This window comes from Bidens hawaiensis, unplaced genomic scaffold (genome assembly GCF_021521415.1).
Source record: "Bidens hawaiensis isolate Kalapana, Puna unplaced genomic scaffold, B.hawaiensis_p1.1 tig00015874_1, whole genome shotgun sequence".
Lineage (NCBI taxonomy): Eukaryota > Viridiplantae > Streptophyta > Magnoliopsida > Asterales > Asteraceae > Bidens > Bidens hawaiensis.
Window position 1 is genome coordinate 494,813 of NW_027492421.1, and position 72,089 is coordinate 566,901.

General features: G+C 34.0%; 1 protein-coding gene, 1 non-coding gene and 1 pseudogene across 2 annotated transcripts; 1 reads left to right on the forward strand and 2 right to left on the reverse strand.

Annotated features, from left to right (window-relative positions):
- Positions 1-30,341: 30,341 nt before the first annotated feature.
- Positions 30,342-41,609, reverse strand: LOC143549949 (tryptophan aminotransferase-related protein 4-like; annotated as a pseudogene).
- A 2,395-nt stretch (positions 41,610-44,004) lies between these two features.
- LOC143549960 (tryptophan aminotransferase-related protein 4-like) lies at positions 44,005-53,096 on the reverse strand. The gene is made up of 5 exons (XM_077040722.1): positions 52,789-53,096; positions 45,193-45,487; positions 44,815-45,101; positions 44,451-44,731; positions 44,005-44,379 (listed from the first exon to the last, which is right to left on the reverse strand). Exons 1-5 carry the CDS (start codon positions 53,094-53,096, stop codon positions 44,165-44,167), a joined length of 1,386 nt encoding a protein of 461 aa, XP_076896837.1. The 3' UTR covers positions 44,005-44,164.
- Positions 53,097-62,550: 9,454 nt separating this feature from the next.
- Positions 62,551-62,623, forward strand: TRNAR-ACG (transfer RNA arginine (anticodon ACG)). The gene has a single exon. It is a non-coding gene; the product is annotated as a tRNA-Arg (tRNA).
- Positions 62,624-72,089: the final 9,466 nt, after the last annotated feature.

Consider the following 72,089-nt stretch of genomic DNA (forward strand, 5'->3'; position numbering starts at 1 on the left):
TAATCACAACAACACTCGCGTTAAACGCATCAAACTACAATTCTAGTCAACCGAACGCTAACAATCTAACTACAAATAGTTGACCAATCTAACGAACACCAGTGAACATGATTTTTAAGTATGTTATACTATACATACCTAGGAAGATTTTGGTGCAAAAACCTCAACCAAAATAGTCCCGAAACCGCTCAATTGGACAGCTACCCGGTTAACCGAAAACAAGTCGTTTATCGATCAATACGCATAATACAAAGATCAATTAAGGTGTAAAAGACATGGGGAATCATAAAACCAACCTTGAATTGAAGTTTTATGGCTTAACCTTGGCTGCACAGAAGAAAATCGCAAGGGGGGGTCTTTTTGGTCCGATCGGCTGCAATGTGGTGGCTAGGGTTTAGGGTTTATTTTTTTATGATATAAATAAACATGTTACACTCTAGCCCTTCTAATTTAAGGGATATGGCAACTTGTGAGGAACGATTAGATGACTTAACGTACCGGGAAGATGATAGGGTCAACGAAAAATGCCGGATAACTCCCGAGAAGTATACATACTTTACATGATTTAAAATCCTTAAATCGGAAATTAACGGGCGTTACATTGCATATCTATTATCAGTAGATCTAGTTGATTATTGTTAAACTTTTAAAAACCTTGCACATGTTCACCTTACACAACACCTCAAAACTTGAGCAGATCTTTTGTAGCACGATGGTATACAATAAAGGAATTTTTGTAACTAGTATATTTGTTTCGTACTTTATATATATATATATATATATATATATATATATATATATATATATATAGGGAGAGGATCAAGAGAAAACTCACCTTTATAGAGAAAACTAAAAAACTCCTAAAAACTCCAAAAGAATTATTTTTAATTAAAAATAAAAAAATATTTTCAAAATTCTGTTTTAGCCATTATTCTTATATTTTCTTATATTTCACTTGAAAAATATAAAAAAAAAACCGTCGTTATGCACACACGTATTACTGTGCGATACCGTTGTATTACACATGTGTATTGCTATGTATTTTTGAGTTTAATAGTGTTTTATTGCATATATTCAATATTTGTGTAATGTATATGTGTAGTAGTGTTGTATTATATGGAAAAAAAATAAAAATAAAATAAAAATCGATGTGGTGCACATACGATGTGTATATTAGTCTTATATTGCATACGTACTAATGTGTATTCGATGTATGTATTACTCTTATATTGCATATATACAATTGTGTGTATCAAATATGTGCAATAGTGTTGTATTCAATGCAATACAAACACATTAGCATATATGCAATGCACACTATTACACCTACGCACTATACCGACGAGATTACCGACAAGTTTTTTTCTTTTTTTTTTGAACCAATAACAACATATAAGAATAATGGAAAAAAAAGAAACTTCAGAAAAAAATTTTAAAAAAAGTTAAAAATAGTTTTTTAGAAGTTTTTAGGAGTTTTTAAGTTTTCTCTTTAAGAGCAGTTTTTACTAGAACCCACCCTATATATATATATATATATATATATATATATATATATACCCAAACCGTGAAACCAAATGGTTAGTAACGGTTTAGTTAGGTTATGTTTCCTATCTTAACGGTTCGTTTTCTGTTTTTATTAATGGTTTGGCTCACGGTTTGTCCTAAAAACCGTTAAAATCGGACTGTGAACACCCTTACAAACGATCACGTACAAGGGCATGTTTGTCTTTGTTCCTTTAACTTTAAATAAATACAAACACTTAATCGGAAAAATATTTGTGTTCATGCTCGTTCGTTTAAAAAATGAACATGTTCGTGTTCGTTTATATTCATTCATTTAAAATCTAGATGAACAATTCACAAACATAAAAGAACGTTAATAAACATATATGTACAAGTGTAAATGAACACAAACAAACATAAACGAACTCAAATGAGCATACTTAAATGAACACAAACAAACAACACTAATCGGGTTATACGGGTTAACCCGATTTTTTTTCCAAAAACGAACCCGAAACCCGACCCTATTAATAGTTCGGGTTATTCGGGTCAACCCGAATAACCCGATTAATATTTTTTGACCATGTTTAACCCGACCCTAATAAGCTTATTAGGGTTCGGGTCGGGTCGGGTTAATCGGGTTCGGGTATTTTGAACACCCCTACTTGTATGCAATGTGAATTAGAATTAAGCAATAGAGTTCTATATAGTTTTGGTTATTTTTTTTTTTAATAATACATTTTGCTCTCTTTGATGCTTATGTGATGAGTTGTTGAAAACACATCTCGTCTTTATACAACAATAACCTCATGCATAAACTCGAAAGGCTCATGAAACAATTTTGCAATTGCTTCATGGGTTATTTAATGAAGCAGATATTGTATAGCTTTGTTACAAATAATATTGTTTTTGGTTAAAACTTTTAGGCATTGAATTTTTAATAATATAATTATATTTGTGAAAACTTTATTAGTGTTGCCGATAGGAAACAAATGTGCTTTTATTTGATCAGAAACCCCAAGATTTGATAAGACTCATGACCCACTTATTTTTCTTACTATAAAATTGTTTCTTAATTAAAGATAATATCATTTCTTTTTAAATTGGGTATTAATTTTTAGTATATCACTATTTTAGAATTTTCATACCAAATATTTTGTAAGATTAATTTTAATTTAATGGGATGCTATAACCCGTATAAGGGCTATCTGGGTTTAGTGAGACCCATGCCCGTGAATTCGGGTCAAATGCAAGAGAAGCGTCCATTTACATGTAAAGAAATCTGATGGCTTGACAGGATGCGGAGAGGAATCAGAGGGCTTTTAAGGGTTTCGTTTATATATATTTAAGATGTGTGTATGGGTGTGTATTTAATAATTGTTGATTAGTATATATAATTTTATGGAAAATTAACTAAATAATATATACATTATGTTATATAGAATTACAATCGAAAAACAATACATATAAAAAATTATAAATAATTAAAAATGTAACGTCCGACTTTTAGAAATAATAAATAAAGTAATATTTAAATAAAGTTTGTTATTTAATCGTCGTATAATAATAAGTCATAAATTAAAATGAGAGATAGCAGGCTTAAATGGATATGGACTTAAAAATAAAACATGGACTTAGTGGATTAATGGGCATGAGGTCCAGGAGCTAAGGGTATAAGTACCCCTTAAACCTTCCCTAAAACCCTAGATCTCATAATTTCATACATTTCCATTTTTACCAACACACTCTAAAAACACACACACACATAACTCTCTTCGTTTCGGCTCCCAACCCGAGAAAGAAAGAAGTCGTTGGTGTTAGAGCATCGTAACGAGTAAGAAATACACCAAGATCCGATCGTGTACGAGAAACCGATTCAAACCGGTTCGTCTAAGGTACGTTCTATAATGAAAAGTTTGTTCATTTAGGTTCGGTTTGTATAAGGGATTCAAGATTTAGCTAAGACAGGCACTAAAAATCGATAAAGGCTCGAACTTTATTCAAAACGAGCTAGATCTTGGTCGAGGATGATAATAAAAACAATAGAAATATTAATAATATGAATAATGTAATAATAATAGTAATAAATATAGTAATAACATAAAAAGTTGTTATTATAATAATATGAGAAATGATCATGTAATAATAATAGTAATAGCGTGAAGCAAATGGCCATGGAGTAAAAATGCTATAATAAAAACTTATGTAATAATAGCAATAAAAAGCCATAGTGGCTTGGCTTAGCTATTATTAATAAGGGTAATTTAATATATCTTCTAAAAATTGATTGAGCTAGTAACAGAGCACTTTTTGATTTTTGTGCATATGGAATGTTCTCCCAGAATTCTATTGCATCTTCCTGGTCGTTTTTTTATTTGGAATTGTTGATTTAAAATCTCGAATTCTGACTTTTTGCCCGACCAATCACTAATATAAAAAAAATAAAGAACAGCATGAAGCAGCAAGGAAAACATAACATAAATATATACAAAGTGAATGAGGCAATAAATACAAGGACATGTTGGTTGAGTGGTTGAGACACAACATTGTTGGTGGGAGGTCGTGGGTTCGAATCCCGGCTCGCGCGAAATTCTTTTTAAAAGAAAAGGGTCAAGCGAAAAAAGTTCATGCGAAGCGAAAAAGTTCATGCGAAGCGAACTAGCTCATGCGAAATGGGTCATGCAAACTGGGCTGCAAAGAGAATAGAATTGGCCCAGCTACTAATATAGTTCTGATGGGCTTGTTCTAGCCAAGCCCAAGTGTTAATAGGCATATTCTCTAGCTAATCCAAGATGAACCAACAAAATAAACTAACCAACCTCGTCACCCCCGTATAACCCGATATAATTTTTAAGAGAAATAATCCGTTAAAGCAAAGAAATATATTTAGATATATATATATAAGATTAAATTAAAAGAAAGGTATATATATGTGTGTGTGTGTGTGTGTGTATACACACGCATAATATTGTGTCAAAGGAAAGGAACATATTATTAATAAAGAAGATATATATATATATATATATATATATATATGTATAATAATGGGAGGATATGAACGCAAAACAAAGACCGTCATTAAATGAAGTTATTTCATTAGAGTTGTTAGCCCAAACAAACGAGCCTAACCTATCAAGTACGCTAGATTAATAAATACAAATCTAATTAATTATGTTAGTGCGTGGTTAATTAATGAATATATGTATTAAACAGTTAGCCGCGCACAACTCAGCAAGGGCATTACTATAAACGGTGAATGTAACAGGATCCAGGTGAGTTCTAGCCCCTTTTATGTGTTATGTTTTCGAGGCTGTGTGCATACTATGATGTGTTTAGATTTATACACTTAACATAAATGGTAAGTGTATATTAGATACATGTTTGTGTATGAATGTGAACGTTATGGATTGATTAATTAGTATGCACGTAATGTTATATTAGTTATGATTGAAGGAATTAGAAGGAAATGAAATGAAGTTAGAATGGTATGATATGTTAGAGGGCACCGGGCCCTAATAATAACCGAGGTATTTAGGGCACTGGATCCTTATAATATCCCAGGTAAGTAGGGACTGGACTCTGAGGAGATCCAAGGTATGAAGGACACCGGATCCTTATAATTCCAAGGTATGTAGGCACTGGACCCTTATAATATCCAAGGTAAGTGAGGACCGGATCTTTATAGTATCCGAGGTATGTTGTTAGTATGAAAGTATGAATGTATGTATGTATGTACGTATGTATGATTGAATGATAGACGAATGAGTAAGTATTAATACGTATCTTCGGACGGTATTGGTAAGTAAGTGGATGTAATGTACGTTAATTAACTAGAACTCACTCAGCGTAGCTGACTTTTAGTATGCATGCAGGCAAGTAGAATGAGACAAGTTGCTTGATGAGGACGTGTGGCAATAAGAGGAAGACTGGCATCGCGATGAAGAAGACACCCGTGTCGTTTTATGTTTTATGTTTTATGGATTTATGTTATGATATTTTAAGACAAGAAGGTTATGTTATGAATGAATGAATGAATGACTTTTATTTCCGTGAAATGTTTTAATTAAATCTGATTTTACGAATTATGTGAATGAGTAAATCCAACCAGCAAGAAAGTAGGGCACCCGGGTAGGGGCCTTACTGGTTGGTATCAGAGCATAAGTTTGAGAGAATAAGCATCCTACATGCTTATACTCGAATAGAGAATGGGACAAAAAGAAGAAAGAAAGAAGATGCCTGTCAGAGAATGCCATGTGTCACTCAAGCAAGCTTAATATGTGAATCCGTTACGTATAACGTAGGGATAAGTAAGAGGTTTATATGAATTGTTTAAGATAGAATTGCTTGCTTTTGTTTGAAATGTTTGATTGTTTATCTGCATTAAGTAGAACCGAGCACGAGTAGACTCACGAAAGGAAGTGTATAGGACACGGAAAGTAGCGTGAGCAGCTAATCCCAGCTGGCCACTGTTATTACCTGCAGCTTTACTATCCTTGTACTAAATAGTTCCTAACGTGACGATGTTTGTGTTTTTCCCTTAGAATTCAAATGACTGGTGCTAAGACTACTAAGCAATGGGGACGCACGGGACGCCGCGGTAGGCCACGTGTTAACCAAGTACCCTCTGAAGAACCCGTTAATGAGCAGAGTGAAGAACGAAGCATGACAGTGAGATAAGAAGAGCAACAGCTTGACCCTGCTATTCAAGCTGCGATTTCTCAGGCTGTTGCTGCAGCAGTGAAGAATCTCCAATCAGATAAGTCTACTGGAAGCCGTACTGAGACTGTTGAGAAGACTGGTGAAAGTAGTAAAAAGGATACTGAGGATGAGGCATCAAGTGAAGTTCCTCCTGTGAAGGTTAATGGTGACAAGAGAGGCCGAGGTGGTTGCAAGTACAGAACCTTCAAAGGTTGTAACCCACCCCAGCTAATTGGTACTGGTGAAGCGATCGGTACTCTGCAGTGGATAACCTCAATGGATAAGGTTATCCGCATCAGCGAGTGCCGTCCCAAGCAAGCTGTGGGCTTCGCTACCCAATCATTTGCTGATGAGGCTATGTTTTGGTGGGAAACTATTGAACAAAGGAATTCTGCTGCTGAGATTAAGGCTATGAGGTGGGACGATCTGAGAGAGATGGTGTTGAGGAAGTTTTATGCTGATTCTGAGGTTGAGAAAGCAGAGATGAAGTTTCTGAATTTGAAAGCGGGAAAAATGACACACCGCGAGTACACTACCGGGTTCAACCGTATGTCCAGGCTGGTGCCAGAAATGGTGGACACGGAAGCCAAGAGGATCAAGTGTTATATCAGGGGGCTTCCACAGAACGTCCACACACTGGTCAAGGCAAATAGACCTGCTACCTTTGATTCCGCGGTCAAACTGGCGGAAATGGTCTATGATGACTTGGCGGTGGACGACGTTGTGGTGGAAGTGAAGAAAGATAAGAAGTGGGATAATCAGGGAAAGAGGCACGGTACTCAGTTATGGAACCCCAAGGATAAGAAGCAGAAGGTGTGGGAAAGGAAATTGTGTAAGACTTGTGAGAAGATTCATGGTGATAAATGTAAGTGGGGTGCTGGTACTAATGTCTGCCATAAGTGTGGAAAACCTCATGGAGGAGAGTGCAGACTTGGGTCAAACGTCTGTTTTAAGTGCGGAAAGGCGGGGCATTATGCTCATGAATGTAACACATAACCCACCTTCTACAAATGTGGGAAGACAAGTCACATGGCTTAAGAATGCACTAAGGGTGAAGTTGGAGGAAGTGGGAAGAGAGACGCTGAGAAGAATAGGCCGAGAACCAGGGCTTACATGATGACACAGGAGCAAGCTAAACAAATTCCTGATGTTGTGACAGGTACATTTCTCGTAAACGGTATTTCTGCTTCTGTCTTGTTCGATTCGGGTGCTAATAGAAGTTTCGTAGATGTGACATTTTGTAAGTTAGCTAAAATGACATGTTGTCGAGTGCCTGAAACGTTTATGGTAGAAACTGCTAGTGATACCTCTGTTAGGATCTTGAGAATGGTGAAGAACGGTAAGATAGAATTAGAAGGATGTGAATTCCCTGTTACTCTTTATGTAATGATCTTAGGAGGGTTCGATGTGGTCTTGGGAATGGATTGGTTGTCTGAATTCGAGGCTCAGATAGTCTGTAAGAGTAGGTTAATAAGGTTAAGGTCCTTGGATGGTGGTACAGTGACGGTTTATGGTGATAAAGAAAGTAAAGGGTTTAACGTCATTTCGATGATAAAAGCCGATAAGATATTAAGGCGAGGGTGCGGTGGCTACCTGGCATATGTTGTCGACGCTTCGGCGGAGGTAAAGGAAGTAAAATATGTTCCTACAGTGTGCGACTATCCCGAAGTGTTCCCTGAGGACCTTCCGGGGTTGCCACCGGAACGAGAGGTAGAATTTCAAATTGAGTTAGTACCAGGAACACAGCCCGTCGCGAAAGCACCTTACCAACTGGCGTCGTCCGAGATGAAAGAAATGATGTCCCAACTGCAAGAACTCCTCGACAAAGGTTTCATACGACCGAGTGTTTCCTCGTGGGGCGCGTCGGTGTTGTTCGTGAAGAAGAAAGACGGAAGTATGAGGATGTGTATCGATTACCGTGAGCTGAATAAGCTTACAGTAAAGAATAGGTATCCGTTGCCACGGATTGACGACTTGTTCGATCAGTTACAAGGTGCTAGCTGGTTCTCGTGGATAGACCTTTGATCGGGCTATCATCAGTTGAAGGTGAAAGAGGCAGACATTCCTAAAACAGTGTTCCGGACGCGGTATGGACACTACGAGTTCCTCGTGATGTCATTCGGTCTAACGAATGCCCCCGCGGCATTTATGGACATGATGAATAGGGTATGTCGACCAATGTTAGACAAGTCGGTTATCGTTTTCATCGACGATATACTGATTTATTCGAAAAGCGAGTCTGATCATGCTATGCATCTGAGAGAAGTACTGGAAGTTTTGAAAGAGGAGAAACTGTACGCCAAGTTCTCAAAATGCGCGTTCTAGTTGCGTGAAGTGCAGTTTTTAGGTCACATAATCACTCCTGAAGGGATTACTGTGGACCCAGCTAAGATTGAGGCAATAAAGAATTGGAAGACACCGCAAAATCTGACTGAGATACGCAGTTTCTTAGGGTTGGCCGGTTATTATCGGAGATTCATTCAAGGTTTCTCCAAGATATCCGCACCGTTGACCAGTATGGCCCGAAAGACTGTGGTGTTCAGTTGGGGTAGATTACAGGAAGAGGCGTTCGAAGAATTAAAGAAGAAGCTCACGCAAGCTCCGATTCTTGTCTTACCCGACGGTAATGAGGATTTAGAAGTTTATGCTGACGCTTCGTATCAAGGGTTAGGTTGCGTGTTGATGCAACGAGGAAAGGTCATAGCTTATGCGTCCAAAAAACTGAAGGTTCACGAATGTACCTACCCAACGCATGACTTAGAGTTAGCAGCTGTAGTACATGCTCTTAAGATCTGGAGACACTACTTGTATGGTACCAAGTGTACTATCTACACAGATCACAAGAGTTTGAAGTACTTCTTTGAGCAGAAAGAATTGAATATGAGACAGAGAAGGTGGCTAGAGTTGATCAAAGACTATGACTGTGAAATCAAGTATTACCCGGGAAGGGCTAATGTAGTTGTCGACGCCTTAAGCCGGAAGAATGAGGAAGTGTTAGCTATTGTAAGGTCTTACAAACTGATTGTCAACACAGATCTCTTTACGGAAATCAGCAAGGTTCAGATGGAAGTCCTCGCCAATGAAGGGTTAGTAAGAAAGAGAGGATTTATGGGCAACAGACTGAGTTGATTGATAATACGCAAGGCGTAAAGATGAGATTCAATCGAATGTGGATTCCGCGCCATGGGAATCTCAGAAGTCGAATTCTGGACGAGGCTCATAAGTCTCGATATTCGATTCACCCAGGATCTAACAAGATGTATCAAGACTTGAAGAAGGACTATTGGTGGCCTGGTATGAAGAATGAAGTAGTTGATTATGTCAGCAAGTGCTTGACTTGCCTACAAGTTAAAGTAGAACACCAGAAACCGTATGGGAAGCTACAGCCTCTAGAGATACCCGAGTGGAAATGGGAACACATCACAATGGATTTCATAACTAAGCTACCGCGTACAGCTAAGAATCATGATACCATCTGGGTGATTGTGGACTGTTTGACTAAGAGTGCTCACTTTCTGCCTATACGAGAGGCCATCTCATCAGAAACGTTAGCGAAAGTGTTCATTAAATAAGTAGTGACGAAGCATGGGGTGCCTTTGTCGATCGTATCCGACCGAGATACTTGTTTTACTTCCTGATTTTGGAAGAGGTTCCATGAAGCTATGGGAACACGATTGAACATCAGCACGGCGTATCATCCTCAAACATATGGACAGTCTGAGCGGACTATCCAAACCCTTGAGGATATGCTACGTGCATGCGTGTTAGATTTTGGTGGAAGTTGGGATGATCATCTTCATCTAGCAGAGTTCTCGTACAATAACAGCTATCATTCTAGCATTGGAATGCCTCCTTTCGAAATGTTGTATGGTAGACGTTGTAGAACTCCTGTATGCTGGGGAGAGATTGGTCAGAAAGAGATTGGTAGTCTGGAAGTTGTGCAAGAAACCTCCTCGAAGTTTGATCAAATCAAGGCAAGGATGAAAGCTGCTCAAGATCGTCAAAAATCTTATGCCGATAAGCGACGACGACCGATCGAGTTTAACGTTGGCGATAACGTGATGCTTAAGGTCTCGCCGTGGAAAGGCATTATTCGTTTTAGAAAGAGAGGAAAGTTGAGTCCAAGGTATATTGGGCCGTTTAAGATTGTCGCTCGTGTAGAAGAAGTGGCGTATAAGCTCGATTTACCTGAAGAACTGGAAGGGATTCACTCTACCTTTCACGTTTCTCACCTAAGGAAGTGTCTTGAAGACGACACGTCGCGTGTGCCGTTAATGGACATAGAAGTTGATGAGCGATTGAATTATATCGAGCAGCCAGTCGAGATTGTTGACCGTAAGGATAAGCAACTTCGTTAAAAGGTTATCCCCTTAGTTAAGGTGATCTGGAAACATCGCAAGGGGTCCGATGGGACGTGGGAAACAGAAGAGGAGATGCGTAAGTTCTACCCGCAGTTGTTTATGTAATAGATAGGTTTCGGGGACGAAACCTTTTTAAGGAAGAGAGACTTGTAACGTCCGACTTTTAGAAATAATAAATAAAGTAATATTTAAATAAAGTTTGTTATTTAATCGTCGTATAATAATAAGTTATAAATTAAAATTAGAGATGGTAGGCTTAAATGGATATGGACTTAAAAATAAAACATGGACTTAGTGGATTAATGGGTCTGAGATCTCATAATTCCATACCTTTGCATTTTTACCAACACACTCTAAAAACACACACACATAACTCTTTTCGTTTCGGCTCCCAATCCGAGAAAGAAAGAAGTCGTTGGTGTTAGAGCATCGTAACGAGTAAGAAATACACCAATATCCGACCTTGTATGAGAAACCGATTCAAACCGGTTTGTCTAAGGTACGTTCTATAATGAAAAGTTTGTTCATTTAGGTTCGGTTTGTATAAGGGATTCAAGATCTAGCTAAGACGGGCACTAAAAATCGATAAAGGCTCGAACTTTATTCAAAACGAGCTAGATCTTCGTCGAGGATGATAATAAAAACAATAGAAATATTAATAATATGAATAATGTAATAATAATAGTAATAAATATAGTAATAACATAAAAAGTTGTTGTTAAAATAGTAATAATAATATGAGAAATGATCATGTAATAATAATAGTAATAGCGTGAAGCAGATGGCCATGGAGTAATAATGCTATAATAATAACTCATGTAATAATAGCAATAATAAGCCACAGTGGCTTTGCGTAATAAAGAACAACATGAAGCAGCAAGGAAAACAAAACATAAATATATACAAAGTGAATGAGGCAATAAATACATGGACATGTTGGTTGAGTGGTTGAGACACAACATTGTTAGTGGGAGGTCGCGGGTTCGAATCCCGGCTCGCACAAAATTCATTTTATGAGAAACGGGTCAAGCGAAAAAAGTTCATGCGAAGCGAACCAGCTCATGCGAAATGGGTCATGCAAACTGGGCTCCAAAGAGAATGGAATTGGCCCAGCTACTAATATAGTTCTGATGAGCTTGTTCTAGCCAAGCCCAAGTGTTAATAGGCCTATTCTCTAGCTAATCCAAGATGAACCAACAAAATAAACTAACCAATCTCGTCACCCCCGTATAACCCGATATAATTTTTAAGATAAATAATCCGTTAAAGCAAAGAAATATATATATAAGATTAAATTAAAAGAAAGGTATATATATATGTGTGTGTGTATACACACGCATAATAATGTGTCAAAGGAAAGGAACATATTATTAATAAAGAAGATATATATATATATATATATATATATATATATATATAATGGGAGGATATGAACGCAAAATAAAGACCGTCATTAAATGAAGTTATTTCGTTAGATTTGTTAGCCCAAACAAACGAGCCTAGCCTATCAAGTACGCTAGATTAATAAATACAAATCTAATTAATTATGTTAGTACGTGGTTAATTAATGAATATATGTGTTAAATAGTTAGCCGCACACAACTCAGGAAGGGCATTACTATAAACGGTGAACGTAACAGGATCCAGGTGAGTTCTAGTCCCTTTTATGTGTTATGTTTTCGGGGTTGTGTGCATACTACGATGTGTTTAGATTTATACACTTAACTTAAATGGTAAGTATATATTAGATACATGTTTGTGTATGAATGTGAACGTTATGGATTGATTAATTAGTATGCACGTAATGTTATATTAGTTATGATTGAAGGAATTAGATGGAAATGAAATGAAGTTAGAATGGTATGGTATGTTAGAGGGCACCGGACCCTAATAATAACCGAGGTATGTAGGGCACTGGACCCTTATAATATCCAAGGTAAGTAGGGACTGGACTCTGAGGAGATCCAAGGGATGAAAGGACACCGGATCCTTATAATTCCGAGGTATGTAGGCACTGGACCCTTATAATATCCAAGGTAAGTGAGGACCGGATCTTTATAGTATCTGAAGTATGTTGTTAGTATGAAAGTATGAATGTATGTATGAATGTACGTATGTATGATTGAATGATAGACGAATGAGTGAGTATCAATACGTATCTTCGGACAATATTGGTAAGTAAGTGGATGTAATGTACGTTAATTAATTAGAACTCACTCAGTGTAGCTGACTTTTAGTATGCATGCATGCAAGTAGAATGAGACAAGTTGCTTGATGAGGACGCGTGGCAATAAGAGGAAGACTGGCATCGCGATGAAGAAGACACCCGTGTCGTTTTATGTTTTATGGATTTATGTTATGATATTTTAAGACAAGAAGGTTATGTTATGAATGAATGAATGACTTTTATTTCCGTGAAATGTTTTAATTAACGCTGATTTTACGAATTATGTGAATGAGTAAATCAACCAGCAAGAAAGTAGGGCACCCGGGTAGGGGGCCTTACAAAAAACTAAGGGAAAAGTTAAAATGCAAAGCGAGACAATAATGAGAAGTGTGAAAGGATTTGTGACCATACAAAAAACACTTTAAAAAATTCAAAGAAAAATATATAAAAAAATCATAACCCAAAATATATATAAAAAACAAAAAAAAATTTAAAAACTAAAACACTTCCCTCGTATTTCGAGCCCAAAAAAACAAAAACAAAAAACCAAATAAGATATAATGACGAAAATAAACAAAAAACACAATGATATATAAAAAACACAATAGATTGTAAAATATAACACAATACCGAGCAAATCATAACACAATGTTGAGTAATAACACAACATCAGGTAAAAAAGACATAATATTAAGAAAAAAAAAAGACACAGTTAATGACGAAAATAGAAAAAAAAAACACAATGATTTATTTTCCTCAACATTGTGGTTTTTTTGAGAACGAAGAAGACGAGGAAACATTCTTGTTTTTTTTTAACTTTTTTTTTATTTTTTTTATTGAGTTATGATTTTTTTATAATTTTTTTAGGAGTTTTTTTTGTGACCAAATCATTTTTATCCTTATTATTTTTGTTCTCATTTATGGAATAACCTAACCCTGAAAACTAATTAATAAATAATAAATGAGCCGAGCTCGAGCTTGAAAAACTACAAAAGAGAAGAGGTCGAGCTTTAAAAACAGAGATCGAAATAAGCAGTGCTCGAGTTTGAGCTATGTATAAGTTAAACAAGCTGAGCACAAGCCTAGTCTGCTCAACTCGTTTGCACCTCTACTAGGTGCCTATCTGTCAACATTTTTCAAGTCACATAAGCTGATATGGGAGTTAATGTGCTTGTAATATTTCACTCGATAGCATATGACTTATTGGACCGTAGTTGCACATCAATTGTTTTTTAGTTAAAAGAAATGAAAAGTTAAAATAATCAAAAATAAATAAAATGCAGAAAAGAATAACGTGTAAAACGACAATTAATGTGGCCAAACATGCGTAAAAAGTACCTGCAAAGCCATCCTCTTTGGTCACTATCACCTGTGTCCGGATTACCTCAACATTTCAAACCATGTTTTAATAAGGGATGTGATCCTCTTCATGATGATAGGGCATGTCTATATGACTTGTATATGTTACATGGGCTGTATAGGCTACGTGTGACTGACAAGTGTATGGGGGATAAAAAAAACAACTTTTTGCAGCCTATAGAACCATATAGATCTATACGAACCGTATAGGTATTTAATTGCTCGTACAACACCTGGTACACCATAAAACCTAAACGGGTCATATAGGACTATACGACCGTATAGAAAACTTTTGCAGAAAAAGTCAGTCTGTCTTTGACCACTGTTAAGCGCAACTTGAAAACGACTTTACAAGCCTATACGAGCCGAGCCGTATAGGGATATACGACCCGTGTTTATAACATGATGTATTTTGAGGTACACTTTTATATATGTGGACCATGTGTTTTGCACACAATGTATTTTGAGGTACAGGTAAGGCTGCCTACATCTTACCCTCCTCAGACCCTACCATAGCTTTGCTATTGGTGGGATATACTGAGTACGATGATAATGATGATGATGATGATGATGATGATGATGATGATGTATTTTGAGGTACACTTAAATTTTTATATATGTGTACTAGATGCTTATCAGTATGTTCTAGCTTATCGTTTTGTTATTTGCTTACTCACTGATTAATTATTGTGTAAGGACTATTGTAAAGCGTAACATAATATAATCTTAAACGAAGGTTTATTGGGGTACAACTATAAATTGCTTTGCCAAATATGTTATATAGATTTAAATAGAGAATTTATCTTATTATATTATTCAAACTTACAGTAATTTACTCATCTTAAAAAATAAGTAAAAAACAATTTTTTTTGTCTATGTGGCCTGTGTAGGCCTATAGGCCCATATAGACATATGCGACCCGTATTAGGCTATAGGAGGTACTAGAAACAATAACCGACAATGTCTGAAAAGCTGACACAATCAGGTGTTATATGACTCGCATAACCCTATTGTATAGATAAAAAATGATGTGTGAGGATACATACTAGTGTATTAATTTATGAGGAGGGTCTTAAGCTTTTAATATTTAGTTTCCTATCTCTAAAATTGAAGAAAATAAAAGAATTATTGTTTTTTCCTTTCTCTACATTCCTAAAATATGATAGAAGAAATTATAGGGATCGAAAATATAAAGACTTACTAATCACTTCTTATATTTATTTTTATATTTTTTGTGTGTAGATGAGATTTAAAGTAAAAGAAGATGAATATATATATATACTAGACAGGTGCCCCCACGATGCAGTGGGTGTTTGAACACGAACCCAGGTAATCATGTAACAATAATTTGTTGTTCATTGTTTGGCTTGAAACCGTTTTAACCGGTCATTTGTTAAGATTCATGGTTGGTTTTTTCTTTAACTTTCGGTTTCAATTTTTTGACGGTTCAATTTTGATTTTTTATGACAAAAAATTGTAACTAATGGTTTGACTCAAAGGTTTAACTTAAAACATTCAAATTCGAAGCGCAAACACCAGTGCATAACATGTTATTTTTTTAGTTAAAAAACCTTACAACAATATCATACTCAAATTAAAGAGAATAAAATATTCGTTTTTAAAGTGCAACTTTTTTTTAAAATATATTAACGTATCAAAAAGTTATGGCTGTTTAAAAATAATAGATGAGAAGTTGGTTAAAAGTTAAAATAGAAAGTAATATATAGTTAAAGATGAGGGCCAAACTTACAACTATTTTTTAATTTAACTAAAATTAAAGGTGAAAAATTGTAAATATATTAAATGAACATGTTGAAAGATTATATTACCATTTTTCAACATGCATTATAGTTGTACATTGTGTTTAATATTTTGTAAATTACTTAAAAATGAAGTGTCTTAATTTGTCCTTCACTCATATATATACATACATATATATATATATATATATATATATATATATATATACATATATATATATATATGGGTTAGGTTATAATAGGAAGTATAGTTTTTGTAAGAAGGATAAGAAGTAATATTGTTTATTGATTTTGAACATGGAGGGTTGAGATTAGTTTACGGGGAAATCAAGTGTAAAAGAAGGGGGGAGGGCATAAAAGGATTAACACATTTGTTGACTTTTTCTCTCCACATACAAGGAACATGCCAAATTCCCCCATCATTTTAAAACGTTCATAACTTTTTTTTACTACGTTTTTATTGAAAAACAAATTCACCATAATAACGAGTATCTTTTTATCTTTAATATGAGTACCATATTGTAATATAAAAATTAAAAAAAAATTAGTGGGTTTTTATAAATTGTGTTTTACAAAATTGTGTTATACAATAGTATTTTTCATTGTGTTTTTTTTTTCATTGTGTTTTTTCCATTGTGTTTTTTTACATTGTGTCATACAACTGTGTTTTTTTATTGTTTTTTATCATTGTGTTTTTTTCATAGTGTTTTTTTCCATTGTGTTTTTTATAGTGTTTTCCATTGTGTTTTTTCGGACTTTTCCGGCGAGGTGGTGGCGGTGGGTGACGGGTGTGGTGGCGGTGGATGGTGGAGTGGTGGTGGATGTAGGAGATGAGTGAAGATGTAATTGGGTTTTATGTAAGTGTGTTCTTGAAATTAATGTAAGTGGGTTTTGAGATTAAAGTAAGTGGGTTTTGATATAAAAGTGTTAAGACAAAAATACCCTCCTTCTAGCGTTCTTAAGAAAATCAAACTTCTTATTTGAACCTAACCCATATATATATATATATATATATATGGTAAGGATCCTAAGAAAACCATTGGCAAATTGAGAACTTTGAGAACCATTTTAGACCACTAAAAAAAACCTCTAAAAAATATTTAAAAAATTATAAAACAGAAAAAAAACGAAAATTTAAAAAAAGTCAAAAAAACCAATATTCTTATGTTTCATTCCGGTTTCATTAAAAAAAAACAATTTTTTTTCTTTTTAATTCGTATTATACCTATACACATATGTATACTTTCATTTAATCTCTGGTTGCGTAATGTACACATATGTACATTATCATTTACCTTAAATTTTATATGTGTATAGAAAAAAAACATGTGTGTACATATTATACATATATGTATAATAAAAAAAACCGATTTTTTTTCTTTTTAATTCGTATTATACCTATACACATATGTATACTTTCATTTAATCTCTAGTTACGTAATATACACATATGCACATTATTATTTACCTTAAATTATACATATATGTATAGGAAAAAAAAACATGTGTGTACATATATGTACATATTATACATATATGTATAATTTAGCTAAACTGAGATTTTTTTTACATTTTTTTTTCTTTTAGAAACCGGGATGGTAAATAAGAACTTTGGTTTTTTTACTTTTTCTACTTTTGTGTTTTTTTTTGTTTTATGATTTTTTTTACTTTTGGGTTTTTTTGTGGTCCAAAATGGTTCTCATAGTTCTCAATTCTCAAAAAATTCTCACATGATCCTGATCTTATGGGTTTTTTTTTACATATAGTTTGGATCAAATACAAATGAAATTAATTAACGTGCTAATAGTGAGAATCAAATAGAGTAATTATGTAATTACATCATAGAGTAATTACGTAATGACTCTATGATGTAATTACATAATTACTCTACATAATTCTCCCAATTAGTACGTTAATTTCATTTGTACGTTAACTTTCCCATATATATATATATATATACATACTAGCTTTTAGCCCCCGTGTTACGGGGGTTTATTAAGTTTTTTTATCGTTTTACTATTTTATATTTTGTAATAATTTGTTTTATTGTTTAAGAGAGTTTTGTTTTGATTTGATACATAAATATTACTTTGTTACATTCGTTATATATATATATATATATATATATATATGGTAAAGATCCTAAGAGTATCCTTGGCAAATTGAGAACTTTGAGAACTATTTTGGAACCACTAAAAAAAACCTCTAAAAAAAGATTTAAAAAGTTATAAAACAAAAAAAAACTGAAAATTTTAAAAAATTAAAAAAACCAAAATTCTTATATTTCATTCCGGTTTCATTACAAAAAAAAACCAAATTTTTTTATTAGTATTATACCATACATATATGCATACTTTTATTTAATCTCTAGTTTACGTAATGTACACATATGTACATTATAATTTATCTTATATTATACATATGTGTATAAAAAAAAACATATGCGTACATATATGTATATATATATATGTATAATTTAGCTAAAGCGAGAAAATTTTTTTCGTTTTTTTTAATTCATACTATACCTATACACATATGTATACTTTCATTTAATCTCTAGTTACGTAATGCACATATGTACATTATTATTTACCTTAAATTATACATATGTGTATAAAAAAACACATGTGTACATATATGTACATGTTCTACATATATGTATAATTTAGCTAAACCGAGAATTTTTTTTTCCGTTTTTTTAAGATACTGGGATAAATAAGAATTTTGGATATTTTACTTTTTTTTATTTTTGTGTTTTTTTTTGTTTATGATTTTTTTTTATTTTTGGATTATTAAATGGTTCTCATAGTTCTCAATTCTCAAAAAGTTTTCACATGATCCTGATCCAGTATATATATGTATATATATATATATATATATATATATATATATATATATCAGAGCCATGGAATTAAAGGAGGGTATGTGTGTTATGGTTCAATACTTTAATCTTTGAAATGATTAACTTATTCAAAAAGAAAAATACTGTTAAAAACAGTACAAGCGAGAAATATGATATTCCAAAAAATCTTGATTTATTAAATAAATGGACAATTCTTCATATCAACACAAAGGTTATATACCAAATTAGAAGTTTTGATAAGTTTTTAAATTGAAAACAAGTTGTTAAAACAACTGAGGAAGCTGTGTCAGTCAGTAATGAAGAAATGATAATAAAGCTTTTAAATCTTTCTGATTTAGTCAGATACAAAAAAGATTATAATTTTATTTATGTTGGTCTAGTCCAAGTTGCTTTTAAGCCTTTAACTTTACAGGGATTACCGGAAAGTTTTATAGCAGTATTACGAGATGCTCGTATAAACTGGAAACAATTATTAATGGGTATTATAGAAACCAGTCTAGCACACGGTCCAGTATATTTTGATGTTTATCCAGACTTACATTTGTCTTTATCTGATCAAAATATAGATGATGCTTTAACTTTATATGTAAAAACCCATGGATACAATTATGCCCAGGGTTCTGAAATAATCTGCATTTGTTATAGAATATATTATAGGTTGTTAACCACCATGAATGCTAGATGCAAAAGAATTAACAAACAAAATGATGAAACAATATTAATAGAAACAAATTATGGAAAATCAAATATTTCTATTAGAAGACCAGTTAAATGGGAAGAAATAACATTCCCATAAAATTGGGTGATAAACAAAGCAATAAAAAAACAACCACAAATAAAACATAAGTTAAATAACTTTATAGAAACACCTGAAGGAAATATAGAAATAGAATTTGAGGATAATGAATTTAAATCAATATCACAAAGATTAATAGATCATCTTCAGCTAAGTCTTATATTTCACATTTAGATTACAAAGTAGAGTTTCCTAAACCTTCTAGGGCCTCTACTTCTCAAATAAGACCTAACAGGGCAGAAAATTTAAATATAAATAATGATAATCTAGTCTCAGATGTCTATCACCAACAAGTTAGAGAGGAAGATACAGTCTCTCAAATGAGTTTTAACCTTTAATGGATTATAAAAAATTAGATTTCAGTCCAGGATCTGCTATTAGAAAACAGATATGTGAAAAATATAAGCAAAAAAAATGGAAACCTTTTATAAAATGGTTTATGGAATCATTTCCAAGGGATGAAAGAATAAGACTAGGAGAAGAATTTTATAAACATCTTGAAATCCTACAACAGATTATAGAATTTTCAGTATGGTTCATAAACAAATATTCTCAAAAATATGTCTCTATAATAGAATAAAATTATAAATTAACTACAAGAACTATTGTCAAGTTAATATTTCCTCCCAGAGAAGATTTTGAAATGAAAAAAGAAAATGAAGAAATATATTTCTCTGCTTTTAAAAAGCCAATAACCAACGATTCTCTTCAAGCAGCTGTTCTTCATATCAACCAGCTAATAAATCAAAATAATTATACGAATCTATGTCTAAATAATATGTCATAAATCCTTCAGGAAACAAACAATAAGATAGAAAAATATATTTCAAATAATAAAGAGGAAGGAGAAACAAGTCAAACCAAAGATAATAATCTTATAAAGATCCAACCTACAGTTCAACCTCCCCCGAAAATAGAAGATTATAAAATAAAACCAATAAATCAATTGATGGAAATATTAAAAGAAAGATTTTACAAATTAGAATTGCATACTTTGGAAGAAGAAAACATGAGTGACGAGACTCTCGAAGCTTATACAATAGATTCTATAAATAGATTAAATGGAAGAAAAAGACCTAAGTATTACAATACAAAATTTGCTGATAAACTAAGACAAAGAATGTTTTACTATCCCAGACTCACTCCACAAGATTTTCTTCATGTAGAACAAGAATATGAAATCACCAATTCTATAATGGAAAATCCATATATGAATGGAATTTAGATGGTTATACAGATAGACAAATATACATGATGACGTATCGTATGATGATGTACGCTACGATAGCAAAAAATAACCAGAATAGTGATGTCAATGTATGCAAAATGATAATTGCAGGATTTACATGCCAATTAAAAGGATGGTGGGATAATTATATTAAACCAGAAAACCAACCTCGGATCTTTAATCATGTTAAATCAGAAAACGGCCAAAATGTTTCTGATGCAGTTTAAACCTTAATACTTACCATTATAGAACAGTTTACGGGAAGATGGCCAGACAATTCAAAAACCATAAGAACATTGTTAAATAATCTTAGGTGTACTACTTTAACATCATTAAGATGGTATAAAGATGTATTTTTAAGCAGAGTCTATGAACTTCCAGAGAATAATAGTTCTCATTGGAAGTCAAAATTTATTGATGGTCTTCCACCTTTATTTGCTGAAAGAGTTAAAAAAATTCTTAGAGAAGATAATGTCCAAATTCCCTATGAAAATTATACTTATGGAAGACTTATTGGGGTTTGTGTGCAAGAAGGTCTGGCCTTATGTAATGAATTAAAATTAAATCACCAAATTAAAAAACAAAACTTAACAAAAAAAAAAGACAACTAGGTTAATTCTGTGAACAATTTGGGATGGAATGTAAAAAAGAAGAAGATAAAGAACGAGGTCCTTATAAAAATTATAAACAAGCTTATAGAGAAAAATATTTTCTAAAAGAAGAGAAAAATGTTATAGAAGAAAAGCAAATAGAAAAGAAAGATGGACCCCAACGTGTTATACATGTAAAAAGAAGGGTCATACAGCAAATAGATATTACCAAAGAAAAAACATGAAAAATAAAATTAATAATTTAAATATAGAAGAAGAAATCAAAGAAAAATTATGTAGGATTCTTGATACAGAGGAATATACAGACTATGATTCTGAACCCACTTCGGATCCCGAAGATTATGGAAACTGTTGCAAAAATGAAAAGTCAGAAGATGAAATTTATAAAATTATATCCCAATTCCAAGATAATGATATTAATGAAAGTGACCTTAATGTTATAAACAGTAAAACTTTGGAAGATATTCTTAAAAGAATAAAAGATCCTGAAGAAAAGGTAAAGATTCTTGACATAATCTATCAAGAAGAAAAAAAGAAGGATGATATACCAAAAGAACCAGAAGGTCCTTATACAATGAAACATATTCATGATAGATTGAATAATAGAAAGCATAACTCTTCAACTCCCGAATATATCAAAGCTGAAGTAGCCAAACTAAAAGGAGAAATAATAAATCTAAAAAAAGAAAGTTATGACTTTGAAAAAAGGATTCTAGATCTAGAAAAAACTAGTATTTATAATACTACATTAGGAGAAACAACTACTAAATCTCCAACTTATTCCAAAATATTCCCTCCTATGAATATAGAAGATGAATATATTCATACCATAGAAAATATTATATCACAAAAATGGCTAATAAAGACTACTTTGTTAATTGAGAATAACTTCAAAAAGATTTTATAGCTCTTATAGACTCAAGAGCAGATCTAAATTATTTAAGAGAAGGTCTTATCCCCACAAAATACTTTGAAAAAACAACACATATTCTTAGGACAGGTAACCACCAAGATATGGGTGTAAAATACAAGCTTCCTAAAGCAAAGATTTGCAACAATGGAGAATGTATTACTACTTCATTTTTATTAGTAAAATATATATCTAATGAAGTTATTTTAGGAACCCCGTTTTTATCAAAAATATTCCCATTAAAGGAAGTAAACAAAAAAGGGTTCACAACAACCTATAACGGGAAGAATCTCTACTTTGAGTTTATAACTCAACCTATTGAAAAAATGATTAATGAAATATTAATTCAGGGAAAAACTAGCCAGATTAATTTTCTCAAAGAAGAAATTAATGGTCATACAATTGAAGAAAGTTTAAAAAACCCAAAACTATTATCAAAAATTGAACTCCTAAAAAACCAATTTACAAATGATATATGTAATGATCATCCAAATGCTTTCTGGGATAGAAAACAGCATATAGTTTCCCTCCCTTATGAAGAGGACTTCCATGAAGGTAATGTCCCGACAAAGGCAAGACCGTGTCAAATGAACTCTGAATATCTAGAGCTATGTAAGAAGGAAATATCTTCGCTTCAACAAAAGGGATTGATACATTCCTCAAAATCTCTTTGGTCATGCACAGCCTTTTATGTAAATAAACATTCTGAACAAGAAAGGAGAGTGCCAAGGTTAGTAATAAATTATAAACCTCTATATAAGCTATTAAAGTGGATTAGATATCCAATCCCAAACAAAAAAGACTTATTGGACAGATTATATGATTCACTAATCTTTTAAAAATTTGATTTAAAATCTGGATATTGACAAATCCAGATTGACCAAAAGGATAGATATAAGACAGCTTTTAATGTTCCTTTTGGCCAGTACAAATGGAACGTTATGCCTTTTGGGCTTAAAAATGCCCCTTCAGAATTTTAAAAAAAAATTATGAATGATATATTCATTCCATTTTCAAACTTTATAATTGTCTACATAGATGATATATTAGTATTTTCAAAAGATATTGAGACTCATTTTAAACATTTAAATTTGTTTAAAAATATTATAATAAAAAACGGACTGGTTATTTTTAGTCAAAAAATGATGCTATTTCAAACAAATGTTAGGTTCTTGGGACATATGATTGTAAAGGGGAAAATAGTCCCTATCAGTAGAAGTATAGAATTTGCAAATAAATTTCCTAATAAAATTCTTGATAAAACCCAATTACAAAGATTTCTAGGGAGTTTAAATTATATTGCCCCATATTATAAAGACTTAGCTAAAGATTCATCTTTATTGTACGATAGATTAAAAAAGAATCCTAAGCCTTGGGACGAAAATCATACAAAAGCAATAATAAAGATAAAACAAAAGGTCTCTAATCTTCCATGCTTAACCATTGCTAACAAAATTGGGATAAGGTTGTAAAGACAGATGCTTCAGACATAGGTTTTGGAGGAATACTAAAACAAATTTCTCCTCAAACTAAACAGGAATATCTTGTCCGATTTTATTCAGGAAAGTTGTCTGATAGCCAAAAGAATTATGCTACCATAGCTAAAGAAATTTTAGCAATATTAAAGTGTGTTATATTCCAAGATGATTTATATAACCAAAAATTTTTAATAAAAACCGAATGCCAAGCGGCTAGATTCATGTTTAAAAAAGATTTTAAGCATAATGTTTCTAAACAAATGTTTGCCAGATGGCAATCACAGTTGGCCCTATTTGACTTTGAGATTTTATATAAAAAAGGAACTGATAACAGTCTTCCTTATTTTCTTTCCAGGGAATACATAAATGAGAAGAAAAATTAAAGGTCATTTAAAGATTTCATTCAATAATATAGCATAGGATATAAACCTTCATAATCTAATTATTAGAGATCAAATGCGTAGAATCTATGATATACAGCTTGATTTCACTGTTCATCCATATGATAGACTAAGGAGGATCATATTTTATTATAATACAATTTATAACGCTAGAGAAAGGATAACAATCCTAAAAGAAAAAGAGAAAATAATCTCTTCGGCTTAATTTGGTATTTTCAGGAATGATTCATAGAGGAAGAGGAAGAGGCTCTCCTAATAGAGGAAGAGACAGGGGACTCAATATTAATAATAGATAGGATATAGTCCTAGCCCAAATGGGAACAAGGAGGCTTATGGCCTCAAACATTGCTTCTAGCCCAAATGCTGCCTCCAGCTCATGTTGTTAATAACTACACAAATGATACGGAGATTCAAATTGACCCGAATGATCCATTATATAAGAAGATCAGGGGCCCAGAAAGAAGAGGAAGTTTCAAAAGCTCCTACCTATGCATATGTTACTCAAGACAATGATGAAGAAGATTCTTGGTTTATAACTGAGAGACAAAAGAAAATAATCCTCCTAAATCAAGAAGATATCGAATCTTTTGATGATCCTTGGATACTTATGCAAAAATATATAGAACCAGCTTCATATGAAGCGCCGTCTTACAAAACGCGACAATATTATGAAAATATTATGCGACTTACAGAAACTGTAGAAATAAGACACTTTTATCCCGGGGAGAGAGAAAGAAATATGTACAATTTTAGTATAGTTTTTATAAAAACGATTATACCTCCCCAAAAATGGGGGTTAAGTACGCTACAAGAAAGGAAATTCATATATCCCAAAACAGGTGGCAAGCAAAATTATAAATATAACTATTGGGATTATATCCATGGATTCGAGAAATGCTTGTTTTATGAGAATCCAAAAAGAAACATTCAGGGTTTATAAAAATCAGTGATAATATCTTCAAACAAGGTATCCTTGTTGGTTCCAAAAATGGTTCATTTTATATGGACCAACAGTTCAGATTCTTCCTGAACCATTTAAAGAGTTATATCTGGAATTGGTAAAAGTATCGCCCAATCTTATAGAAGCAAAAAAATAATAATTCTTGGTTCGAGGGAATAGCTCCAATGTATTTTTTTATTGAATTTTCAATTCCACGGATTTGGAAATGGAAGCCAACCACAGGGTATACCCTAAGGGATAATTTCCCATGCCTTAAAAGAACTTGTTGTACCAAGTTCTGGACAAAAATGATCAGGATAAATATATCCACCAATAAGATTGAAGGCCAAGATACGATGGACATGATCACCTCAAGAATAGAATATTATAAAACCCAAATGGTAAAAAGACAACAAAAGAAAATCAATAGTCCGTTCGAACATATTTCGAAAAGGTTAATAGAAGGCAAACAAGAAGTTTCAAAGTCTGAAATTATCAAGTCTTATATGGAAGAGATGAAGAGAGAATTAAAGAAACATTTTTCTACAATAAATTCCTCAAAGGCCATATCCATTTCATCTAATAGTCAGGGAGATTATACTGAGTCCTCTTGTTTAGCAGGAGAGGCACAAGAAATAGAGGATATCACATGGCTTGATGCAGACTTGGAGAAATATCTAAGAAAACTCCAAGAGGAATTCATAGACCAACTAGGGGAATCTTCCCAAAGCAAATCCGACAAAGGAAAAGAAAAGGTCCAAAATTAATAAAGCTTATTCCCTGTTCATAATGGGAATCTCTAAGTGCTCTGATAAAGCTCTGACAAAAGAAGATAGCCTACAAATCATAATAAGATTCTCTGGCATAGCACAATAATGAAGATTTTGGATGCAAATTTAAATGGTCATGCTGCTCTTATAGAGCATCCTTACTTTTCTGTAACTTTTGTAATTTTAATTTATTTGTACTTTTCCCGTTTGTTTTCCCTATAAAAGGGGAGTTATATTTTAGATGGAGGCACGCTAAGTTTTAGCACCTCTCTTCTTTCTTTTCTGTACTCTTATATAATATCCAGTATTAATAAAAACTTCAAGCTTTGGAGTCTTGCTATTGGAGTTCTATTAGTGTGTCATTCTTAATCAAGTAAGAAAATTTTGATTCTATTATATCTGTGTAATAAATTTATAAACATTATGATGGGCTAAGCCCATAAAAATATTGAATCATGACATAATAACACCCCTTTAAGAAATGGTTCTAATATTATTTAAGTAATAATTAATTATAGGTTAAAGAGACTTACTGGCTAAGTTAAAATTATAAACTGGTAGTTAGTATGTAAGGAAACTCTGTCCGTATGTTTAATTTATTATTAGCACGTCTTTTCATTCCTTACAAACTACCTTGATGGTTTATTATTTTGTAAAACAACTATACTCTTATTGACGGTTAATGACTTTGTAAAACTTAATAAATCCATGTCTACTCTGTTACTAATGGTAATATATATAGGGGGGCTTCTCTTAAAGAGAAAACTTAAAAACACCTAAAAACTATTTTTAACTTTTTGATAAAAGTTTTTGTTTTTTCCATTATTCTTATATTTTGTTATTGGTTCCAAAAAAAATAAAAATAAATAAAAAAAAACCTTGTCGGTAACCTCGTCAGTGTAGTGTACATGTGTAATGGTGTGCATTGCATGTATGCAAAAGTGTTTGTATTGCATAGTATATAACACTATTGCACATATTTGATACACACTATTGTATATATGCAATATAAGACTAATACGCACATCGATTACACATTAGTACGTATGTGTAATACAACATTAATGCACATGTGCGCTACATCGACTTTTAATTTATAATAATTTTTTTTCATATAATACAACACTACTACACATATACAATACACAAATATTGAATATATACAACTAAACACTATTGAACTTAAAAATACATAGTAATACACATGTGTAATACAACGGTTTCGCACAGTACTACGTATGTGCATTACAGCGGGTTTTTTTTTTGTTTTTTTTTATTTTTTTCGAGTGAAGGGGACCAAAATATAAGAATAATGGCAAAAATGGAAATTTGAAAATATTTTTTTATATTTAATTAAAAATAATTCTTTAAGAGTTTTTAAGTTTTCTCCCTAAAGATGAGTTTTCTCTTGATCCTCTATATATATATAGTATTCTTAATTTCTTTTGTAATAAAGACCTCCCGCATTTTTCCCCAAGATCATACATATGTCAATATTAAACATTCCAAAAGAACTCGATGCAGTGGATAGAATATTGAAATGCATGGACAATTTCATATATTTGGTATTTGATAATAAAATATTGCATTTTTATGATATTACTTTCAATAATGTAGGAATAATAATGTAAAAAGTGTAGAATTAGCTACGTTACATTGTGTTGGAAAAATCTGAAAAAAAAAATGCTTACCTTTTCTTAAATTAGTTATTGTTATATGGTGTTTTAGTAGATATTACAATATTTTATGGTTGCATATAGTTAGATTATTTAGTAAACAAGAAGACATTATGATATATAAGAAATGTAGGAATATCATCGTTACAGTGTAGGATTAACTAAGTTATGTTATGCTAAAAAATATTAAACTAAAAAAATTTAAGCTTGCTAATATTAATTATCATTGTGTTTTGTTTTAAAGTGTATCACTAGCTTTAATACATTTTAATAGTAACTTTTATTGTTTTACAAACTTATAGCACTTAGATGAAAGAATACTGATGATTTTGCTATGTAAGTTTGAATATTAAGTTCACATTTGTACTAATCTTTTGTGGTTGTATATAGTTACAATATTTAGGTAAATTACATGTGTAGAGAGAATTCTAATGTTTATGTTGGTAAAAACTTAACCTTTGGAGAGAGAAGTCCAATATTAATGCAGGTAATAACTTAACTTGTGTAGGAAGAATTCAAACGTTTATGTAGCTAACAACTTAACTTGTGTACCTTGCCATTATTCAAATACTTATGAGTGGGTGTGCATTATGCATACCAGAGTTGTCACTTTTACCCGAACCCTGAACCTAGAAAACTTGTAACCGAACCTGAACTAACCCGACCTGAAAACCTCAAACCCGAGAAAAAACTAAGCTGAACCGAAGTAATTCAGGTAGATTCTTGGGTCTGATTATAGGTTTCGATCAACCAGACTTTTTTATAAGCCCATGACATACACAATCGTATACATTAAAGCAATCAATATTTTTATAATTACCGAAAATGATGGTAACATTCTTAAATGTATATATGACTTTTGTATGGGCTTAAGTTAAAATACAAAGGAAGATAAAAATAAGAAGTGTGAGAAAGATTTATGATCACACAAAAAACCTCTTAAAAAATAAAAAAAATCATAACTCAAAATATAAATAAAAAACGAAAAAAATTAAAAAATTAAAATGTCTCCCTCATCGTTTCCGTTCAAAAAAAACCGATGAAAAGACACAATGCCGAGATCAAAGACACAATGACGAAAATGAATAAAAGACACAATTATAACTAAAAAAAGACACAATAGATTACAAAATATAGCACAATGCCAAACAAAATATAACACAATCAATGAAAAAGACACAATGTCAAGGAAAAAGACACAATCAATGACGAAAACAAACACAAAACACTATGATAAACGAAAAGACACAATGTTGTTTTTCACTCAACATTTTTTTTTTGAGAACGAGAAAGACGGTGGAAACATTTTTGTGTTTTTACTTTTTTCGTTTTTTTATTAAATTTTGAGTTATGGTTTTTTATTAATTTTTTAATGGTTTTTTGTGTGGCTACAAATCCTTATCACCCTTCTTATTTTTATCTCCCTTTTTAGAATAACTTGACCCTTTTATATTTATACAAAGATTATGAATTCTTTAAATTTAATTAAAATATAAAGAAAATAAAAAGTTAAGTAGTGTTTGAAACTTCCAAATTTAAATACCTAACAAATAAAGCAATCTAAAGCTTTACCGTTTTGCCCTTGTAATTAATTACAATAAAAAATTAAAAGAAAAAAATTAATTGGTTGAAATAAATTTTCACATTTTTCACACTAATATCACTTTTCGCACGAACTTACCCATATATATATATATATATATGTTATCGGCCGTATTACGGGTTTTTTTACATTATTTGTTTATAATATTTAATTTTATTTATTGTAAGCAAGTTAATAATATAATTAGGGCTTGATTATCAAAGGGTTTCACAAATAAAGGAAATGTTATAATCTGCTTTACTAAAAAAATTATTTCTTAATTATGAATAATATCTTTTTTTAGAAATATTATTTATGAGTATATCCCTATTTTATAGGATTTTTATATCAAATATTTGGTGAGATTAATTTTTAATTTAATGAGATGTTATAACCCGTTTAATGGCTATATGGGTTTGGTGAGACTCATACCTGTGAATTCGGGTAAAATGCATGAGAAGTCTTTAATTACAAATAAAACAATCTGATGGCTTGAGAGAATGTAGGGAGCAACTAGAGAGCTTTTAAATGTTTCGTTTATATATATTTACTAAGGTTTTATTTAGGTTTTTGTTTTTAATCATTTTGCTATTTTGTATTTTGTAATGATTTTTTTTATTTGTTAACGTAGCTTTGTTTTAATTTAATTCGTATATAGTAGTTTTTACGTTAATTATATTTATTTAACGTTAGGGCTCTTTCAACTAAAATGTGTAGGTTTCTTAGATTTTTAACAAACCAACATAAACGAACACGAATATTACGATTTTTTTAAAACGAACAAACATGTATCCAATATTTGTCTTATGAAAAAGGGGCGGTTAATGCAGGTTACGATGATGATTGATGCATGAGAGGGGAGGTTGACGATAGTGGGTGGTATCATAAGTAAACCGGTGATTGAGAGGATAGATCGATGATATAGAATATGTAGACAAGAGAAATTATATTAAGGTTTAATGTTAAAAAAGTTTCACAAATTAATATCTAAAATAGCGACAAAATTCGTATATAAAGTTGTATTTAACCCACATAAAACACTACACTATAATTCTAATATCTTGAAAATTACATTTTAAAAATAGCTACGTATGCACTCCCTTATGATCATATATTTCGTTAAATAAAAATCGGTTATATACTACAGCTATATTACACGTAACAAATTTATGTTATACAATTGGTTAGAGCTTACCCTCTTATACGTTTCTGTAAATGTAAATATATACCGACTAATTTCATCTTTTGCGTGTTGTCTCCGGTCTACCTTTTTCAACAGACACTAGCTCGGTTAGTCGTTGCAAAAGCAACTCAAAGTCATCCTCGCTCTTGATAAGACTGAGTCGTGTGTAACGATCTTTGGCACTAAAGGTGCTTCCACGACCGACTTTGATCTTTCCTGCTTCTAGCACTGCACCACAATCATTGGCTTCTTCTCTTTCACATTTTACCCATGCGTAAGCTGCAAAAAATTGTTTATTAAGCCATTGGTTTATAACCGAGACATTTCCATGGTCTTGCAAGAATTAAAATTACCAGGAGACGGAAGCCTAGTTTGGTGAAAGAAATTGCAATGCAAAGGATGTCTTTGCTGGATCGAAAATCTTGTTGACTTTGAAAAAACAGAGGTCATCCTTTCCCATCAGTCCCTCATTCTGTTATAAGAAAATTCGAAAAACGGTTTTCCCTCTTCTCTAGTTGCTACTTTAACACTGTGTTCCCGAGTTTAACTTAAGGAAAGAAAAGAAAGGAAACGGGGAGAAAGAAAGATAAGGTTGTGTTCCTGAGTTTTTTTTAGGGAAAGAAAGGGCAGGAAAGTTAACATGGTGTGTTCCTGAGTTTCATTAAAGGGGAGAAAGGAAAGGAAAGATAGGGAAAAAGATGAGTAAATTGTTTCCTTCCAAAATGGAAGGAATTGGATGGAAAAGAAAGGAAAAGAAAAAGAAGATAAGAAAGGAAAGGTGAGAGAAAGGAAAGGAATGAAAATGGTTTCTTTTCCTTTCCATTCCTTCGTTAAGTAAACTCGGGAACACAGCGTAAGAACCTTCAAAACTCTTAGTTGGGTGTCTTTAGATATCCCCACATTAGCCAACTTGATATAGTTTAAAAACTTCTCATATACATCCTTATCTTTTATAATCACCCACCTATAATCAATACAAATATGCTTAGTCAATGGTAGAGTGGAGCCGATAACCGCTTTATACGTTATAGATTTCATGCATTAAGTGACGAATATATGCGTACACACATAATAAAGAAACTTGCGTACCCGAAACGTGTACCGGCATGACCTGTGAGCTTAGAAAGACTAAAAAGCATGAGATCATGATCTGAAGGGCCCGGGATAGGTGAAAATTGTGGCCACAAATAGGCATGATCGTATATGGTCTTCCTGCCAAGAACCAGTTTCCTCTGTTGGAAGTAATTTCCAACTTGATAGGCCCGTCACGTGTAGGTGATCAGGTTAGACCTATTGGGCCCATGAACTTAGGGTTTTATTATATTTGGTAATGTCTGATATAAACAAAGATAGGTTAGACATTATAGATTGTGACGTGTGAGATGTAACCGAGTTAGGGTTAATCTAGAGACACACGAGATGTAACCGAGTTAGGGTTCATCTAGATGCAACCAAGTTAGGGTTCATCAAGAGTCAAACCGAGTTAGGGTTAGAGGGTTTGTAATCGTTTTTTGAGTTATATTTTCTTATTAATATAAACGAAAGTTAGTCGTTTACTTCGTGTTTGATTATCGATCTGGGACTTGAATTGGTATCAGAGCTTGATTAATATAAAAGAGAGTTAGTCATTTACTTCATATTTGATTATCGATCTGGGACTTGATTATAATAAACGAGGGTTAGTCGTTTTATTCGTGCTGATTATTGATCTGGGACTTGAATTGGTATCAAAACCAAGTTCAAGAAATCGATAATCGACTCTGTCGTCACCCGAAGAAGAGCCCGCTGCTGTTGTGAGAGTTAGGCACAACCGCTAAGGGAAGAAGAACGCCGTCGAGTATGCCGGATTAACCGTGACTAACGACCAAGTTCGTAGGGTCGCCGTCGCTGTCGTCGTCTTTTAAGTTCTGATTCGCGATTGAACAAAGAGGTTGGTTCGATCGTTGGTTTTGAGTTTTGATAGTAGCTCTCATTCTGGTTCCGCAACCAAGTCTGGGTTCTGGTAGTACAATCGGAATAAGGGTCAAAGAATGAGAGAAGGAATCCTTTAATTTGTTTGTAAATTATTTGTTGTTCGGCGACAACAATAGGGAGAACCAACGGAAAGCTCAGTAACGTTGGTTGGGTTCTGATTGCATTCTTTTGTTGAAGTGGGGTTTCTTGTTTTGCTATTAATTAACCCAAGGAGGCTGCTAAAAAGTCACGGTGGTGTTACAAAAGCCAAAAGTTCAAAAAGGATTAAAAGCTTGGCTTAGTGGCTTATAAAGGAAGCTAGAAGGGTTACGAAGAAAAAACATAATATTTTAAGCAATTTATTTTGTTTGAAGTTCAAGTGGTTTACGAGCAAAGGGATTCAGTTTTGAAAAGTTGTTCAGATTGATTTGTTCATATTCTTTCAACGGGTTGAAGCAAGGGATTGGACAAACGGGTTTAATTCAGAGTTTGTTTTTATACGAGTTGAACGAGTTATGTTCTGACCAAGGGTTTGATATTTTGGACCGATTTGGGAACTTAAGAAGATCAAGAAGACTAATGTTCGCTCGATTAGGTGACAAGGAGCGCAACCAAAGGGGTGGATGTGCGTGTTCATACGACCGAGAGAATGGTCGGGGACAAGGTCACAGGGGTAATCGAGTTCGGGAGAGCCGAAAGAATATAGTCATGGATCAAGAGGAGTTCCGGGAGATCAAGACCAAGATGGTTGTGAAAGCCAAGAAGGTTAAGACCATGGTTCAAATCAAACATGTGAAGAAGACAAGTTTGGAGACAAAGATTCACCTATTTCGAGTCGGAAATTAGGGGGGTGATTGTTGGAAGTAATTTCCAACTTGATAGGCCCGTCACGTGTAGGTGATCAAGTTGGACCTATTGGGCCCATGAACTTAGGGTTTTATTATATTTGGTAATGTCTTCGCTAACAAGTTAGGTTAGTCTATATAAACAAAGATAGGTTAGACATTATAGATTGTGACGTGTGAGATGTAACCGAGTTAGGGTTAATCTAGAGACACACGAGATGTAACCAAGTTAGGGTTCATCTAGATGCAACCAAGTTAAGGTTCATCAAGAGTCAAACCGAGTTAAGGTTTGAGGGTTTGTAATCAGTTTTTTGAGTTATATTTTCTAATTAATATAAACAAGAGTTAGTCGTTTACTTCGTGTTTGATTATCGATCTGGGACTTGATCCTCAACTCTCCACCTGGATTGTTTGGCGAGGTTACAATTTCAACCACATCCTTGTAATTATTTGTCAAATTGTTTGATTGCTAGAACTTTGCGTCTCCCTCAAACTGAAAATCTTCCGAGTTAAAGAAGGCCGTTTGATCCTTGTACAATTATAGATGAGGAATGAAAGAGCAGATTAAATAAAAATCCACAAGAAAAGGTGAATAATAAATTATGATGTTATGGCTTGTTACCGAATAGAATGGTGTGGAAGCGAGCACGCTTGATCGTGAAGAAGAGTTTTTAGATGAAAGAGCATAAACAGCTGCACTTATAAGTTGGGATGACCCGACACCGAAGACAATGTATCTGCCCTGGGTGACTGCATTCCCGGCAACGGAATGCAGCTTACGAATATATTTGTCGAGCTCGGTTGATATCAAAGTAGTGTCAGCGTATTCATAACTCATCCGATGCCACCCCGATATTACGACCGCAGCATCTGCTGCATTTTGCACCCAGAATGGCTCAAGGTATATAGGATCTCCACTGCAACATGAATGAATGTACGTCACAACTTGATAGATATATTATATTAATGCACATCCAGTCGAGCAGATATAATATTGTTAAGGAGGAATTAGGCGAAATATTTTAAAGATAAGTAAATCAACGAGTTTTAGATAAATTATACCTATCAGCATCAGCAACACATTCGGTAGATAATTCAGAGCAATCACTTCCACCATAACATCCGTAGCACTCACAAACAGGTTGACCATCCAAAATTGATCCGTCAAGGAAAGCTCTACCATGGCCAGAGCTTGAGATTGCTGCAACCGCTTCCGCCTCCTCAGCTGCTTTCCGACTCCACGTTAAATTCTTCTCTCCCATCTGCCCTTCACCTATATACAGATTTATACTAAATAATATATTGATTGCTATAGAAATCAGGAAACATATTCCGTAACAATATGTCTTCGTTTTGTTCCTAGTGCAGTTTCAGTTTTGCAGGTTTGTATATGATAAATTAGTAAAACGTTTTAAATACCTGAGATTCGAAATATATATATATATATATATATATATATATATAGGGAGAGGATCAAGAGAAAACTAAAAAACTTTTAAAAATTCCTAAAAAATTATTTTTAATTAAAAATAAAAAAATATTTTCAAAATTCTGTTTTAGCCATTATTCTTATATTTTCTTATATTTCACTCGAAAAATAAAAAAAATAAAAAAAAACCCGCTGTAATGCACATACGTATTACTGTGCGATACCGTTGTATTACACATGTGTATTACTATGTATTTTTGAGTTTAATAGTGTTTTATTGCGTAATTCAATATTTGTGTATTGTATATGTGTAGTAGTGTTGTATTATATGAAAAAAAAATAATAATAAAATAAAAGTCGATGTGGTGCACATGTGCGTTAATGTTGTATTACACATACGTACTATGTGTATTCGATGTGTGTATTAGTCTTATATTGCATATATACAATAGTGTGTATCAAATATGTGTAATAGTGTTGTATTCTATGCAATAAAAACACTTTTGCATATATGCAATGCACACTATTACACATGCGCACTATACCGACGAGGTTACCAACAAGTTTTTTTTTTTTAACCAATAACAACATATAAGAATAATGGGAAAAAAAGAAACTTCAAAAAAAAAATTTTTAAAAAGTTAAAAATAGTTTTTTAGAAATTTTTTAGAGTTTTTAAGTTTTCTCTTTAAAAGGAGTTTTTACTAGAACCCACCCCTATATATATATATACCAACGTTAACATGTAGATTCTAAAGTAAGCATGAGACAAGCGGACAATAAGCTTTTCTTTCCCTTAAAGAGTTACACCCAGGAGGATGAAAAACTCACCAAACGAATTTAATTATCCAAAACAGATAATCGCATTAGACTACTAGCAAGCATGTCATCAAAATTGTTTTGGCAACTTTGATTTGTCTCAATGTAGCCTTTGCTTTAACCTTGGTTATAAAAATGTAAAAGCCAGATAAATTTTCAAATAACTTCTATCCCTAGGGTGTGAGCGTATATATGTTATACGCTATACATATACGTGTCATGTATATATATATATATATATATAGTTTTCTTGTTTCTTGTATTTGTAATTTTCATTCTTATTGGTATAAAATTTTCTTTTCTGCCTCTTTTATTCTTTTCTTTCTGTGTCATCGTTCTTCAATGATTACATTGTATCAGAGCAAGGGTTTTGTGTTGTTACCAAAGGTTTAAACTAGATTTTGACCCGATTTGTTCATGAATTCGGTAGTTTGAGTGAAATTTACTCGGCACAGGTTTCCGACATGAAAAATCCTTCAATCCAGACCAGACATGTTAGTTTCATCGAACCGGGTTGGCACATGAGTTCGACTCGTGATTTTCTGCAGAACAGTACAAAATCACAAGTCGTGGTTCACTGACCACGCCTCTATAGTCGAATTGCAGGTCAACCTGGTCAAAATCAGTCAACCACAGGTCCGTGTTTCCCCAAGCACGAGGTCGTGCTTCATTCTATGGAATAGATTGTTTACTTTGATTTACGTTATCCTTTTCATTAATACGTTTTCATTTTCAGGACGGCCGAAGTAAGAGATGGCATGCACACATTCCTTGCCTTTCCCGAGCTCACTCAACGAGAGCAGATCACTCGAGATAGGCTTGCAATCATGGCTCGTCGACGAGAAGCATCCCATCTCTATACATGTACCTTCACACGAAGAGACGTTAATCAGCTTCAACGGTACAAATGTCTTGTGACAAGCCCTTACGCTCGAGTCTTACCAACAGACAAAGGTCTGTCATAGAACTCACTAAAGATTTCCTCGCTTCCTTCTCAATGAAAACCAAGGATATCTCTACTTGTGGGATCAAGAGGGTATTCAAATTCGGCTCGAGGGTACATGGTACCACACCTCGGTGACCCAACTTGGAATTGATATGTGTATTTACACCTTGAGAAAACTGATACTGAACTCTTTTATGAAGCCGGGACAAACATTCCTGATGAAGAAGATAAGTCTTCTGCACCACTCGGTAACAGCGAAAAAAGCTTGGGAATAACTCAATTATAGAGATGAGGAATACAGATCAAGTGTCTCAAAAAGCACAGCTCTTCAAGACTCACTTTTTCGATACATTCATCGCATAATAAGCCATAGTATCACTTAGTGTGGCTATAGCGGGGGTTTGTGAGTCTGAGGGACCTCTAGGCTTTATATTGCATAAAGAACGACATTCCTTGCGACATCACCTATCTGTTTTGTCATTTGTTTGCAGAGATTGCTAAAGCCTAAAAGGTCACCACCCCGCTTTTGGGAGGCAGTTGGATTTATAAGCTTTTACAAGCTTTTACAGGTCGTGTATGCTTGTGTTTGTGTGTGTGTGTGTGTATATATATAGTTTTCTTGTTTCTTGTATTTGTAATTTTCATTCTGATTGATATAAAATTTTCTTTCTCTACCTCTTTTATTCTTTTCTTTCTGTGTCATCGTTCTTCAACGATTACATTGTATCAGAGCAAGGTTATTTATCCTGCTCTTCATTTCAACCAGTTTCTCTAAATTCATTTTTCTTTGAACATTCTCGCTTTTGTTCGGGAATTGATTGTTCCTTGATCAATTCCATTCGTTTCATTCTCGTTTTAACCATTCAAACTTCATCAGAAGTTCACAACATTCCATATTTTTGTTTTTGAACAGTTTCTTAAAGTTTCAGATTATTTCACATTCATTCTTATGCAAAATCTTGTCAATTTGTCCTTACTTAACTTATACGCCATATAAGTGTAGCGCATAAATCCACTTTTCTTCTTACACGCCGTATAAGATTTTCCGTATAAGTTTCTCTACTTATACGCCATGTATTCCATCTTACACGCTGTATACTTATACGGCCCATGCGTTATACGCCATATAAGGTTATACGCTGCATAATTTCTTTCTCACTTCTTCTCGGTTAGTGGCTAAGGGCTATACTCAACCATACGAGATTGACTACTTTGAGACTTTTTCTCCAGTAGCCAAAATTAACACAATCAGAGTCCTTTTTTTGATAGCTATAAATAAAGGGTGGCCTCTTCATAAATTTGATGTTAAGAATGCCTTCTTACATGGAGAGTTAAAAGAAGAAGTATATATGAAAGCCCCACCCGGGTTCACATAAATTTTCAAGGCAAAGGAAGTATGTCGGTTAAAAAAATCTCTCTATGGGCTTATACAATCTCCTCAAGTGTGGTTTGGAAGATTTACTTTAGCAATGAAAGGATATGATTTTGGCAAAGCAACTCCGATCATACCCTCTTCCTTAAACAAAGAGGTAAAGTTGTGACTTGTTTAATCATATATGTTAATGACATGATTAATATAGGAAATGAAGAGGAAGAAATAAAGAATTTTAAGACCTAGTTATTCACAGAATTCGAAATGAAGGACCTAGGAAGACTTAAGTATTTTCTTGGAATTGAAGTGTTAAGGTCTAAACAATGTATCTGTGTATGTTAGAAAAAATATATACTTGACCTTCTAGCCGACAGGAATGGCTGATTGCAAACCTGCCCCAATGATGGTAAATCATAAACTTCATATGTAAGTAGGTGGAGAATTGACAAACAAAGAAAGATACCAACACTTGGTTGGAAAATTTATATACCTTTCGCATACTCGTTCAGATATTGCCTATTTAGTAAGGGTAGTTAGTAAGTTTATGTATCAACCTTAAGTAACTAACATGGAAGCAGTATGGAGAATTATCAGATATCTCAAAGGAACAACAGGCCATGGGGTTCTCTTTCAACCAAAAAATCACCTAAAAATCAGTTGTATACTGATGCAAACTGGGCAGGAGATAAAGATGATGGAAGATCAACATCAGGATACTTTACCTTTGTTGGTGGAAATCTAGTTACATGGAGAAATAAAAAGATCAAGGTGGTAGCATTGCACATAGCCGAAGCAGAATTTTGATGCACTGCATGGGGAGTGTCAAAGGTGCTATGCATACGTTAACTTTTAACAGAAATTGGGTTCCCCAACCGAATCAAGTAAGATCATGTGTGACAACAAAGCTGTGATACAAATTTCAAAAATCCAGTTAAACACGATCGTACAAAGCATGTGGAGGTTAGCATCAAAGAAAAAATTGAAGCATGGATTATTGAACTACCTTTCGTTTGATCAGAAGACTAACTAGCAGATAAATTAACAAAGCCGTCAATGGAAGAATTTTTAATAATTGTCTTGACAAGTTGAGCATCGAAAATCTCACTACTCAACTTGAAAGGGAGTATTAGAAAATACAAAATTATAGTATCAATTCCTATATTAAATATTTGGCAATAATAAAGTGTAAGGATTGTTGGAAACTTAATCAAGGGAATCTACTTTTTTCTTATTATTATTTTTCCTTGTATAGGTTTATTATTTTACTTATTTAAATAGTTTTGTTTCAATTATAATACAAGAAACTATTATTGAGCAGTAAACGAATCCAATCTCTCTGTCAACTACTACTCCATGTACTAGTAACCTTATGGAAATTGCAGAAAATAAAAAAAGGTTGAAAATGAAATTAAAAAGTGAGTTGGTCCATAGTGTATATCATGAATTGGGCCTTTTGATACAACTGAAGAGGGAGCTTGCTTGCATACATGGTTGTTTGTGGGGGATGCTAACACCATTAGTAAATTATTTTTGTTTATAACCCACGAAATTGACTAAATTATGTTCTTTTTTACCTATGCACAACTCAAGATGTTTTGGGGCCATGAAAAGAGTAGGTGTAAAGGTTAATGATACATAATGTTTAAATCTAAATATAGTTACATTTAAACCCTTGTCATTCATGTAAAGGTTGTTCAACAATACAAAAGTGAAACATGTATAAATAGTTTATACGGTTTGGTCATATTGCATGCTTGGCCTATAACTTTATAATTTACAAACTTAGTCCAAACATTTGTAAAATGGTTGCACATTTAGTCCCCTGTTGTTAACCCTAGCAAGTTTTTAATGAAAACGTGATGTTATGTGTAATTCATATGAGTGTAATCATGTCTATTAAAATTTAGAACCCTAATAGAATACTCTTTCAAACTCTAGAACTCCATAATGCCGACTTCATCACATTCAATCAGATCAGAAAGATTAAGTGCATATATAATAGAGTAGTTATGCTATGAAAGAGTATTTACTAGGATTTCAAATTTAAAAGATACAATTACCCTCATATTAATCTAACGTGGTATCACTTTTTCATTAATCTAAAGAGTATTATACAAGGTTAATAGTAAAGACTAAAGTGCAACCATCTCATAAATGTTTAGACTAAGTTTATGGATTTTAATATCTAGAGACCAAACTTGTAAAATGGTAAAACCACATGAAGCGTTAGTGCAATTTTCTCATACTCAACTAGGATTTTATCAATTTATATGAATTTGTTTTCTCCTCCTATAACAGTTGTGAGTTGTCCGAATGTCACACGGAGATTATAAAAATTGGATATTTTCTTTGAATAATTTTTGTATATAACTGAATACTCAATTACAAAAATGATAAATAAGAGTATTATATCTCTAAGCAAGGAAAGAAGAATCTGTTAATTGCACAATATATGGCTTAAAATAAATCATCTCCATTACTCCCCTTCAAATTGGAGTGTGTAGATTTCGAACACCCAATTTGTCAAGTAAGGTACGAAGTGGTTGTGACCCAAGAGGTTTGGTAAACAGGTCCGCAATCTGTAGTTTATTGTTGATATGTAATGGCTTAATTTCTCTTGATACAACTCGTTCCCGAACAAAGTAACAGTACATTTCGACATGTTTAGTTCGTTCATGGAAAACGGGATTGTTGGCAATGTGTATGACTGAGCGATTATCACAAAAGAGAGGAGTGGCGCCGTGGTCTTCAACTTCAAGCTCCTTTAAAAGCCACCAAACCCAAAGAATTTCACTAACAGTGAGAGCCATGGCTCGGTATTCAGCTTCTGCTGATGACCGAGAAACTACAGATTGCTTTTTAGATTTCCAAGAGATCGGTCAACCTTCAAGGAGTAGTAGATAACCTGTCCTTGATCTTCTGGTATATGGGCAACCTAACCAATCTGAGTCAGAGTAGGAAACGAGAGTCATTCCACCTTCTTTAGGAAGCAAAATCCCTTGACCTGATGTTGTTTTTAAATACCTAAGGACCCGAGTTGCAGCATCCATATGATTCTGTCTAGGGTCAGCAACAAACTGGCTTAAAATATTAACCGAGTAAGCGATATCTGGCCTCGTTGCCTGAAGGTAAAGAAGACGACCGACGATACATATCAGCATCTACCTCTGGTACCTTTTCTTCTTTGTCTAGTTTGAGGTTTTGTTCCATTGGAAACATACTAGACCGACAATCTTGCATCCCACTATCTTCTAGTATGTCTAAAGTGTACTTCCTTTGACTAAGGACCAAACCCTCTGAGGTACGAGCTACCTCAATACCCAAAAAATATTTTAGCACCCCAAGATCTTTAATGTTGAACCGTTTGTCAAGATAGGTCTTTGTTTCTTGTATCATTGAATTGTTATTCCCAACAACGATCACGTCATCAACGTATATGAGCACAGCGACAAAAACGTCACCCTTTTTGTATAAAAATAGAGAATGGTCTGCATGAGATTCCTTGAAACTAAGAGATAATAAGGCTTCCGTAAATTTTTGATACCAATTTCGAGAGGCCTGTTTCAGGTCGTATAAGGATTTTCTCAGTTTACATACCTTGTTTCCTCCCCTCTCAAAGCTTGAGGAACTTTCATATAGATCTCCTCGTCTAAATCCCCATGTAAAAAAGCGTTGTTAACATCTAATTGGTGAATAATCCAATTCTTTTTAACCGCCACAGCTAACAAAGTTCGGACAGTGATCAGTTTGACAACAGGTACAAATGTGTCATGAAAGTCAACTCCTTCCATCTGAGTGAAACCCTTTGCCACAAGTCTCGCCTTGTACCTTTCGATTTCACCGTTCAGTTTGTATTTAATCTTATAAACCCACTTGGAATCAATTGCTTTTTTCCCCTTTGGTAGTTCCTCTAGGGTCCATGTTCCGTTTGCTTCAAGTGCCTTTATTTCTCGTGTCATCGCCTCTCTCCATTTCTCATTTTGTGCTGCCTGCTTAAAATGTTTTGGCTCATCATTCGAGGTGATAGCCGATAAAAAGGCTTTGTGAGTATTGGAGAATTTTTCATAAGAAATAAAGTTAGCTAAGGGATATAACCTCGAGGATTCTTAAGTCATGGTGGGTAGAGCATGATCTATAGATGGTGGCAACTTAACTATGTAATCATTGAGGCGTTGCGGTCTGGAACGAATTCTCTTTTCTCGGACCGAATCTTCATTTTCAATTTGTGGTGAACTGTTCAAAGGAGGTTCGTTGATGGGATTGTTTTCTTGTTGGGCTGCGGCCTAGTAGCGGAAGTTGGTTCTTGGTCTTGGACCATGGTGGTCTGAACTGGGCTAGTTTCATGTTGGGTTGGAGTTATATCTTGGTCTTGAGTGATAGGTGTCTGAACTGGGCCATATTCATTTTCAGTTTCTGGTTCATTTAAAAAGGTTTCTTCATTTTGGGCTTCAAGCTCAATACTTGAGTCTGGCTCACTGTTGGTATTAATATAATCAACATTCACCGTTGAGTTTCTTTGATCATTTTGTAATACCTCATCATACCTAGCATAGTACCAAATAGGAAATTCAAATATATTATTATCCTCCTCATCACCACCAGAAGTATCAATGGTGGCATAGGGGAAAACATGTTCAACAAATCTAACATCTCTTGACACAACAATTTTGTTGTGTTTTGGGTCATATATTTTGTACCCTTTTGTTCCCGGTGGGTAACCCAAAAATATTTCGGGTCTCCCCCTTTCTTCAAATTTATCCCCTCCCGTTTCATTGTTACGGTAATAGGCAAGGCATCCGAAAACTTTCAGGCCTTCATAATTTGGTTTTGTGTCATAAATTATCTCGTATGGTGTTTATCTCCTATGACATCCAATGGAAGACGGTTTATAATATACGCGGCTGTGGTGATGCATTCTCCCCAAAATCTAATAGGCAATTTCGCTTCAAATATGAGTGCCCTAGTGGTCTCAAGGAGATGGCGATGTTTTCGCTCAACCACACGGTTCTGTTGTGGGGTATGTGGACAAGTAGTTTCAAGAAGGATTCCATGCTCGATGTAGAAATTGAGCATTCGGTTTGAGGTAAACTCACCCCCATTATCAGATCGAATCCTTTTAATGTTTTTGTTAAATTGGTTCGCAATTAATTTGTGAAACGCTATTAAACAATCACTAGCTTCCCATTTGTGTTTCAAAAGGAACACCTATACCGACCGACTGAAATCATCAACGATTGTTAAGAAATAGTTGGCACGTGTGAGAGTAGGGATCCTATATTTCCCCCAAATGTCACAATGCAAAAGTTCGAAAGGTTCCTTGGTTTTTATAGAACTAATTGGAAAAGGTAATCTAGAAAATTTTGCCCTATTGCATGAATCACAAAACATACCAGTTTTCAAGGCATCACTCTTAACAAAATCCAAAGAGAAGATTTTCCATGTGAAGCATGACCAAGTCGTTTATGCCACAAATTACTCGTAGCTGCCATAGCTTTCCTTTGGCCTCCCACCATATCCATCTGATATAATCCTTCCCGATATTGACCTGCTCCAATCATCTTCCTCGAGTGTAGGTCTTGCATAACACAAAAATCCGGAAAAAAATTAAAGCACATTGGAGATCCATAGATAGCCTACTAACCGATAAGAGGTCACATGTGAAATCTGGGACATATAAGACATTTTCAATCGTTTTTCCACAAGGTAGGGTACAAGAGCCTCTTCCCTTAACAAGTATAGAGTCGCCATTTTGTATTGTTACAGGTGGTTCATGTGAATCTTTAACATCATCAATAAATAAATCAGCCCTGTGAGATATGTGTTCGGTACAACCCGAATCAATAAGCCACTCGAGACCTTTATCGAATCTACCTACCATGTTTGCTATAGGAGGGAGATCTTTCTTTTCTTCCTGCACTGATGGTCCTTTTTCTGCAAATAGGTGTAAGAACTGTTGATATTGTTTATCGTTCAGTCCTGCTATAGGACTTTGTTCACCGTCGGTTGACCTCATCTTTCCTTCTGTGTTTTTTTCGGATTTCTCCATGGTGCCGGACCAGCAAGTCGGTGATTTAGGGTTTTTGGGTTATTCGGTTCGAGCGATGATCCCGCTGTGATACCATATAAAAAAAAAGATATTCTTTGAATAATTTTTGTATATAACTGAATACTCAATTACAAGAATGATAAATAAGAGTATTATATCTCTACGCAAGGAAAGAAGAATCTGTTAATTGCAAAATATATGGCTTAAAATAAATCATCTCCATTAGAGATTTCTTTTTATAACATTCTAATACGTGTGTGTATACATAAATACATATTCTTTGTTGTATAATACATACATGTATATACACACTTACATGTGTTCTTTACTTTGTTCAATTACATTTTATAGGCAACGAGATTAATATTGCCTGAAACAAGAACACCCAACAAGTTTATATAATACAATTGGTTAATCGACATAACCCCTTTATATTTCTTTACATAAGAAATAGTTCATTTTATCTTCTCACATTGTCTCTGAGTGGCCATTTTCAAGAGACACTAGCTCAGTGAGTCTTTGAATAAGCAACTCAAAGTCATATTGACTCTTGATGAGACTAAGTCGTGTATAACGATCACTGGTACCAAATTTGCTTCCAGCACGACCTATGATTTTTCCTGCTTGTAGTACCGCACCACAATCGTCTTCTTCTTCTCGCTCACACTTTACCCATGCGTAAGCTGTTGCCATATTGGATTCGTTATTTCGTTACATAGCTTTAAACATAAAAAGCAAAATGATGTGAACCTACCTGGAGATGGTAGCCTAGTTTCGTTGAAGAAGTTGCAATGCAAAGGATGTCTTTTCTGGATTGAAAATCTTGTAGACTTTGAGAAGACATTAGTCAACCTATCCCAACGACTCCTCATTTTACTGTATGAAAACTCGAACAGCGGTTTTCCATCGCCTTCAACGGCGACCTTTAAAAGCTTCAGAACTCTTAATTGAGTGTCTCTTGAAATCCCCAAATCAGCAATCAAGATATACTCTAAAACCTTCTCATATACTTCTTTATCTTTAATAATCGCCCACCTATACCGGCCATATATAAACAAGTCAACCTGTATCATTTTTCATATCAAATGCCAAAATATGTTGTAAAGAAACACGCATACCCAAAACGAGCACCGGCATGACCAGTGAGCTTAGAAAGAGTAAAGATCATGAGATCATGATCTGCAGGGGCTGGGATGGGTGTAAAATGTGGCCAAAAATAGGCGTGATCGTGTATAGTTTTCCCTCCGAGAACTGACTGCTTCAAGTCCCCATCTGGATTGTTTGGTGAGGTTACAAATTCAACCACATCCATGTTAGTAGTCGAGTTATTAGATTGCCATGAGTTTGTGTCACCTTCAAACTGAAAATCCTCTGACTTAAAGAACATTGTTTGCTCCTTGTACATCTATAGAATCAAAAGAAAAAAAAAATTAGTAAATGATCCTCAAATTAAAATGGGAATTTTACATATTGTTTTAGTGATAAAAAATTGTTACCGGATAGAACGGGATTGAAGCGAGCACATTGGAAGGTGAAGAAGAGTTTCCGGAGGAAAGGGCATACACAGCTGCGCTAAGGAGTTGAGTTGACCCGATACCGAAGACCAAGTATCGCCCTTCGGTAACTGCATTCCCGACCACTGAATGCACTTTACGGATGTAGTTTTCAAGCTCTTTAGACGTTGTAGTGCCGTCAGCGTAGTGGTAACTCATACGATGCCACCCTGATATGACGACTGCACTATCAGTTGCATGTTGCATCCAGAATGGCTCCAAAAACACAGGATCCCCACTGCATCATAAATGTAACACTGCAATCAGATTAAGTAGTAATCATATGACAAATCAAAACTATATTACCTAATTTCAAGGAACCACCTTTTGGGTTTATGTTTCTCTACTAACGGATCATGTTAATTATATATGTCACATCCGCACACTAGGTTTTTTTTTTTTTTAATTTCTACTGACTGATCAAATAAATTTAGTTAATTGAAGTGTTCTACCCAAATATAGAGGAGTTACAAAATAACGATAACTACGAATAGTTATTCCTAACAATATTTGAAAAGTAACAGTCATGTAGATAAGACTAACATAAAGCTGAACGATATATAAACTCATAATATTAACAGCGGATGCGTAGCAAACACAAAGACTCCTTGCAACCACAGCGTCTCATATGAAGCTGATCAACCTCTAGATGTCTATTGCACTGCCGTTCAAATATATATATATATATATATATATATATATATATATATATATATATATATATATATATATATATTTGAACGGCAGTGCAATAGACATCTAGAGGTTGATCAGCTTCATATGAGACGCTGATATATATATATATGTATATATATATATATATGTATATATATATATATATATGTATATATATATATATATGTATATATATATATATATGTATATATATATATATATGTATATATATATATGCTTGTTGCACCGGTGAAAGACTGAGAGCAATGTTTGGGATTGAGTTTGAAAAATGCTTATTGGCTTATTGGTATTTTTAAAAAGCTAAAAAATTAAAATGTGTTTGGCAATTACAAAAAACTTTCTTATTTTAAATTTTTCAAAAATTGAAAAGCATTTTTCCAAAAGCCTAAAATCCTGGCTTTTCAAAATAGCTTTTTGAAAAAGCCAATAAATAAGCATTTTTCAAACTCAATCACAAACATGCCCTGAGTTTGATGTTGGGAAAGCGTATAATTTTACAGCACAAAGTGGGTGCAACGGGTGGTGCAATCCGAAGCTCATGCAGTGTAGCACCTAGCTACATGAATGCTAGATGACAGACTATGTATTGTTTGTTGGAACACTAGCTGAAATCAAAGAATAGACTAACCTATAATCATCTGAAGATCAGTTGTTAGTCTATAATGGGGCAGAATGTTGGGAAGCCCACAACTAGTGCCGGATGTATAGAGGGGTATCCTGGGATATCCCTAACTTTCTAGGTGAAGTGCAAAATTAGTGTAATTTCTTTTCTTCTCGATTTATGAATGAGATAACCTAGGAAAAAATTAAAACGCCCCTGGGTTCAAAATCTTTTTTGGTATACCCTCAATTTTTCTTCTAGATCTATCACTGCCCATACCTGAAAACGATTGGCAAACTAGGCTGTTGAAATATGGTCCTATAGTTCCAGTTGTTGGTGTACGCATTTGGGTCATTAGTTCAACATACTCAGATAGCGTGTCATGCGGATCAGGGGATCCAAATCATGAAGTTAAATGTGGACCATATATGCCAATTACAAACGCTCGCCGCTCGAACTCATTCACCACTCGTTTAGAAATTGCTAGGAAAATGCTCGCTCGTTTTTCACTCGATTGTAACGAGCCGCTCTTCTCGGTTCGGTTTGCAAAGGTCTGCTCGGTTCGGTTCGGTTCGGCTCGAATATTTTTTATTTATTTTATATATAATTATATATGAATAAATATATAAATATTTATATATTTATATATAAATAAGTATAGTTTTTTTCTTTACATTATTTTATGCTTCCAAGAACTGCAATAAATTAAGGCATGATAAATTACATATATATTCATTATTATTATCATAAAATGTGTATGTTTTCTGATGATGTGGATAACAACACATAATTGTGTACTCGTAGCATACAAAATATAAATAGTATCATTAAAAGACATATCTCAAAGGAAAAGTTCATGCTGTATATAATCATCCTACTCAAATGAAGTATTATTAGAGAACGTTTAAGGGAAAGAAAATTATAAAGTTAAAAGTTCTGCATTATGATCCGGGTGTATGGTTTTGATAAACGGGTATATGATTTCGGGTAATCGAATCACGTAACACCTAATCTCACAGTCATCCCATGCCCGCAAAATAATTTTTTTCTGTCCTGTAGCCGAATACCCGTCCCGGTACATGTCCCTGGTGTTTAGCGGTTTGGGTATCCCGTCAGGGTCGGGTTTCTTTATTGCCATCCCTAGCTAGTGTTACACTAGATGGCAAAAATATTTGATTTTTCCATATTGGAGTTTCATCGAAAACGCCTCGGATTATGGTTAACGGTGAAAACTTGCATAAAAATGATCTTTAAAATTAATGGACTTAAGTAGGAAGTTGCTATGTACTGCTTGGTAGCTAAAAAAAAAGAAAAAAAAATGGTTACTAAAGTTTAGCAACTACTTAAGGTCGGTAACAACTTTGTGGTGTGGTAGAAACTTAGTTCAGCAGTAGCAATTGAATTCTATCGCAAATAAAATGCAATAGCATCTCGTAATTTGATAGTATTTTAGAGTTTCGGTAGCGACTTAATTAGTTTGCTACCATATGGAGTTTCTGAGTGTAATTTCCTACTGCTGTAACTGTAACGGTTACATCTTAACTACCAAAGCAAAATATGCAAAACTATCGATGCATCATCATACTTAATTAAATAGCTTCTGAAACATATATGGAATTCACTTTCATATTAACATATTTCTCATATAACAAAATCAATAATTACATAAAATAGAAAATGTAGTCTCAAAGAAAAAAAAGTTTTCTCTTGAGAAATTTGAATGAAAACCGTTGATAACTTTAGATTAGATGATCCCTTCAAATACAAATTGAACCATTACAATTGTTTGGATAAACTATTTATATTTTTAGAGTAAAGTGCAAAAATTGTCCCTAATGTTTGGTCAGTTTTGCAACTTTAGTCCAAATAGTTTATTATGAGCAACCGGACAATTAAGGTTTCTCATTTATTGCTAATATAGTCCAAATCAATAACTCCGTCTATTTCCTGTCGTTAAACGAGGGGTATTTTGGTTTTCGAATTTTATTCATTTTAAAGTTTAGGGGCCAAACGGTTTTTTTTTTACTCAGTGGGTAGAAAATGGAAATTTTCTTGTAAACCCCATCATCGTCACCCTCGAGCATGAAACGTCGGCCAATTTCTTGTATTAACCGAAAAACCACCATTATACCACCGGAAAATCGATATCCGTCACGGCACCACCTAAACAACACCTGGCGACAGTTTGGACCTCCGATTTCGCCCTCTCTCCAAATCCCCCTCACAAAAAACCCTAATTTCCCACCCCACCATCGTTGTTCTAAAACCAGTTGAAGTCACTCTACAAGCATGGCAACTCCTCTCGGTGGTAGCAGGTTGTGGTGGCCGGTTGATGGTGGTGGTTAGCGGTGAGCAGAAAACCAAATTAATCGAATTGAAACCGAATTAACCGAAAAAACCGTACCGAAAAAACCGCACTGAAGCATTAACCGACGGTTAATTTTTTGTTTTTTTGAAAAACCGAAATTTCGGTTTCAATTCGATTATCCATTTTTAAAAAACCGAACCGATTGATGATGATAAAAATTATCAAGATGATGAGTAATGGACTAAACTTTTATGATAAATAAATAAGATGATGAATGAAGATCGGGACTAAACTTTTTATGTATTGTACTTTTTAAAATATATTTAGCAACTTTATATTCGTATAGTTTCACATAACAGGTGCCTATTTTTGTTTTTTGAATTCAATATATATGTTTACTGTGGTATTCTAACACGTTCTTATACAAGCTTAAAATATGCATTTTCATATTAAAATTTTTTTTTGCAATATCAACACATAATTGAAAAAAAAAACCGAAAATAACCGAACCGAAACCGAAATTAACCAAAAAATCAAAAACCGAAAAATCAGAAAACCGAAAACCGAACTGTTTGCATATTCAAATAACCGATTACTTCAATTTTGGTTTGGGTTTCGCCTAATAACCGAACCGAACCGAATCGTGCTTAGCTCTAGTGGTGGTGTAGTTAGGTGTTAGGGCCTGAGATAAGGATCCCTTTGTGTGTGTATGAATTGTGTATATTTTAATAAAATACAATAGCTTTTTTATCTATACTATATATAATATAGGAGTCATGGGCAAATTAAGACAATGGATTTTAAGGAATTTACAAGGTTTAAACATATGGTACAACCTAAAATAAGGGTAAAGTGGTCATTCTAATATTAAATCTCACGTGTTTTCATTTTTCTTTAAAATATTTACAACATTTCCTCCTCAACTTTAATAAACTTTTATAAATTTAAAGAACAATTATAACTTTGGTCCTTCATCTTTTAACCATTTATTCTCTATAATTTCATTTTTAACCCAAATACCCCCATAATTTTTGAATGATCATAACCTTTTCGTACGTTAATATATTTTTTAAAAAATTGCACCATAAAAACAAGTATTTAATTCTCTTTAATTTGAGTATGATATTATCATATTTTTTTTCAGTTAAAAAAATAAAATTTTACCTATAGACGTTTGTCGTCCGGTTTTGATGGTTTTACATTAAATCATGAGCTAAACCATTAATAATAGTTTTTTGGTCACCGAAAATTGAAACTAGACCTTTGAAAATTGAAACCCAACAAAACAAAACCATTAACAATGGTTAGGTTCTGTTTTCATTTGTACTTTGACATTAAATTGAGTTTAAAAAAGAACTGTGAATCTACTTATCCCAATAAATGGTTTTACGGTTAGAAACGAAACAAGAAGCACCCATAAATCTATGACGTGAATAACAAGGTTATTTCCCGCTGCATCGCGCGGGCACACGCCTAGTTAAATAAAAAAACAATAAAGTATACAAATAGAAAGTTTTGTCTCTTACTTAACGATGAAAGTTAACCAAGTTAGTGATTAGTACTGCATTGGCAATGAGAAACCTCAATGGTTCAGTTGCACAAAATAAATTATTTGAATCAAAGTCGTAAAAATGGTCAAACCTCATAGACAATTTTGACACTTTGGTCGGATTTTTATTAACCTTATCAATTATCATCCTTTTAATGCCATAAACAAATAAGCTACAAAATATTGAATTATTTGTTGTCAAAATTTTGACAGTGTGAATTATATATATATATATATATAATAGTTTTGGGAGTTCTTGGGCTTCTAAAGTTGTACCTTATGCTTTAGGGGTTGTACATATTGTTTAATGTTTATGCCTGAATTTAACGAGTTAACACGTTGCAACGCATGTGTGTGGTTGAACGGTTTTGTCTATTTTCTCCCTTTAACGGCCCCATCGCAATGTGTAGATGTTAAGTTGACTTAGTTATTTTTTTTCTGTATTTTATGTTTTGGTCAAATTTCTATATGCTAACACGATGCAACGAGCGTATGTGGTTCAACGTTTTTACGTCTCCTTTTTGTTCAGTTTTCTTAATGGTTAACGTTAGTTACTGGCTACGAGAGAGAGGATGACGAACGAAGGAAGTGGTGATAATTTCATGCTTTCGAGTGGAGTGGATAAGTAAATACACGGTTTTACATCTCTGCCGCAGCGTGGGGGTGTGTTAATACTAGTATGTATACATTTAATGGGATGCTATTGGAGACAACTACGATGAGTTAATAACCTGTTTTTCTTATAGAGCGAAAAAAAATAGCCAAAAAGCGGTGGTGTCCAAACCATAAAACTTAACTGTTTGGTTTGGTTTGGTTTGGTTTGGTTAAATTTCAAAGGTTTGGTTCGGTTAACAGTTTAACTAATGGTTTGATCTGAAAAACCGTACAAAGGGACTTCGAACATCCCTAGTTTGATGGACATGAAACTATATTTGTGATACTTGCAAGTGGTTGTCTTGAGGTGGTGTTGGCTGGTGTTAGATCTGTCATGATATGCACACAAGCAATAACTAATGGTATTAACACCTGTATAGCTTTTATAAAAGCATATATTTAAAATGACGCCTAGTTGGTTGATGAAACGTGCGCAATGACATGAATTTGATCGGTATTGGGCTATGGCACCGGAACAAAACCCAAAAAAACTGAATTCTTTAACGACCAAATACAAAAAAAAAATAACTTATTTTAAAAAAAATTGCGCGTTGCGTTGGTGAACCAACACGAATTTTCTCGGTATACACAAAATGTAAACCAAAAAATTAAATAAGACTCAAATACAACAATTAACATGTTATCTAATAGATATAAATGACAAGTTTGATACCACTAAACCGTTATTGGGCTACTTGGCAGCATCTAACTTGTCCATAGTATTTTGTTTTTTGTTTGTTTTTTTTTCAGTTTTGCCGTAATGAATATAACGGAAGCTGACTGATAACTTTGTTTTTTATTTTGTTTGTTTTAATTCCGAATATCATAACGCATGTGCAAAAACCGATCAAATTCGCGTAGACTCAACGTCTCAACGCTCGGTTTTACCAATGCCCGAGTTTACTGATCAACACCACCCCTTGGTCCACCCAATTTTTTTATATTTTTTCCCCTTCTTTTAGCTCCGGTACTGTAACAAACGTAGTCAATGCCTCGAGACCGACAACGCATGGGTTTTTATCACCGCCTGTGTTTACCGACCAAACAAATTACGTCATTTTAACTAATTTATTTTTCATATGTTAATTTGACGAATATATTTTGTTGGACGCTAAGATTTTACACTTTTACCAATGGTGTCTACCGTGAAGAACGTAAAGAATACTAACTGAATTCGAGTCAACTCACGACGTAACGTTCTAGCTATACCAACGCTCGGGTTTCTCCAACACCCAGGTTTCAACGTTGAGGTTTTATTAATTGCCTCGGCACAACACGCCGGGTGAAAATCTAGTTAATTTATAAAGCGAAACGAAAAAGGCGGCAAAGAAAAACGTACGTTGCAACGATGAAACGACACAAATGTGGCTGGAATCGTTAATAAATCAAAAAAGAAAACGGTTTAAGTTTTAAATAAAACAAAATTAAATAAAGATAATATCTCAAAAAAAATCAACCCGGGTATGGTCTATATCAATTTAGTCATTGTGGTCCCAACTTCAGCAATAGCACAATTAGTAATCGCAGCAGCAGCCGTAATAATAATAATAATAATAATAATAATAACAAACCGATCCCGAAATTAGCTGTTAGTAAATAGTAATGTCACTTCTAAAAAGGTTTTAACTTAAGTTAAAACATGCCACAAGAGTGGATGGTTTTAAGCGATGCACCAGCTATTACTCACAGATTAATTCATCAGGAACAGAAAAAAACGAAAGAGTAAATCACCTATTAGCATCTGCAGCACATTCAGAAGATAACTCAGAACAATCAGTTCCACCATAGCATTGGAAGCACTCACAAGCAGGCTGACCTTCAAATATCAAACCATCCACATAGGCTCTGCCATGGCCCGAGCACGAGATTGCTGCAACCTCCTCCGCCTCTACGGCAGCTTTCTCGCTCCAACTCAACGACGGGCTACTAATCTCTACCCCTCCACCTCCACCTACATAAAGATTTATGCTGAATAGTATATTCACAGCTATGGAAATACGTAAACAAACTCCATAACAATATCTCTTTGTTTTCCCCATATTTTTCTCCAAATGGAAATTAAAGTTGTTCTTATTTATATACTGCTTTTTTTGACCATACAAGTTGAAACTGGATTTTTGTGTTCCTTGTACAAGATATGTATTTATGTCTAATGCGGATTTGGATATTTCGGATTAAGTGACAAAAACCGATGAACCCAAATACCATACATATATATTTGGACAGGATTATATTTTTGTCCTCTAAATTTAGACAGATTATGAACTGAGTCATTTAAAAAGTTTAATTACACTGGCCTTCCTTTTTAACGTACGTATAATACTATTCGTTTTCAGAATTCTATAGTTTTTTATTTTCCTGAGTTCCGCTCAGTTTTGGTTTTTTCAGTTTTTTTCATTTCGACTTCAAAAATTGAAAGAAAAAAAAATAGGCTCAAAATAATAAATTTGGGTTAAAAGTTGAGCCTAAACTTTTGTTAACTCATGTTTAATTGATTATTACAATTTGTTAAAATTGGTTTTACGGTTTGCCTTTAAAAGGCGTACGAATAACCAAATTATCTGTTTTTTATCGGGTTTAGTAATTTCGGTTCGGTTAAGTTTGTTATTCTAGTTACGGTTCAGTTAGTTATTTTAATTTCCTTGACACCGTACATTGCAACTATCCTAAAAGTTAAAACACTGTCTCCTCTCGTCCCCTTCGCAACCAACCCCATGATTATTGTAACTTATGTTAACTGCCACTTTTTGTCCCGTGGATCAAATCCATAATAATTTGTCAAACCATTGGTGCTAAATATAGGAGTTATGATATCTGTAACAAATTCTAGTCCAAGACATACAAGTTTACAATAACAACTATTTATGGAGTTCTAAATATTTTTCCATACTTAGTATTTCCCATTTTCAATATTCCAGACATTTATCATTCGTATTTCTTCTACAACATATTCTTTTTAACGATTCAAATTTGTCTGCAACTCAATGTTTTAGTCAATTTATTTGACAATTCAAATTTAGTAAGTCATTATCATATTCTTTTCAAACTTCTAATCCATCGACTAATTCAAAAATTTAATCCTTCTCGATGATCATGGAATTGTCTAGTCATGATTAATCAGCTTAGATTTCTTTTTATTCAAATTTTCATTGTGTTTGATATTTGATATGATGGGCCATCCTATCATGAATGAAACATCTAACACGATTTAAAAATCAGATATAATTAAATATCTTTTATCAAAAGTCATACCTAAATATCCTGAATTATTATTAAAGCGTTGGGTTAGAGATAAAGTTTGAATCCAATCTCAACCGGATTTTAACACAGTGGATTTTCGGACAACAAATTTCCTCGAATAAGAGTGGTGGGCTTGGGCTACTCAGTGATATCTGCGATTGCAAATGTATGGGGCGTCTTTTATCATTGGGTTACCCCGGTAACCAAGCTTTTTTTGTTGGTAATTCAAAAATAAAATTATTAAATATCTTTCTATTAAAACAGCAAAGGATTATCGGAAATTCTAGTGTCCATAAACGCATAACAGGTCACAATGATGCTTGATTGGTCCCCTGTACGAAACAGTAGGCCAAGATAATGCGGTCTGTCCATGCATTAGGAATATTCTAAAATATTTTAAATTTATTTATTTTTTTATTTAAATAAAATGCAGTCATTTTCAATATGGTGTAGTGGTAGAAAGTCTGTATTTTTTAATGGAGGCCTATGTTCGATCCCCACTTACAACAATTTTGGGAGGGCATGGGTTGCTCAATGAAGCAAGACCGGGATCTTTTTTTATCTGTAGTTTAATTGTGAGGGCGTCCGGGTTTTACCATCGATGAGCTTTCGGACGGGTGGGTTTTCTCTGAAACTGAAGATAACTTGAAGGCGCTTAAAGGCCTTACGGCTAGATTGGGCCAGCGGCATGACCTCTTGTCATTATATCACCCTTACGGAGTAGCTTGCCGATTCTTGTTTGTTGACCTTTAGAAAAAAAATTAATGAAATCCAAGATATATTTTTGACAACTAGGAAAAAATCACGTGGGACAAAGTTAGGCGTGCATTGGGTTAGGTCATTGGTTGTTTTTCTATATGTTCACGTTAATTTTCAACCTCGTAACTTTCCATAAAAATATATTGACATAAATTTCGTGACTGACAAATTCAAATTTTTTGAAACATAGTAAATAGAACTTAGAAATGTATAAACCAAACCCATGGTAATACAAATACATAGAACTTTCAGGGATAGATAATATGATGGTAATTCATCGGTAAAGGTATGATACGCTCATGGCCGGCTCCAAAAAGCAAACTTTTGGGTCGAAAGCGAAAATTTTTTGAGCCGTAAGTAAAAGTAGTATTTTATTGTGTTTAAACAGTTTAATTTTTATATTAGCTTACTTGATTATAATTTGGGTTGTGTAAAAAGCTTTTGTATAAAAAAAATTATCATTTGCCACTAGATCAAACTAGTGGTTATGTATTCGTATTTAAACATTAAATATACATATTGTTTTTAATAAAAATACGTATAATTTTTTTAAAAAGAAATTTCGGGCCTAGCGAGGTGCCGGGATTGTGGCCGTCGACCACCCTGCCACCCCCGAGGGCCGGCTGGGATACGCTGGTAGTCAGTTATGTGAAGGTCGGTGGCAAAACTAGGTTGTAGGTGAACATTATTTGACAAATTGGTGGGTTGAAGACCACATCTCTTGAGTCATCTTGTTGCTTAGCGTGGATATATACTTTCGGAGGGAGACTCAGTTTCTTCCATTCACTAGGGGTGAGCAGAAAACCGAATTAACCGAATCGAAACCGAATTAACCAAAAAAACCGTATCGAAAAACCGCACCGAAGCATTAACCGATGGTTAATTTTTTGTTTTTTTGAAAAACCAAAATTTCGGTTTCAATTCGATTATCCATTTTTAAAAAACCGAAAAAAACCGAACCGATTGATGATGATAAAGATTATCAAGATGATGAGTAATTGACTAAACTTTTATGATAAATAAATAAGATGATGAATGAAGATGGGGACTAACTTTTTATGCTTTGTACTTTTTAAAATATATTTAGCAACTTTGTATTCATATAGTTTCACATAACACGTTCCTATTTTTGTTTTTTGAATTCAATATATATGTTTACTGTGGTATTCTAACACGTTCTTATACAAGCTTAAAAAATGCATTTTCATATTAATTTTTTTTTTTTGCAATGTCAACACATAATTGAAAAAACCAAAAATAACTGAACCAAAACCGAAATTAACCAAAAAATCGAAAACTGAAAAACCGGAAAACCGAAAACCGAACTGTTTGCATATTCAAATAACCGATTACTTCAATTTCGGTTTGGGTTTCGCCTAATAACCAAACTGAATCGAACCGTGCTCAGCCCTACCATCCACAACAAGAAGAAGGTGTGGGTTTTTATATATAAAAAACACATACATTATTCGCATGTAAAGATTAGTAGGCTCAAGCTATGACTTGTAATGATCAGGTATTAGTATGTAATAAAAAGCGTTTAGCATTCACACAAAGATTAGTAGGCTTAGATTGACTTGTTATAACCTGGTATGGGTTAATCTAACCAAGACGTATCCATAAACACGTGTCTATGCCCAAAAGGGCACAATAGTGTATTGTATTCACACAACGATCAACAAGCCTAAATGGACATGTTACAAATCCAATGTGAGTTTGTGTAACTAGATCGTATCCACAAACACATGTGGATACAACAAAGCATAGTATTAACAATAACATACAAGAAGGATCAGTAGCCTAAACTTGTTATAGCCCGGTGGTTTCTGTAACTAAAACAAACCCACAAATAGAGGTGCCATAAAAAAACCGGTTCCAGACCTGACCCGGTGGAACCGACCCGGAACTGGTTCCAGGTCGTACCCGGTGAGCCCAATTCCCAGTTCATACCCGGAAATCCCTACCCAACTCCACCCCTTTAACTCAGAAATCGGTTCTTACCCGGTTCCGGTTCCTACCCGGCTTCGGTTCCAACCCGGAATAACCGGTTCCACCGCGTATTATCAATGAGCTGATGAAACGCTACCATTGGAACCGGTTCCAACGGTAATAAAGCCGTTGGAACCGGTTTTCGACTGTTAGATAGCCGTTGGAACCGGTTTTTGACCTTCCTAACTTAGTATACATAGGTGTTGGCTCAAATGGTTGATTACCCAACTCAAAAATGCATTAACAAAAAACACCAAAAAATAGTCTCGTTTGCACCTCCAATTTTTCCAGTACTCTCACCACTAGGGGTGTTCAAATTCGGATATCCGGAGTTTCGGATATCCGAACATTTCGGATAGTGGATTTCACTATACGAATCCGTATCCGAAATTTCGGATATCCGTTCGGACAGTGAAACGGATATCCGAAATATAAATTAAAAAAAAAACTGTTTTTATTATTTATTGGGTTGTGTTGTAAGCTTCAAATCTCCGATGCAATCTGACTTTTCTACATCTAAATCATATTAGTGAAAAATCACAATCCAAGATTACGACAAAAGCCAATCCTTTTTAATAAAACCAAATCTAAATCTTAAATATTCAAATTAACAAATCTCAGATCTCTCACGCCGCTAATTAACCAAACTCCGTCAACCACTTCACCGATCATCGGCGGTGCATGCTTCCGGTAGGGTTCATTTCTCCACGATTGACAGGGGTTTACAATAGAGAAAATTGCGACGAGTGGCCAGATAACGGAAATGCTTTATGAGGCTTCACCGATTGCTACTAATCGGATTACGGGATTAGGATAGCTAGATTACGATCTAACAAAGATGAGAGGTTGAGAGGACGAGAAGTAGATGAATGGTTGAGTGAACCTCTTATGAAATAGATTTAGGGTTTTTAATCTACATATTTAAATTACATAAATAAATAAAAAAAAATAAGTAAATTAAAAGTTTCGGATATCCGAAATATCCTTCAAAATCAATATCCGAATCCGAATCCGAAAATTCGGATATCCAATTTTTCGGATAATTCGGATACGGATTTTCGGATAATTTGGATACGGATTCGGATTCGGATTCGGATTTTTTTGAACACCCCTACTCACCACCACTAGTTATGGCAAGTGCAACCAAACCAAAAGGCAAGAAGAAGGCGCCTTCTTCATCCATTTTTATGGACCCGGTCGGTGTGCTCAATGACCCAATGGTCGTCTCGCATATTCGCAACCCAGAAGTGTGGGCCAATTGGGATTTGGTTTAGTTGCAAAATGGGGAGCTTAAGGCCCGCTGCAAATATTGTGGCACTTTTTTGAAGCAAGACTCCAACTCAACTTTAAGAAAACATATCGATAGAAAGTTTTGCAAGGCGTTAAAAGAAATTCTGAATCAGACCAAGCCGAATTGGGTGGAGATGGTACAGTATTTCGCTACAACATAATGACGGTTCATGATTCCGTGATTCAAGAGGCTTTGCCGTTTAACCACTTTGACAACTCGCAGTTAACGGCCATGATTCGAGAGACACTTTAACCTCGCTACACTCACGTAAGTCATACTACCCTTAGACGTAGGGATGTGCAAATTCGGTACCGGTACCGAAATCGGTACCGATTTGGTATCATAGGTACGGAATCGGTACCAAAGTTTTGAGTTTCAGGATCGCTACAGTACCAGTACCATTATTTTTCGAATTTTTATCTTCAATACCGGTATCGTCCCAGTACCGTACCGATACCAAGAAATGTAAATTTCGAGATCGGTATTTTTGGTACCGGTATCGGTCGGTACCAAGATCATCCCTACTTAGACTTCATTGTATAAAAATTGTGCAGTTGTGCAAGAAGTGATTTAATTAAATTTTTTGGAACTTTAAAAATCAGTGTTATCATAACTAGTGATGTTTGGTCGGCGCCACATGGTTTACCGGAATTGTATCTTTGCATCACCGCTCATTGGGTCGAGCAGGTATCTTGGAAAATGATGAAACGCATCATCGCATTTGAAAGCTTTCCGTATCCACATACCGGTCAAAAATTGTTTACAATTCTAGATAATGTAATAACAACTTCTGATTTAAAAGGAAAAATATTTTCAATGTCATTTGATAACGCCACAAACAATACCGTGGCGGTTAACAAACTAAAAATAAAATATGAACCGCCTTTTGAAGGGAACTTTTTCCATACTTGACACCCATATTATTAATTTAGTTGTTCAAGAAGGGCTCAAGAATGATAATATTTAGGAGGGTATAAAAGTTTTTAGGTTATTGTTACAAGATGTTTTTAGAAGTGGCAAAAAAAGACATCAAGATTTTAAAGAATTTTGCAAAGAAACGGGTAAAAAAGCTTTAGGTCCCAATTGGGACGTACCCACTCGTTGGAATTCGAGATGTCATATATTCGAGTGTGGCATAAAACAAAAAGATTGTTTAAAGGTCTTTCACTGTTCCCTTTCCAATTGTTTTGAGGTCAACATGTTTCCGGATGGAGCTTAGGCCACCACATAGCATCTCACCAAGTTTCTTGATGTTTCAAAACTGCGGTCACTAGATTATCGGGGTTTTACTATACCACTAGTAGTTGTGTGATTTCCGAGTTGTACTTTATATTTTTAACTTTCTAAACTTTGAGTATAAAAGTCATAATTTCTCACAAATGATACCACCGATGAAAGAAAAGTTAAGAAATTATTTTCAATAAATACCACCGGTTTTTACATGTGCCGCCGCTTTAAACCCGTTTGTAAATGTTCCTGGGGTTGAGGATTTGATACAAGAATTTTTTTGACAATTTGGATATGCATGAGATCAATCAAAGTTTGCTAGAAAATGTCTTGGCTTATTTCAACAAGTCTCTTAAAGATATTTATAATAATTATTTTAAAGTATATGGGCCCACCACAAAAGTTAATATTTTGCGTGAAACGAGTACGAGTAGGCCGGCTAAGGACACCGTTTTGACTATGTTAAATATTGTTCGTGATTCATCGGTCAAACGACAACAGGGGTGACACCCCATCAAGCAAACTTGGCCGTTATAGTGTAACAAACTATGTTAACACAATGACGACCGATGAATATCACAACTTTGATCGTTTGGCTTGGTGGAAAGGAAAGGAAAGCGAATTTCCAATTCTTTCCTCTATGGCCCGTGATTTACTAACCATCCAAGCTTCCACGGTAGCTTCGGAATCTGTTTCTTCTCTTAGTGGCAGGGTCTAATCGATGCGAAAAAACAAAACTCACTACGGAATCGTTAGAGATGTGTATATGTCTAAAGGATCACTTGGATGCGGTGAATCATATATAATGATGTCGAAAGGTAAATAAAAACATTAATAAAATACGTTTACTAGCAAGGTTAAGTAAGGTGTCGAATCCATAGTGAATCAGTGGAAAGTGTTAATCAAGTTCAACACTTGATAACTAATTATACTAGGCGGACAGACGATCTCAAGCGGTTTGAATGATTTGTTAAGTTAAAACACTGTTATTATTAGTTGTAAACAATTATGAGAAAATAACCAATCTCCAAGTTTCATGTTGTGAAGCAAGTTGGACAAGTGATTAAACCTATTTGGAAATCCCTTTGTTTGAATCAATAAGCAAAAGACTAAATATTTGGCTTTGCTAATTATCATAACTTAATCTGAATAATTGGCATAGTTGAATAATAATCTAATTGATTACCAGTTTTCAGTTTTGATGAATGAAATCAATATTATGGTTGATGATAAATGGGTCAATGATGATAAGAACTCAATCCTAAATGTTGATGACCACAAATCAATTAACTGATACAATCTTAAGCGTTCAATTACGAAAAAACTGTTTGAGCACACAAACAAATGTAAAGATTCAACTAACCGAATGTGTGACCAAATCCAAATCCAATATTAAGGTTCACAATATCAAAAAGTCTAACCACAAGCACAACGCTACGCCCGGATATGGTCGCAAAAGCTTTAGCCTAGCATAAGCGTCTTGGAAATCTTGATTCTTCATTGAGATTATGAGAGCGTGGATGTTTATGGTGATTAGAGTGTGTTAGAATAGTAGAGAATGGCCCCAAAATTGTCCATGGTGGCTAGGGTATGCAAAAAATATCATTCTAGGGCTTTACCGAGCTTAAATATGGAAGCAAAAACCAAAAAACCAACCTTCCCCGTCTAGCCGACCGTAGCCTACGGTGGCTCACCTAAGGCTATGGTGGTACCGTAGCTTATGGTGATGAACATCCGCCTTACCGTGGTTTTTATTCCATTTTCATACTCTTTTCGTAAAGAAACCCAAAATTCATATATTATGGGTCCCGTAACTCATTTTTTCTAGCCCTGGATATGCCCACTTTACTTTAAGTGCGCATGAATCACTTCTGAACTCCCCATTTGCTTCCCTTTTGCCCATAACTCAAATCATTGCCATCCTAAGTGCTCCAAATTAGTTCCTTTAAGCCTCGAGCACCTATAAACATAAAACCAATCAAAGTACTCGTGTTCGATATATATAAACAAGTAAAGCACACGATATAAAACACTTAAAGCATGTTCTTTCACCCACACATCACATCCCCACACTAACCATTTTTCATCACGAAAAAGATATACAATGGAATCAGAACCAGAAACTGTCTTTACAAAACACTTTGGTTATTTTAATTAATTACAGATAACACAAAAACGGCGATTGCCGATATTTCTATCCGCTTAAACCCATGCCTTAATACTTACCGGGACAAATAAGGTGTGACAAATTCATTAGTTCATATGATTAAGTGGGACCCACACTACAAAGCCTTGAAGCCGCCTTACCATGCTTAATTACGGTTTTACCGAACCAGACCACTTGACTTTAACCTTAAAATTAGCTAATCAAAACTTTGCATAACAAAGTATACAATTTCTAATCACATATGTAATAGCTAAGACAATCAAGGATGTTGTTGTCCACCTAAACTCAAGCATCAAAGTCTACCAGAATTGCCATTAGATACAGTTAAGGTACAATTAAGTAACTACTTACCAAAAAAGAAAAAAAACTTTATTCTGTTTTGGGCTTCCTCGCCGACTTGCTCTCCTTAACCCGACCAATTTTTTACCCGATTTGTTTTGTCCCCCTAGTGAAAATTCATGTATTAATAACTCGTGTAAGCATTAAAGTTTAGGGTTTCGAAAATTGGGATATTGCATTAATACTATATTTTTTCTATGTTTATCGACATTAATCGTCGTTCATAAAAATTAGTTTATATATTTTGTTATTTGTTATGGCCTGTGTGCCTTTTTCTTTCTACTCAGTTGAGGCATATAAATCCTTGAAGACGGCCTCTGGGTTGCTCCACTGCCACAAAACGGTGAGTTGGTTACCTAGTTAACTTGAAAAAGAATCTTCCGTCTGTTTGATCTGTCAACATGGTGGTTTAGAATTTAGATACCTATTAACCTTTGAAATAAATTAACTTAGAAGCTTTGACCAAAGGTATAAACAAGTTGACTCTGTGGCCCAATGGATAAGGCGCTGGTCTACGAATCCAGAGATTCTGGGTTCGATCCCCAGCAAAGTCGCTTATTGTAGGTCCTCTGGAATGGATCTAACAACTTTGCTCGGATTAATCCGTGTTGTTGGTTAGCGGAAATCACCAACGACACTCGGATCTCGGATCTTATATTGTGTGGTTTATTTGCTAGAAGGTAGGTGAAGAAGAGTAGAGAGCAAGAAACTTTTATTTCCTGGAAGTTTGTTTCTTGAATGAGTTGTTTAGAGTTGTTTTGGAGAAATGGGTAAGTGACTCTTTATATAGGGTCCCCATTTCTCCAAAGTTTACATAATAAACCTACAAAATAAACGTACCGAGTACGTAATACACTGACTAAAAGTAAACTAAAACGACATACACAATCCTAAAAACAATATACACTACAAGTAAAAGGCCATTTAATGGCACATGTTTTTAATGAGATTCAGCTCTTATGCCACTAATTTAGGGTTTTAATGGCACTTTGCGTATGCCATCTTTGCTTATAACACATATTTAGTGTCACTTAGTTTTAGTGCCACTAATTTATGATTTTAGTGGCACTTTGCGTATGCCACTAAAAATCTAGTGTCACAATTTTTTAATGGCATTTAGCTCTTGTGCCACTAATTTAGGGTTTTAATGCCATTTTGCGTATGCCATCTTTGCTTATAACACATATTTAGTGTCACTTAGTTTTAGTGCCACTAATTTATGATTTTAATGGCACTTTGCGTATGCCACTAAAAATCTAGTGTCATACGTTTTTAATGGCATTCAGCTCTTGTGCCACTAATTTAGGATTTTAATTGCATTTTGCGTATGCCATCTTTGCTTATATAAAATATTTAGTGTCACTTAGTTTTAGTGCCACTAATTTATGATTTTAGTGGCACTTTGCGTGTGCCACTAAAAATCTAGTGTCACACGTTTTTAATGGCATTAAGCTCTTGTGCCACTAATTTAGGTTTTTAATGACACTTTGTGTATGCCATCTTTGCTTATAACACATTTTTAGTGTCACTACTTTATGATTTTAGTGACACTTTGCGTATGCCACTAAAAATCTAGTGTCACACGTTTTTAATGGCATTTAGCTTTTGTGGCACTAATTTATGTAAATCAGTTGTTAATCTTGTACGTCTTAAAAAACAATTTTTTTCCTTATCAGCCACACTACAAGCCAAACTTTAACAGTTGCCTTATCTAGCCACCCAGTTTAGCAATTACCTGTTTTTACCCTTATCTGGCGAAGTTTAGAAAAATGGATAAAAGGTTGTTGGAAACTACCTGTTTTGACCCTTATCTGGCCACCCAATTTTGCTATAAGACTAGATATACTTAAATGTCACTTTATTATTTCTAGGGCTTATATTCATCATCGATCTTTCATATATCGTTTGTCTTATGTCCTCTCAGCACGAATTCACGCCATCATCATCGTCAGTTCACGCTGATTATGGATTTGTTGCATCTGATTCACGATTATAGCTCTGGATTCATGATTACGGCTCTAGATCCACGCTGATTACGAGTTTTTTACGGCTCTGGATTCACGTCGTCTTCTGATTGTAGCAAGGTATCATCTATTCACTTGAATTCGCTTTCAATCTTACTGCAATTACTTTCTTCTGTTTTAATTTGATCCATTTAGTTGTAATTAGGGCTCAATTTATGTTTTTCTATTCGATTAGCCGTTTTTGTGTTCTAATGGTTGTGATTAAGAGAATTAATGACCACAGATTAGGAATTTGTAACTCAAACTAGTAATTAAGGAAGAATAGTCCATAAGATTATCCTAAAATTGATTCATGTTATTGCTAATTATGTTTAATCTATCGATTTCAGTCTTCAGTTTTCTTAAACTAAACGTCGTCTGTGTATGTCAATTGTATTGTTGATTGTTGTTCTAGGGTTTCAGCAAAACATATGCATTTATGAGACAAAAGTACTGATTATAGCTTAATTTACTTGCAATCTGTGTTTTTCTCATTGTTGTCAATAAGTTTTTAGTTGCATAATGTTATGGATTAACTTTTGGTTTCAGTTTGTATCTAGTAAGATTGTTAATTGATTGTTAGGTTTAATCTGTTGACATGATTGCTAGGTTTAATCTGTTTGTCATTTTGATATATGGAGAAGCTTGATTGTTTATTGTTAGGTTTAATCTATTGACATGCTATATATAATGTTTCTAATATGTTTGTCAAGCTTGATTGTTGATTTTCGACATATTATCAAGGGATTACTATCAGTATAATTTGTTTGTTAGTTGTTAGGTTTTATCTATAGCGATGCTTGTTGTATAGAGAATTCATTATGTAAAACGTTAAATTAAGTTAGGGCTTACTAATGAACAGGCTACTATTTCACCCAAATTTGCACGTCTAATCAACTGGACTTTTAGTATTCTGATATGCTATAGCGTATATGTGAAGGTTTATGGTTTCTCCATGGATTGCAAACTAATTACTATTATGAGTATGGCTGAGTCTGTGCTTGAATACAGAACGGTGCTCTTTGTATTGTTTTCTTCATGGCACGTATGGCTGCTATCCATTACCTTTGAGGGCCTCAATCAGGTTCTATTTATTAAAAAATAATTTAGTTTTTTTAAAACCCTATTCTACACACTCACAGGATAAGATGTATACCACCACACTGGAATACCAAATCTATTTTGCACAAATTCAGTCTCCACGAAAGCACAAACCTGTTTGCTTTATTGATTGAGAGCACGAGCGGTTAAAGGCGGCGGTAATTTCCGGCGACATCTACGGTGACATCTCCGACGACCTTAATTTCACCACGACACACTATCACATCTCCGGCAACGGTAATTTCTCTATTATATTCTATAATCTGACTCGTTTCATAGATTTGTTAGATGTGTGACTTGAATTAACTAAATGTTAATTTTTTTTATCAATTTGTTAGTTGCCATTCGGATTCACTCAAGCTAATTTCACTCTTCGTCGATTCAGATTCAGAGGTATGGATTTCACTCTTTGTTGATTCAGTTCACTTATCGTCATTGCTCGATCAATGTTGTTTAGTTATGAATAGAATAGGTTATAGTTTAGTTTGAATAATCAATCGATTGTTGTTTAGTTGAGAGCCGGTTCTTGTTCGATAATTGTTTAGTTATCAATAGGTTATTAGTGAATCGATTTAGCTGATATATCTATTATGTCTAACTGCTTGTTGAATTCTATATCAATGAATCGATGCTCCAGTGTATTATTAAGGAACTAATACTCGAATCAAAGTTTTTGCGAATATTATGCGGTTCAGCTATAATGAGTTAATTTGTTAGGTGTATATACTGCCAAACAGGTGGTTTAATACGATAGTAAATTATATGGTGTTAAGTTTTTGTATAATAAAAAGAAAATTAACATTGTTTATTGAACTATTCTACGTTTTTCTCCATCAGTAATAATGTAATATGAATATTTAGTCTGTTTGTATACATCGGCTCTTGCAAGAGGCTGAAAATTAGATTCATTTGTTTATTTTGCTTAATCATACATTAATGTTGTGGATCCAAGCATTGTTTTTATGACATTCATTATTAAAATATGCATGCCGTGTTCCTTATCAGGAATCTGATGATTTGCTTTATTGTATTTAATTATGTATTTTTAGTTGTTTATTTTTTTTTCAAAACTTCGGATATTTGTTTTAATATCCGAACTTCGGATATCTAAAATTTCGGATAGGGATTCGGATATTGAAATTTACTATCTGAAATTTATATGTTTTAGGTATCGGGTGCTATTTCTTCAGTTAACCAAGTATCATCTTCACGAAATAACAAAGGTAATTTGTTTTACGCGATTGGTTTGTAACTCGAGGTGAAAATCCTAACTGGTTATATTGATATATGTTTTGTACGTCTCGATCTTTATCAGGGTTATTAATGTAATAGTTTAATGTATAGGGGTTATAATGTAAATGCCTAAATGTGAGGCACATTCGTTACCCTGTAACGAATGTGTCACATTCGTCTAATGTACGTCCCATTCGTTAACCCTGTTTAACGAATGGAACATAACGAATGTTGGCCATTCGCTATCTCTAATGTAATAACGAATAAGATTGTTTATTCGTTAAGTAAGTGTAACGAATGACTCATTCATTAAGTTAATCTTAACGAATGAGGTCATCTCCCTATATATACCCCTGTAATCTATTCTATTTATAACAGTTCTGATATTTACAATTTCTCTCTAGTGACTCTGCCGAATTGTTCACTCAACATACACACTACACACATATAACGTATGCAAGCCTAATCGTATTAGAATCAGCATGTGTATCGTTGTTATTAAGATCTAGATCCGTATAGGTTCTTACAAGTGGTATCAGAGCTTAGGTATCTGATCTTCGATACTAATTGTTGGATTAATAGTATAATTGAACGTATATTTGATTAGTTTCATGATGAATTGACTGAGATTGAAGTTCAATTGAATGTTTGAGAAACAGAGACTGAGTAGAGTTGCAATTAAACAAGTCTGATGGGTGATCGTGAGTTCGGACTAGTTCAGTGAGTTCGGATTTGGTTTAGGAACAATTTGGTTTTGATTTTAGGTGCTACGGACGGATATGGACGAATTTGGACTTAGTTGAATAGTTTGAATGTTTGAAGACTGATTCGTTAAGGTTTGAAGATTGATTTGTTAGAGTTGTAGACATTCGCTAAGGCATTCGTTATGATCTAATCAAGATTCGCTAAATCTCAGTCGCTAAACTTCATTCGCTGAACGAATTACCCTTCATTCGTTAAGCCATTCATTCATTAAGCCATTCGTTAAGCCATTCATTCGTTAAGCCATTCACTCGTTAAGCCATTCGTTCAACCATCTTTTAACGAATGACAATCTCGCTCATTCGTTAAAGTAATTCGTTAAGGAATCGTCTCATTCGTTACTGTGTCCATTCGTGTGAACAGTAGCCAATTAACTTTGAAGATTTAACAAATTGCTCCTTTATGTTTAAAAAGGTTTTTATTCATGGCTTCGCAAAACGTGTCTTACTATGCGTTAGCTTCTTATAACGTATTATTACAAAAATGCAGACCATGGATAATGAAATCTGAAGTCATAACAAATGTCCCAAATTGTTAAAATTGTCAGACTTTGCTCGCTGGGAACCGAGGTTCCATGCTCATTTGGGATCTGTGCATCCTAGTAGTGTACGGTTTCTCGATGATGTGTATGCAGCACCGTTGATAGGAAGTGACAACATGGGATGGACTCCGAAACCATTCAAAGATTATGAGACTCAAGAGCTAAAAGATTTTGAGAATGAAACTAAAGCGTACTCAACTCTCACCATGGCATTATGAGAACAGATTTTTCATCAATATAGTACTATCATAATATGTGCTTCATTGTTCACAACTCTAAAGACGAGAAGTTTGGGAAACACTCTTGAGAGTAGAAAGACTCTCGTAAAATTTCAATTCAGAAATTTTATTTTGATGAAAAACGAGACAGTTGAAGAGATGATTAACCGTTTTAGTCATCTGATTGTGGAGATGTCAAGTGTCAATCTCGAGCCAACTGAGACAGATAAGATTGATACACTGAAGAATGCTTTACCTTCCTCATACTCGACTTTCTTGTTTGTATTGAAAGAAAACGGTTTCTTTCAAAACACTGAGCTTACTGCTGTGCAATTTATAAACAAGATTGAGGAAAGGGAATTTGATATCAAATGTCAAAATTCATTGAAAGAAAATCAAAACCAACATTCTTCAACTCAGAATCCTTTACTCTATGGAGGTGCTTTTCCCGCAAATAATGCTTCAAGTTCTGTACCAATCAATGCGTTCTTTGCTCAATCTCAAGACGATCCTAATGTAAACTGTTCTCCTAATAGATGCTTTATGGCTAATGGAGCAAATGCAAACTCAAATGCTCCATCTTCAAACTTACCTAAAGTGAATTTGCAAGAGGCTGAACAACAATTTGCATTCTTGTGTGCTTTCATGACCTTTTATGAACAGCTTGTTGGAAGCAAGATTGCTACGAGTGATCTAATAGATGAAGATTATGATCAAATCGACCTAGACGATCTTGAATTGATGGACCTTAAATGGAACTGGCCATGATCGTTCAAAAAGTCAAAAGGTTTATGCAACGAACTGGGAAAGATCTTCCTACGTTGAATAAAAGGGTCGAATTTGATAAGCTGAAGGTAAAATGCTATAATTGCGGGGATTTTGGCCATTTTGCCAAAGAGTGTGATAAGCCAAGAAAACAATATTCTTTCCCACGCAATTCTGAAAGGTCTTCAGGAAAGAATTCATCTGGTGGGGATAAGAGTAAAACGAATACATCTGGTGACCAAGATAAATCTCCTGCAACTCAAGCTCTGGTGGTTAATGAAGTTGTTGATTGGTCACAACGTCTGTTGGGAAATCAAGCAAATGTGGCAATTATTGAACCAGAAGAGAAATTCGAAGATGCTAGCAGTGATAATGTATCAGAGGGAAGTGATTCATCTGACTCTAAGACAGATACTGATCAAAGCCTGTCTTCTCAAACCGAATCAATCCCTGATAAAGTTGAATCTTATGCCTATATGGCTAAGATTGATGAGGTATGTTTCAAACCTCAATCTAAAATATCTGAACCTTCATCTGAAGTGATTAATTGTGCTGAATGTGTTGTATTAAAAGTCAAACTTGAAACAGCAGTAAACCAGAACAACACTCTCACAAAAGATCACTTTATGATCAATGAATGCTACGAACAGAAAACAAAATTATTAGAGCAATCGACTTTTAAAATTCAAACTCTTGTCTCAAAGCAATCATAATCTTAAAGCTAAGGTTCATTGCAAGATCATTGAAGTTGATCAACATTTTAAGGAGATTCTACGACTCCTAACCTGTATTTCCAATCTTGAAAAGAAGTAATAGAACTTAAAAATAAGCTTGGAAAATTCAGAGATTCTTCATTTATATTGAATGAAATAATCGAAGTTAATCATTCACATAAGGAAAATGGAAAACAAGGTTTGGGATATGTCAAAATTCCACCTCCTTTTAAGCATGATTACAGTGGCATTTCCGATGTGGAAAAATGTTCAGATATGCCTACTGTTAAATCTGAAAATGTTGATACAACTAAAACTTCTCGTGAACCGATTCATATCGAAAGTAAAAGAGTTTTTACCAAAAATGAATTGGATGGTTCAATCGAGGAGTTGTCTGAACCAGATGTTATTGTTAAAAACAAAGACATTCTAATTGACAATCACATTTTGTGTGAACCTAAAGATTTTGAACAAGCTGTGTATGGTTCAAAATCTTCGGGTGTTTTTTCAAACACATCAAATAATCCTAAGGTAAATCCTAAAGTAATTCCTAAGGAAAAATCTAATGTATCTCAATCAGACAAGCCTTCGGTGTCTGATGAGGAGTTGATGCGATTCGTTAATCCTCACCTGAAATCATCAAATGGAAAAGTTTTTAAATTAAAGGGTTTATCAAAAGTGTTTTCTGACAAAGAAGTTTCTTTGAATCTTCTTAAACCTGAAATAATTGAAAGTGTATTTCAGGATGACACTTAAAAAATAACTGAACTTGAACAAAAATTTTATCAATTAAAAATTGTCAATGTTCAAGAAAAACCAAAAACTAATGTTTTTAAACCTATCACGTTCATAAAATCATCAGGTTTGGAAAATTCTTTTAATTTAACAAATCTTGAATTCTATAAGAAAAGAAAGGGTTTAAAACACGAAACACCGAAGAAAGTTACAATTGAAAAACCCAAAGATGATATTCATAAATCTTTGCTATCAAAGACTACATGTACTTTGCCACAAAACACTTTGGACTCTCGATTATGTTTCAAATGTGGTGAACCGGGTCATGTTTCCAAAAAGTGCAAAGCAAAGTTGATGATATCAAAGACTCATCAACTCGAAGGATTCACTCATTACCAAACTTAAAAGAAAATCAAGTTGATGAGTGTGTTATTATGTATTCGAATATTAATCCGAAGAAAGTTATTCGGATTGATTCGGATAATGTAGCAACCAAATGTGTTGACCATGCTCAACCAATTTATTCAAATGTTGATTCGGGAAGAATATGTGATGGATACTGTAACGATTCCGGCAAATTCAGGTATACCCTAGCCGGTATATACTATTTATGTGTTATTTAATAATGAATATATGAATTATAATGCGTTTATACGAGCATGTATGATTCACAGTACGGATTATACTCGATTATACAGTTAATCGTATTAGAAATACGATTAATCGATTAACGGTTATTGAAGCCCGAACGAATCGAGGATTACGTTATAGACGGGATATATGATATTTGGTGAGGTTTACGAAATGTTAAAGCTTCGGGATAAGTGAATTAAAGCACAGAAAAAGAATTTCGATTTAATGGTACGTCGGTACGTTAAACGAAACCTTTAATACCAAACCAAGCAAGAGACGATCGATCAAGCCGAAAAAGATGCGCAATTATTAATAATATGATGTTTTAAGTTAATGAAAGTCGTGGTTTAAGTTTTTTAAAGTTTTTAAAGTGGTTTTATATAAATTTCATTTTTAAGCCGAAAACGACCGTTTTAGCCTCATTTTAAGCCGAATTAAACATTTAACAGAAAAACGAAATGAACCAGATTATCCAAAACATTATCCGAATTGCGAAAATCCAAATGTGTGGCTAGAATTGGAAAGGTGGGTCCCACCCCACCTCCCTTATCCATCCGATCGGCTTGGGGTTAACACCCCTAGCCTCTCATTTCATTTTTACACCAAACCATTGCAACATCCATCAATTCTCTCCAAATCATGAACTAAAAACCCGAGATTGTAGCAAGAAAAACAAGGTAAAGATCGAATTATTTACTTTTCCATCTTCGTTTCTTGAGTTTGTTTGCAAGAAAATGAGGTTTCAAAGATGAAAACCGATTCTTGCATGATCAAGTGATGTATACGGGCTATACAAGGGATCTTGGTCCAAGAAAGGAGTTAAACGAACCAAAAACGAATTTTTACGGTTTAAACTTTAGTTTTGAAACAGTAACCGAAACTAAAGTGTAAGAGGCTTGATGGTGAGTGTAACTTGCTTGGTATTGTGGTATGTTGGTTGTAGGTTCTGTATTTAGTGGTAGATAAGGCGGAAAAACGAGTTTGTAGCTTGTAGTGGCGGAGATCGAAAGGTATATTCGGTTTTTGTATGGTGTATGTATTTTGGACAGATTGTGGTACGTTTAGAGTTAGTCTACGAAATTTCCCAGAGATGATATACACATGAAAATATGAGATCTGTGAAAATTTGGTAATTTTTGGACAAAAGATGAATATTTGGCGAATTTAATGCTTGGTTTTGGCCAAAAATGGTGAAAAATAGTTAAATATCATGAAAAATTCTGGAAAATTCCAGATAAGCTTTTTATAACATGTAAAAGTCACACACACAATTTTAGGTCAGTTGAAGAAGTCTAAGTAGGCTTTTCGGTTAAACG

Coding starts and splice junctions, on each gene's coding strand:
- LOC143549960 (XM_077040722.1), bottom strand. CDS start 53,096: ATGGGGAAAACAAAGAGATATTGTTATGGAGTTTGTTTACGTATTTCC. Junction 45,102..45,192: donor CTTCAATCCCGTTCTATCCG/GTAACAATTTTT, acceptor TTGATTCTATAG/ATGTACAAGGAGCAAACAAT. Junction 44,732..44,814: donor CATGCCGGTGCTCGTTTTGG/GTATGCGTGTTT, acceptor TGGCCGGTATAG/GTGGGCGATTATTAAAGATA.